The following is a 58,814-nucleotide window of genomic DNA, read 5'->3' on the forward strand; positions in this document are numbered from 1 at the left end:
TTTTTTACATCTCTTAAACTGTCTTGATTCCTCCAAAAATAATTAGAAAAAATATCCAAAATTACCTAACTGGTAGATATTAGTGTTGAGACTCGGTCCAGCACCGAATTTTTTTTTGGTTCGGTCTTAAGTGATTTTTTCTGAACTGTTCTGGACAAATTTTTCGGTACAGAGCCCGGTCTCTGAGCGTAGACCGATTATTTTCGATCTCATACGTTATGATACACTATTTTTTTTTAGATCAACTGTGATTCATTTTTTTTTATTTCAAAAAAATCTCGATAAGTTCTGGAACAAATACTGTATACATACAAAAATTAATTGGAGCTATCTCTGTTTAAACTTCGTATAACGTCATTATACTTGAAAAAACATATGATGTCATGTTATAAGCAATTTATCTGTAAAATCGGTCTAGACCGATTTTTTGCGACCGAACTAAACCTAATTTTTTCTTTGGAGCGATATTGGCCGAACTTTTCCATTGGACCGATCTAGACTGTCTTTTTATATGAGACCGGTACAGAACGAACTTTTTCGCTGGACCAAATTAGTCCAACAAAAAATATAACGGTTTCAGACCGGTCTTGGATTTCCAGACCGAACCCCAACACTAATAGATACCCAATTACTAGCGTCCAACTGTTTCACAATTTGTTAGGATTACCAATAGTCAATTTAATATATGTATATAGGGATTGTTTGATGCCGGTGATGATTTCATGTAAAAACTTGAAAATCTGATATTATTAAAATAGACAAATAAAATATGTAGCAATAAATTCCTCCTACAACTGCAGACATAAAAGCATGCCTTAACAGCTCTCTCAAGGAAAAGTTAGTCACTCATAATATTATTATATATATAGTCCTATGCTACTAATATAAAAATGTACAGTGTATTTGGTTGTCAGCTGTTGCAGGATGAATGTATTGCTAAATATTTGATATCTTCTTTTTTTAATACAACTTGATTTTGAAGCTTATGTATATACAAAGTTCCTACTACAACAGTTTATTTGGAATCACTATAGTCTGTTTTTCGATCGATAAGTGATTTAAACGTTGATTAGTTTGAAATGAAATTATCTTATGTTAAACTATGAACAATTCCCAACACTTATTCCGGAGTTGAGAAGAATATGATAACTACCAACTGATATTGGTTCCTTGATTTGAAAAAAAGGTTACAAGATACAATAAAGTTAGTGACGTAGTAGGGATATTTACAGCTTAACCAAAAATAATTTGAGTTAAAAAAAATAAGAGCGCAAAATACTAATAAGGAGTAGAAAAACGACAGCTAACTCAAAAATACCTGTTCTACTTCTCTCCCCAAGTTAGTTAATGGATATTGAGGAGTAACTATAAAATTATTAATCAATGAAAAAATAGGGTTAAGTATACAAGATTACTTTCTTTATTTTCAAAAGCTACTAAAACGATAGAACCGTGAGTATTCAATTGAATAAAACGTGTTCCTATGCATGGAGTTGTATAAAATATAACTTATTCGTTTGCGAAAAAGTAGGAGACCAAAATATAAGTTGGTAATCAAGAATAGTTCAAGAATAATAATAACAGCCTAGAAAAATAAATAAACATCTCTTCTGTCTTGCTCACGTGTTAGGTCATATATATACCTACATCTCTCAACATAAGCTTAAGCATTTGTTAGTGCGTCAGTTTTTTCCTTGACAACCTCATCCGTTTTTGTATTATATTTTATAAAGCTGTTATCGTTATTTTTTTTATTTTTTTTTCATTCTTGACAGGATAAGCACAAATTATGCAAGCCGGAGTATTTGTGCTTATGAATGACGCAGAGTATCGCTGATAAATTTTTAGTGTGAGTCCCTGTTTGAGGGGTATTCACTCATTAGTATATGATGCATATCTATGCAAATCTACTCTTCTAAAACACATAGGGAATCTCACGTAATCCATTCATCTGCGGCACCTAAGCCCTGAGACAACTAGGGCGTATCCTATGTGTTTGTATTTGAAATTACAACACATTTGCTTATATGTGTTTGTCATTATATCCGTATCACCATTGTGATTTGCCAGTAGGTTTTAGCAATCCCACTCTACCCCGAGCCAATCCGATGACGGAGTGTATTCCACAATATTTTTGAAGTCCCTATGATATTTATTCATCCCTCTCCTTACCAACTCTCTCGATCCATTTCTTAGAATATTTTATTGAATTTAAAAGATTGCAAGGAAATTGTATTACTATAATATTGCTCACACTTGAAGGCATTCCTTTGGAGGATCAAACAAAAGTATTAAGTATAATGTGTTGTTATTCATTAGGATGTTTGAACAAAATACAGGCAATTTTTCTAACTTGCAATGTTCCTCCATGGTAATTTTCCTCAGGACAGTTTTCATAGTACCCTTTTTTTCTTCTTTGTCACCTATTAGTTATTGAAAAGCCATGGAAATGCACATATGCATTGTCTGTTCAGAACGTATCTAAATAAGACATAGATTTTAAGAAAGAGAGAAAAAGAAGTTGTGTTTTGTAGGAACAATTGTAGATGTATCATTTCCTCATAAAGAAGAAGAAGAAAAAAAAAAAGTTATAGCCAAATCCTTTTTCTCTTCTGGCTCTATAAAATGTTCTCCATTAATGTAGGAAGCGACCCATGAACCAAATCATAAAGGAAAACTACATAATTTTCTCTTTATATTTCGTATATATGAACATTTATATACACATAATATGTATATTGGAGTTGAATTAAAAGTTAGTGATGGGACGAGGTAAAAAAAAATATGATTCTTGTAAAAATTCCCAATGGCTATTTCGATTCTTTAATATGTTAAATAATAGTTAAAAAATACAATTACAAATCCCCAACTGTTTACGAAAAATAATTTTTTTTGGAAAAAAGTTTCAAATATTACATTTTTTGGTCGAAATTTCAAAATCCCCAGCTGTTTTCAAAAAAAAAAAAATGGGAAAAAAATTCAAAAAAAGAAAATCACAAATTTAAAGTTTAAAAAAAAAATTCAATATTTAATTTTTTGTAGAAAAATTAAAAAATACTTAGTTATTCACAGAAAATTAAATTTTTTAAAATTTAAAAATTTTTATTAAATTTACAATATTCAATTTTTTGAAAAATAATATTCAAACATTTGATTTTCTTGTAAAAAGCAAAAAGTCCATAATTTTGGAAGGATTTATTATTTTATTACAGCCCAGAAAAGTACTAAATAGTTAAACACCAGTAATGAATAAGAATCGCAATTACAAATTAAACACTATATTGTCTTTCCCGATTCCAGAAAAAACACCCGAATCCAATTAATTCTCCCATCACTATTAAAAATTCATCTATATATACAAATGTATCAACCTATGACATCTACACGGAGGAGTTTCATTCCTTCGTTTCCACATACATTGAATGAACATTAAACTTTGATTATGATATTCAATGATCTTTAAAATTGAAGAAATATATACAGTCATAAAAATGAATCTTATCCATATCTTCTCTCCGTCCTACCCTCTTCTATCAAATCCACCACCATCACTGCTTCCATTCTACCTCCTCCGCCCTCTACCAAAATAAACTCTACTTCTATACAGAAATAACTTTTTAAATCCATAATCCATGGATATCATCTAATATAAGCTCAGTGATTTATAAGTTATTATGATCATTTCTGGCTTATGTATGTACATTGAACATATATGTAGCTAAAAAAAATGGAGGGAAATAATAACATAATTATTATTATAAACATAGGAATCCTTTTCTATATTATTAGACCTTAATCCATCCACCTTGTATCTTATATATATATATGTATGTATAATATAACATCTTAAAGCCTTCAATCTTCATATTATATACTTATATGGAAATTGTAATTATACTCAATAAGTAAAAAAGAAACCGAACATAAAAAGGTAACCATGCCAATTTAATGATTTTTGGAGTTATGATGTTTCATCAATTTGGCTGTAAGCAGCTATAAATTGAAGGGATTAAACACAAAACAAAAGAAACCATAACTTTATTTGGTCAATTTGAGGCATGTTTGGGAGAAGAAGAACTAAGCAGAGGTTGGGGAGAAGGGGTTCAACTTCCATCATCCCCTTTCCCAAGGGGATGATTTTTACCTCATTCGTGAAGTAATGGGTCAAGGTAAATCCTTTCGGAACTGCCTTGACAAGGGCATCGCCGCCAATGGCGGACAAATCAAATAATCCTTTTTTTTATCGATGGACAAACAACTTTTGGTGACAAAAAAATTCTGTAAAATTAAAATTTCATGGGTTATAGCCAAGTAAATAATGTCTCAATTTACCTGCACATTACTACTTTGATTTCTTTTCATACCTATTTGATAAATATCATAGAAATTTGAGGAATGCAGCGGAGCCATAGTTTGAGAGCCATTGGTATAAGGTGATAATATTTTGATTTTTCAAAAAGAAGAAACTTGGCTTAAAGGAAAGGCGTGATCAATTGAAGTATACATACAATATGATTGATTGATTATTTTTTTTCAATAAAGATATTTTGTATTTGTTTTTAAATTAATTTTTTTAGACTTTTGTCTTTCTTGATCTTAAACTTTTTTTTCTGATTTTTAACTTGCGCCATTTGTTATTCATAGAACAAGACATAATATAAACTTAAAAACAAGTAACAAAAATCTCCGGACTGGATGAAAAATACTTTTTCAAAGGCCATACATTATTCTATTGATGATGAATTCATAAAATACCAAATGGTTTCCACAAATGATTAATTCTTATTACAGACGAACTCCAGAACTTAACTGTCCCTATACACAAAGTATTTCCTTCTCTAGGTACGACGGGGGCGTGAACATACTCACCTTGGATTGATTGAACATTTACTGCACAAATTTCATCAATGTTACAGTACGGGCCCCCAGTGTCAGAATGTATTTGCAAGTGAGGGAGGGGTGCAAAATATATAATAATGACGTCATCAGGGGGTATATATATCATTACAAAATTTAAAACAAAAAGTTTTTTAACAAATTTTAAAGTAATTTGAATGAATATTTTTTTTAAAAAGAAGGCAGACTTGGCTCAACCAAATCAATAAAACATAGATTTTAAGAGGATCAGTAACATTTAATCGATTTCGTCTCCATTGGAGACCTCTTCAGAAATAATAACATAAAAATATTCTTAAATTTTCAAACTTTTACACAAAAATAAAAACATTAAAATTTATAACTAGGAATATTTAAAATAATATATATGTGTACATTAACATATTAATAATAAAATATCAAAATATATTTATATTACATGCGGGCAAACAATGATTTGGTGGTTGGATTGGAAGAAGTGGATGATGTGAGGGTTTAATCAAAATTGTTTATGACTACAATGACAGTTTCGCAGCATCAGAGTTTTCGACAATGGATTGGGAATTAAGGGTTTTCTCAACTTTTTTCAAGGTTGGGATCTTCAAAAAGATGCTCAGAGTAGAAGTAAGGAGTTCAAAAACTCTAAAGAAGATGGACTTGACACACACACACAAAAAAAAAATCATAAAAGACAAATAACAATAAAATAACTAAATTTTCGAAAATTATGCAGGCAAGACGGATTTTTTAATAGATATTACTATAAAAAATTACCTTAAGGGGAGAAATAGTCCCTTTGTCCCCCTTGGCGTCACTGGTATGGCACTGTTGGGGTTAAATTTACGGATTTAATAGTTTATTCAACCCTGAGCAATTTTCTCTTACTTTTTTTTTTGCAAATAAAAGGCAACATTAGAGTACAGACTTCATGCTTGAGAATGCTTTTTATATATTTCATTGATTCAGAACTCGACTGCCTTGCTTCTCAATGCTCCCCTTCTAGAAGGAATTAATGCCAAGTTCCAAGATTCTACCAAGTTTTTCTTAAATATAAATCAGAGAATAAATTTAGTTAATTCAAATTCTAGAAAAAGGATTCCCTGTGGAAGGGATTGGGTGGGGATAAAAGAGAAAGATCCTTTCTTTTCAATCCCCCTTTACCCTCATAACGATGCAATTGCTAGTAGAATTGAAAGGTTTCTCTATTATATGTACATATATAAATAAGATGTAGATTGTAGAATAAAGATTTCTCCGTTCCTTTCTTGCTTCGGAAATGAAAATATTAGCCCTTCCTCTTCCATTTCCCCATCTCACCCTCCTTTTTAATATAATATATACATAGTATATGTAAGAAAAGAGTGAATGGTGTACGTATATTATTCAAAATAGAAATAACTACATATAATAATAATATTGTCCAAAACCATTAGAGACGTTGTTTAATTAACTCAACAATCTCCCTTCCCCTTCCTCTGAGGTTTTTTAGAGTAAAAAAACATAATAGTCTATTATCAACCCACGAAGTAGACATAATGAAAAAGAAAATAATAAAATAACTATTTGGTGAGGTCAGTGCTTCTCAACCTTTTTTGAGTTCTCCCCTTACCCGTCCTAAGATAGTATTTAAGCATCTGTGGCACAATCTCCCTTATTCTGACAAATAAATGTTCAATCAACTTAGAATGATTAGGTTTGCGCCCCTGTCGTTCCTAGAGAAAGAATTATACTTCATGAATATGGACTTCAAAGAAGATTCCTAGATCAGATGGAGTATATGTAATACTATAATGTTTACTGATACTTAATCAGTGCAACTCCATCTGACTAATTAAAGGAACACTTTAAAAAAAAGTTCAATCTTGTTTCTAAATGTAACAAATTCATCAGAGTACCATAATAATTATACAATCTTTGTAAATTTTTTGATTTTTAATATCTTATAATTAACTTTTGTTCCTTTATTTATATATTATTTTGTAGTATGTAGAACATGGGGGATGGAGGTGTTTGAACTTTTGTTTGTTCTCGTCAAATAGTTTCTTAACGATAAAAATGAGGCCCAATGAGCAAAGTCTATTTCATCATATACCGTTTCTACATGAAACAGGATGTTGACACCCTGTTTCTTTTGAAATAAATCTCCCTCAATGCCCACCCAAAAAAAAGTTTCTTTACAAAATTTGTTCACTAACCATTGTAGGATTGGACTTACGACGTCAATTGATCAGAATATTTCATTTTGAGTTCCAAAAACCTGAAAACGTATTTTCACATTTTGGCTTTGCACACTGTAGGACTTATGCACATATAATTATAGCCTGTAATAGAGAGAGTGTACTTTAGGCAGAGTTGTATAAAATATGATCTGACTGTATGAAAAAATCCAAAAAAAACTAAAAAACCCACATCGACAATTGGAAGAATTTTCAAAAACAGTAAAGGTGCTCACTTTACTGTCCTGCCACTTTATTTGATTCGCTGCATGTGGTTATGAGGTTAAGGAAACCAACACAAATCTAACGCTAAATCTGGAAAGACCATTGACAGGAATGTCTCAGTATTACTTTCTTGCACGTTGTAAGGTCATATTTTACACAACTCTAACTATTGTCAAATTTGTCACAAATCTTTGGTTTTATGTCCTAAGCATGAATTGCTCTATAGTATAATACGAACTTCTACGAAAATCATTTCATTTCCTTTTAGTTTTTGGAAAGCCTCTCAGAGTTTTCGTAGCCCCTCGAAATCATTTGTTCTATATATGTATCTCTAAACATAATTTGTCAAATTAAAACACTTTAAACTTATTTGAACACACTTTCTCTCCCTTCCCCTTACACACACATGTTTTAATATTATTAGGAATAAATTTATTTTGATGAATCAAAATGAGACTAAAACACGTGTGCTGCACTCATGATATCATCACAATAACAAACACCATTGAGTGAGTTATTGACGAAAAGAACATATGACGCTTTTTAAAAGTAAAATCAGTTTTTATCTTGTGGTGTCGCTTACTTATGGTACTTATTGTAAGAAAACGATGCTGGATGATTAGTCTAAGGTTCAAAAGAAATTGCAACCGCGCCTGTTGGCAAGTCTATACTTGTATTGTACCACTCAGCCTTGTAACCGATAAGGAAGGGCTCAAATTCGGAAAGGAGTTATCCGATATGTTCCAACTATGATATTATTATTGAATATTTCTTCAGAAGTGTTCACAGCTTAACAAGACCTACATTAGGTCAAAAAAGTACCCGGAATTGTGAAATAAAACACAAATTTGACATTTAATGATAAAAATGTATTTTGTTGCCTTCAAAATAATATCCTTTAAATACAACATGTTTTTTTTAAGTTGTCTGAACATTTTTTTATGAATTTTTTGGCATGGCAATTAAGATCCTTCCACAATTTTTTTTTGATGGATTCAATAGACTCAAAACGGTTGCCAGAGAGTGGCAATTTAAGTTTCAGAAACAAAAAAAAAGTCACACGGAGCTAAATCAGGTGAATATGGTGGTTGATTGATAGTATTTATTGCATGTTTGGCTAGAAATTCGATCACAATCTTGGCTCAGTACGATGGCACGTTATCGACGAGTAAAATCCACGAGTTACACGCCTTAGTACGATTTTCAAAATAATTTCCTTCGCTACATGGATGTTCAGTTCGTTGGTAGAGGATGAAGATCGTCCAGAACGCCGCATGTCATCAGCGATCTCACACCCCCTCCTAGAACGATTTGTACCGCTCATATGCACGGATTTTTCATAAACTAATTGACCAACAACATAATCCGACTTTTTCAACCCATCAAAACATAAAATTTCGTTTGCAACACAAAATTTAAGGCAAACTCTTTGTTTAACAATTTCGTTCAGTGTACAAATCTTGGAGCTTTAGTGAGGTAGACTGACTTATCTACTTGTTGCAAGCAAACTGGTCTACAGATCGCACTCAACCTTGGGATCATAATGAATGACAGTACTGCCAACCTAGATTTTTTTTTTAAATCCCTTCAGCGCGGGCAATTTAAATTAATAATCCCACGTACTATTTTGACAGAATGTATTTCTAATTCAACCAATCAATGTGTATTTCCAATTCAACCAATCAATGTTCAGAACACTAATTAGTAGAAAAGACACAGAACATGGACACCCCACAAAAAAAATACACTGTAGATTATTGAGTTAGTGGGATAACACCGTGTAGCTTGAGGAGATACATGATGATTAAGGTACATTTTTCCCATGCAAGATGTCACTTTTTGGGATACTACAGATGACGTCACTTTATCACTATTTTTCATCATTCCTTATGCCCTTCTCATTGCAGAATTTATATCATAGGACCAAATATTATTTGAAGGAATTATTATATTTTTATTAATTAAAATTACTTATCTATTAAGTACTCAAAAGTGATGTTTTGAAGAACTTATAATGTCCCATAAAAAAACTTATTAAAAAAAATTAATAAATACATCCATGGGACATTCAATTCATTATTATCTCATCACAATCAGAGTAAATTCTTCATCTTTTTTTTTTTTTTTTGGTAACTACTTGTACAATTTGTAGAAAATCTTAACTTGTAAAAAGCATATACATACGGATTAAAAATTGTCTTCTAAAAAATCTATTAAATTTATTAGTAAAAAATTAGTAGGGAGGGGAACGGCTCAATGGAAATTATGAAATTGATTAACGGATGTACATATGTTTGAAAACTGCTAGATTCTAGGGTTTTTGCAGGTTTATATTTTGGGGTGGGTTTATTTTTTAGGATTTGTTTAGATAAAAAATCAAAAAAAATGTAATTTCTTGAAAAAAAAAGTTCAAAACCAAAGCTATTCATAAAAAAATATTTTTTAAAAAATATAAGAAATCCACAGCTATTTACAAAAAAAAAAGAAATTTTTAGATAAAAATTTTGAAAATTAATTTTTTTGGAAAAAAAATTTCTACAATTTATTGTTATTCACAAAAAATTAAATTTTTTGTAAAAAATTTAAAAAATTAATTTCAAATATTAAATCTTATGAATTTTTTTTTTCAAATATTATATTTTCTAGTGAAAAGTAAAAAATTTATTCATGCCTCTCCAGACCACCCCTTGGAGACACTCCGAATACTAAAGGAAAGTGTTTTTTTCTGATTTTAAGCTTATTTCATTTAATAAAATGATGGTATTATTGCCCATACTAAGATCAATTATTTGCCATAATGATATTACAAATGGCTTAATATTTTTAGTATATATATACATTTTGCATGTAATATAGTATAAATAAGCTTTAAGGCGGCTTATCACATCTATCATGCGTGCGTGTCTCGATGCAATTTATTTCTAAGAACTGTGCATATTATATTTTTCAAATATCAACAACTTTTCCTGCCAAAATAAAGATGTCCTGTGATTTAAAATATTTATGGTTGGAGGGAGAGAAAATGCCAAGTTAGTAGTTTCTGTGCTTCCAAAATTTAATTTATCATTATAATTTTACACAAAAGAAGCTCTTTTATATAACAGAGAGCTTTGAAGATTTTATTATGAAAAGTTTTTCGAAATAAATTGTCTATACACGTATAACTCCAGACGCGTTATAAATGTGGACACCTACCTTAGTTATATCCTCATCTCTGATCTGAATTATCACCAATTACAATCAATTTTTAAATGTAAATGAATGAAGAAAAAAAATGGCCTAAAATTATACAAAATATTTTTTTAAATTTTCTTTTCGTTATTAAAAATAACTTTTCATACTACCAACAGCTTTGATTTTTTTAACATACGCGCAATAAAAGCGACCTTGAGCAGTAGGTGCTAGTTATCTATGAATTAAGTAATATCAAAATCTTATTTCTTGTACCAGGGGCGCACGCAATTAATTTTATCAACATAGATATGATCTTTTTAGGGTGTCATTAAATATATTACGTAAAATCGGGAGGGGGGTCGGAGGAATCATTTTGGATTTGCAGAAAATCTGGAAGGGGATTTTTCCAGAACCCGCATCCCCTTACAGCGCCTATGAGTTACGCTATTGTTTAACAATAGAACTCAACATATGGAAAAAGTTCAATTATACTTCTATATTTCAAATCTGTTACAAAATCTCATCAGTTTCATAATTTTTGACAAAAAACTCTGTCTCAAATTTATCAAAATTACTAATCAAAAAAGTAGACGACATTCAATCACAGCCATACGGTATATTCTTTTTATATATGTATGACATATTTGTAACATAGGTTGGTAAAAATTTCCTATAGAAAAAGTTCCGATAGGAGAAAGATAAAGGTTGCTTCTTCCTTTTTAAATTATTCCGAAAAAATCTATTATGTCAGACAAGGCTTATCAGTATATGTTAAAAAAACTTTTTATAATTCGAAACATCAGAGGATATTTGACAAAGATGTAATCACTATTTTTTATATTTGAAGAGAGAAAGATAAGAATCCCTACTAACGTGAAAAGACGAAGAGTAACTCTGATAATTTGATGTGGAGTTATATTTGTATTCGGAGTATAATTAAGGATCGATATCGTTTTAATTCCTGCCGACATCATTGCTAGATATGGAGTGGGATTTGGGTATATTTCCTTCTCTTAGAGCGGCTCGCAGCTAATTTAATGAAATGTCATGAGAGCTAAGCTGATCTCTTCACAAACATTCTTCAAATGTCAGGGTGCCTACTATCATTTTTGTTATTTTTTTTTAACATAACAGGAGTTCATATTAAAGTACATATAAGACTATTTAAAATGTAATTTGTCATTTATGTTTTATGGACTAAGGATGCAATATGATTACCAAACCTTTACCCGGATAATTCCTCCTTGATTATAATGTCCGAACCATGCAGTTACTTTTTATTTGTTATATTTATCATGTAATGTATGATATATGTAGGACAAATAAAGAATGTAGATATATAGAAAGTAAAATAATTAAATAAAAATTGACAAGATTTAAATTGTATATTTTCTTCAAAAAAACCTTCCAACTATATTTTGTAAAAAATTATTAATAAAGAGGATATGTATCCTAAAATATATCTATTAATTCTAAAATATTAACCTCTTCAAATCAGCACTGATATCCCTAGTGGTCTATTTTTTTTTTTTTTAGAAATCAAATTATGGTAACTTTAATTTATTTGTATAATATTTTATGAGTTTAGTTCAATAAAAGAAACCACCTTCGTTGATTCTATCAATGTAAGTATAGAATTTAAATTAGTTTGAGATGGAGAGGACAACAAATCAAAATATTTTCTTTAGAAAATAAATCAATGAAGATAGGTATTTATAGTAGAAAATACCAAAAAAACAAAAACTATTCTCTCTGATACCAATCCTGAACGTCCCAGATAGCATCGAAATCACATAGTTACATTCAAACTAAATATACTTTTTAATGATTAATGAGGATGTTTTATCAGGGAATTTAACTTCGTCTCCTATGTTGAATCTACAACAACGAATTAAAGACACTTATAAGTACATAATATAAGCCTAAGATATAAGAGTTAATACGTACGAAGGTAATATCAGTATGTGAGTAAGATTCGTTAGTCCTCACTATTATGGAAGTGTAATAAATTATACAATATACATGTAATATCTTTGAAAAGGGAGTAACAGAGAGTACCAAGATTTTTGATAAGGTAAAGGAGATTGAGGAGTAGGGAATACAGTTTCTGTAGACACTGGTATACAGACCAGGTGCAAGAACGATTTTTTTTTATTTCGTCTAGAATGATTTTTTTACGAAGATTTGTACAAGGGGTCTGCATAAGTGTGGCCAAGAGGTGCTGTAGCCCCCCAAAAAAAAAAAAAAAAAATAACAAAGGACTTTTTTATTTTTATTAAAAAATTTAATATTATTTTTTTTTTTTTCAAAAAATGAATTTTTGGTGAATAACTGAATTTTAGAAATTTCAAAAAAAATTAATAAATGAATTTTTTTTCAAAAAGTTTAATTTTTTGGGAGTAACTGTGCATTTTATAATTTTTTGTTCCCAAAAATTTAATATTTCATTTTTTTTTTCCCAAAAATTTAATATTTCATTTCTTTTTTCACAAAAATTTAATTTTTTGTGAATAACTGTGGATTTAAGAATTTATTTTTTTTGTTTCAAAAAACTCAATATTTGAATTGAATTAATTTTTTGAGATTAGTCATGTATTCAGGATTTTTTTTTTTTGCTAAAAATTTAATTTTTTGTTAATAGTTGTGAATTTTATAATTTTTTGTCAATAACTGTAGATTTTTGATTTTTTTTTTCAACAATTTGACATTTGAAATTTAATTTTGTGTGAGTAACTAGGGATTTTTGAAATGTTTTTTTTAAAAAAATATTTTTTTCTTCTCAAAAAATCCAAAAACCATTCCCCCAAAAAAAAAAAATAATAATAATAATATGATCCTGGGGACACCTCTGGTACTGATACCCAAATTTAAGCCAATGCCGGTTCCGATGCCATCGTTATGGACAATTCCAATACTTATTCCGTTTCATTATTATGAATGAATAATTACATTATTAAATAACAAAATGATTTACTTTTTTTAAAGTTTCACTTTCTTCTGATTAGGGTATAGGCAAGAAAAAATATAGATATATCAATTATAATTATGATTATAATTAATTGTAAAATATTATAAAGTGAAATTTAAAAGGGTTAATTCGTTTCTGTGTTTAGGAGTGAATTTATTTATAGTTGGTAAATAAATATTAACCATCATTACTGAATAGTTTTTCCACTTTTCATGATGCTGAACATGTATAAACAATTTCTTGCACTTTTTCCTATGCCTTTTTTGATATATGTGTATTATAAGTCAAAACTATCAATTCAAGGTCTAATAATGAATACTAGTCTGTATTAATTAACCTAAAATTGACCCAAAATTGAATTTTATGCTACAATTTGTTATTTTAAATATCATTTGCTCATCTAAAAATATTAGAGGATATGGTGTTTATATGTTTGGATTTAAAAGAGCTCCTACCCTGGGGTAATGAACAGCTGGTTCTTACTCATATTACGATGCAGGGGTCTTGAATTTTGAATTCGTGTGAGAATTTGAGGTTTTATGTCAATTTACTATATCATTTTTCCTTTTCCTTGTGACAATCGAGGTTGAGAGTGGATAAAAAAGCTAGTCCTGGGTCTAGCCCGAATTTTATGTGGGACAGATTCGTACAGAACTTTTATCTGAGATATGTTCAGGCTGAACTTATTTAAAGGTCTGTATAAGTTGGGTCCACTAAAAATCATAGTGTCTCAGATCGTTCTATGATTTTCAGACCGAATCCTAACACTAATAAATACATGAGATTGTGGGAGGGAGTCCCTCCTCTACCCATTACTCCGGGGATTTTAAATCAATCAAAGAAATGGATGTTGAATTAGAGTAATGGAACTGTGTGTACATACATGTACTACTTGTATATACACATCAATTTTATGAAATCCGGTTATCTGAATCAGAAAAAAACATCAACATTTGTGCGTGATTGTCTCGCAATGAACGCCCATTTTCATACGCATATATATAATATATAACACATCATTACCATGATTAATTAGAAGAATATCTTAAATTATTTTGGGAAGTGACAAAAATAATTAATACTTTGTGAACATAATATGTACATATAGGATGTGTGTATCACAGGCATGTATGAATATAAAAGGATTGTGTATGAGAGGGAATAGGGGATTTGATAATGGGAGGTAATACTAATAGATCTGATATAGAAATATTACTAATAATAACCAGAGCTCACCCCTTTTATGTTCATATCATTCATATGTATAAATGTATTCACATATAAATCCATTTATATATGAAATATGGACAATTTTATTCAAATCTGATCATTCCCCCTCCTTTTAGTAAATGAAATTAATTAATAGATTATATAATATGTACGAGTACCTACTTAATAACAATTGTACAGCTTAAAGTTAATGATTTATAAATAGACTTTATACTTAAATTTTCATTGAGTCAAGTTCGAGTATGAGCCGTTATTAGGACTTTTCTCTTTGACGGAGAGGGACACAAATAATTAATTGTCAAGCAAAGCATTCAGAGAAGACAAATGTAACAAAATAACCTTTAACATATGACAACATTTTAAATATTCTTATTTTCAAAATTGTGACAAAAAACGCTACTGGTTCGACAAATTTTGGGACATACGGGTGTAGAATACCTCCAAACGTGGTAGTCACGAGTCCTTGAATATTTTTATTAAGTCCAAGTCAAGTCTCGAGTCTTTAATTATAAAATGAAATCAAGTCACAAGTCTTCAAAATATTAACTGAAGTCCGCAATGAACGCAATTCAGAGTCTAAGTCATCACATCAGCTGATGGTATTTATATATATTTTATAAGGTACTGAAAATAATTCTGCATAATGCTCAGAGTCATTAGAATATACATTTTATAGCCAATAAAGGAATTTAATTACATTTGTTGAGATCAATTACCTTTTTTATTACAAAATGTATCACAATCCTTTATTTGCTTCAACTTTTCTCCATATGGCATCTGCAGTCAAAAAGGCTTTAAGAATCTCTACTGTATCAAGATTGGATATTTCCCTCTTAACCGTGGTCGTCAAAGATGGATAATGTGGTTAGTTTGTTCTTTTTCCAAAAATAAAAATTGCCATGCTTTAAATTTGCAAAGTTAGGAGTCCAACACCTCAATCACCGGCCACAAAAAGAGTAAATATTGGCATTAAATCGGATCTTCGATAAAGTAATCAGTCGTCCTGGTTTTCCAGGGACAGTCTTCTTTATGGGTGACATGCTCCTGGTCAAGTGTTTCCGAGAAATACTCTGGATTTGTTCGGTGCAACAATTTACTAATATTTTTTAATAAAAAATCCTGATGTTATCTACCATGGGAAATAATATTTCAGTCAAAGTTTTGACATAAACAACATCACCATTGATAAAGGCAATCAACGCTGACGTAACAAAGAATAAATGAAGCCTACAAATATTACATTGAAAAAATTACTAGTATTGCAAAATAAATTTAAAGTTCCTGGAAACCCCCGTTATGGCTGTTTACTGTGATGGACAGGTAATTCAAGCTCTGAAAAATCCCAATTGTTTGAAGAAAAAAAAGTACCCGTACTTGTTTTGAGAATTGGAAGAGTAAAAGTACTTGTTAATCCTACACTCTAACATAAAATAATTGATCTTCTCAAACTGAGAAATTACTAGTTTTAAACTTATTGAGTTATTGGAAATGTACAGAAAATACTGAAACAAGGGTTTTTGACACACCAGCATCAAACTCTGGGAAACTATCAGGTGCATGCATATCTACTCAACAATTTTTGAAGAGAAAATTATTGTGGCTTGCTTGTATACATTATATTGAAAAAATATTGCTTGGACATTCTTGGGTTGTATTTTAAATTGAAGCATAAATAAAACCTGAAGTCTTGAAATATTAAACCACGAAAAAACGGTTCACAATTCTCTGTAGTTGTTGAAAATGGGTATACTCAGTTAAATTTATAACATTATCAGGTCAAATAAATTCATTTTATCAAAATACAATTGAAAAGTAATAACAATGTGTAATAGTTATATTCCTTGGTGGTTAACTGCTTAATCATCAATTTCAGCTCCTACCAATGATTTATATCAAACTAATAATATAATAATCTAAGAGGAAAAAAATGTACACCCCACAATTTAAGAGCTGATATCAAAGCCATGGGGCTCCATATGTGGTTTTTAACATCAAAAATGGTTCCATTAGTATTGTTCAGTGAGTGAATCGATGAAGTGGCAAAATGAGGCTAAGAAAACCCTTTAAAATTGCATAAATGGACATGGAAAAAAACAAATTTCCACATGTGCCTTAAGAAAATACGACTGTTTAGTGAGGATCCATTAGAATAGATAGTTGGGCGTAATTTTGAATATTAAATATCAGTTATGATTTTTTAAAGAAATAAGTATCTACATAAAAATCTAATTGTACCTATATAAATATAAAATCAATCGTGAAAAACCTATCTGATCTTAATGATGCCAGAGAAAGCGGAATTTTACTTTACTAATTTACTAAAATAATGAAGAAAAAAAAGAGCTAATAATAGAAGGTAAAAAAGGTACAGAGCGATCACCCTAATATATATACTTCTTTGAAAATATCTAAGAGATATTTTTGGGTCGTTACTTAAATCATTAATATTTTGGAAATTATTAAAAAAGTCAAAATGGATGGGTTCGTATCGTTTAACTTTATAGTTTTAAACTTGATCAAGCTGTATCTTTTTTCTATATATATGGAGAGTCCCGTAATTTGAATTCGAAAAAAGTTGAAAATCGATTAGGTCTACCGGGCAATTTTTATGATAGAACCCTTTAATTTTCTCTACCTTGCAGACCCGTGACTACGTGGAGGGGGAAGGGTATCAAAGATGGTACTAGGAAAACTGCCCGTGGAAGATTGCCCTGGAGAAAATTGCCAGTTAGGAAAATTGCCCGTACTTTTTACAATCTTCATGACGAATTATACCACATTATAAATTCGTTTAATATTATTTATGACAAATATCTAAACATATTTGTTTGTTCCATCCCCCAAGGGAGTACCTTCAAGTGTGAATAACATTATTGTAATACAATTTCCTTGCATTTTTTTAAATTCAATCCAATCTTTTAGAAATTGATCGAGAGGATTGGTTAAAGAAGTAGGGAGGAATAAATAGCTTAGGGCCTCTTAAAATGTAGTTAAATACCCTCCGCCCTCGGATTTGCTCGGAGGTAGTGTGTGATTTCTAAAAAAAACGCCAATACGTCCAAGGAACCCCTCTTATACCAAAAATTAGTGCCAAAGCCCTCGTGTTACTCGGTGTACTTGGGAGTACCCCCTGAATCCATAAAAACTACTGCCAATTCTTCCAATACATCCAAACAATCCCTCTAATACCAAAAAATAATTTAAGCCTACGCTTTTCAAATTGAAAACCGTAATTTTTTTTGTAGTTTTACGCCATTTAACTCTTTTTTCTTATGGTTGCTACGTTACATGCAAATAACATTATTTGTATATCAATAATTTTGTTTTCTTTAATTTTGTACTGCGAACACTCCATTTTAAACTACTTATTTGTTCATTAAAGTATCTATAATGACAGATTATAAATTAGCTTTAAGGTGTTATTACTTATCATAAAGTTTGAACAAAATACGGACAATTTTGTCCCGGGCAATCTTCCACGAGCAATTATCTCCAGGACTATTTTAGGTGCGCGATTAAAGATGGATTTGCCAAAAAATGATTGTATGTTGTCAAAATTTGGTCATCAAAATGTGGGTTTAAGAAAATATTCCCTCAAATTGTCAAAGTTTTGTCAAATAGCCCGACAAAAAAAAAAAAAAAAAAATCAAGGCTTAGCACCTCATTTTTGATAGTTAAAATTTTGACCCAAGACTTATGCTATAAGACCCTATTTGTATGTGTAAAATAAGTTTTTGCATATGTAAGAAACTTGAATTAAATAGTTGTATCAAACGGTGTTCCAAAGAGTCATGGCACTTAAGACAGAAAAAAATTAGGCAAGAGGGTCAGTGTAGTGTTATCAAAGATAATAATTAGCTCATTTATCAATCCATTCATATAACATAAATATATAACTATGATCTTAGCTAGTGGTACACATTTTATTATTTTCAATCTAGAATTAAATTGGTGCAAAATCACGGAGCTGTCAACAAGACATCTTATGTCTGGGCAGAGCAAGGTGAGACGCATGGAAAGAGCCAAGAAGATTATAAAATTTTCTCAAGGCCAACATAAATTTTGGCAAAGTTTTGCTCATTTCTGAATTTAAAAAAATTCAGCATTGATGCCACTGTTAATAAGCTGAACAGCTGCTACGTAACAACCAAACATCCAAACAACGTATCAGCTTTAGTAAGACATTGCTTCAGAACAAAAAAGCCAGTACCATGGTTTTGGGCGTTGTGGAGTCTGTCATACCATTTTTGTGGAGAAGAAGGAGCAGTTAAATGCAAATACTTACTTCGAACTTCTGGATAAGAAAGTTCTACTTTGGGCCAGAGAAAAGTTCGGGGACAACTTTGTTTCCACTCTAGAAGGAGCTCCGTGTCATTACAAATCCCGGCCTTCATGAGATACAACTTTCCAGACTTTTAGGACTTCAACATGTGGCTGTCCTACCCAGAGACGCAAAGCCCTAGGACTAATCTAGCCAGGTGCATATAAGGGAGAAGTGCTACTCCACACAGGTGTTTTTTTACGCCCCTCTAGGCTTCCATCAAGAAGGAGTGGACCAAGCTCGAGTTCGAATACATTGTCAAGGTATGAAAGAGATATAAGCCTTGTATTGAGACAATTATTAGAGCTGAGGGCTCACATATTGAAAATAAAAATTGTGCCATCACTATCTTCATATGATTTTGTAAAATAAATCTCCTCACAAAACCTCTTGTTAAAATTTTATTCTTCAAAAAATGAAAAAATATCAACACTGTCTACAATTTTTAAATCTTTACTTTTGAATACGTTGATTTAAAAACAGGGAAATGGAACGCTTTTATTTAGGGATTTGAAATATATTTTTTATTCATTAAATTAGTGAATATGAAGCTTAGAGTTTCACAATCTAAAGGATAATTCAACGCCCGGGCAACATGCCATAGGTAAGACAAATAATTCAAATGTAGTTTTGATGAAGTGCAATAATTAATAGCCATTTATTTATGTTTTCGAAACTAAGGAAAAGTAGGATACACCAGGAGGAGACCTGAGACAGGGTAGGAGGACTCATGGAAAAGGGTAGGATTAGACATGTTACAACAGAAGGAAACATGTAAAAACTACCATTTGTTATATTCAAGCATTTATTCTACTCTTTATTACAGTTTGTCCATCATAAAGTAAATACTTATAATAACATAAAGAAATAAAAGATTTACAGAAATAGAACATAGTTAATAATAAAAATTTAGAAAAAAATATAGTTATTATTTTCTGTGATTGATAATTAAAGTATAAACAGTATATTACACAAAAAACAAAACATAATAAGATAATATATATATATACATATATATTATGAAAATGAGGTGGAACAAGTCTTCTTCATAGTCTTGGATCAGAATAAATGATGTGAACTGAATATTGAAAATAATAATAATTTATTACAAGCATGTCAATTAATTGAACAACATTCTAGACTATGACATTTAATAAATAAAAATTAAAATCTCATGTTATATAATCGGAATATATATCAACAAACACTTAGCTAAAATATTTACTTTTTGTGTCAAAAATTTCAATTTCCAAATTTTCTATAATCGCAAGTATTCGTAATTCCTTTCATACATTCTCATCTTTTAGTTATTGTTATTATTTAATAATTTAATATATGTATAAAGTAGAATCCTCATTATTCTCCGTGTATTGTGTATGTTGTATGAGTAGCAATGATTATGTATTAATAAGAATTAAACGTGTTCCTATTTAACTACATCGATGCCTTATTCCTCCACGTCTCTTCTCTCCTTATTTCTCTTGGTCGTCCTGGATTCCTTTATTTAATAGTTTGTGTCTTTTCAACCTCGTCAAGACTCGACAGTATGCATTAGGTAACCTGGGTTTATGTTGATTTGATAAACAAAGGAAGACATTCAATTATATAAGAATAGGGTGGTTAGATAACTTTATATTTTAAAACAGTTTTTATTGGGAGGGTAACACGTCTCCTCCGTAACAAGTATCCTCACTTTCCCGTCACATTATTTTGCTGTCAACCTTCGACGTTTTTGCTTCTTCTTCCCTAACCAGAGTTCTAAATGTTGTTTAGTCGAATTAGAATGAGCTCTTGTTAAGCTGTGAATAACTCTCAATAACCATTGAGTAATGTAGTAAGGAATAATAGACTCATAATTGGCTAATTACCAACAGATTTTGGGGGGTTTTCTGTTTCTTTTCCTATTAAAGGCTGTGTGATACAATAAAGTTAACAATATGGTTATTAAAATCATTCTAAAGGGCTCAACCCCAATTTCTAGGACTTTTAAGGGATATTTTGATATTTTTTTAGTCAAAATCAGTAAAAAATATTTTAACAAAATAAGTTTAAAAATGCATTTACACAGTGCCATGCAATCAGTAGACTATACTATAGTGTTTGATTTAATTAAGTATAAAGACTGTCTTGTCATTAGAAAAAATTATGAAAATCTACTTTCAATTTATGAACAGTGTGACCAGATCCCAACTTAACGAATGATATAAAGAGGATGGAACACATAGGGACAATCTAGTATAGGTCTTATTTATAATTTTATATTAATATAAAATAAATTTTTGTACTTTTCGATTCAAATGTGTAACATTATAAAAATTTAAGATACGCTTGAACAGTTTTTGGAATCAAAGTTTAGATCAGGATATATTTATTCCACCTTTTTATGGGTGTCCTGAAATATTTAAAGTTGTTCATATTCTAAATTTAAGTATTTCTCTTCTTTTCTACCACAGTTATTATTATTTTTTTCACATGAGCCAATGAAGGTTCGCAGAACCTCAGTTTGGATTTTTTTCTTCAGAACAACAAATTTCTCTATAAGAAATCAAATTTATTAGAGCTTTGAACCTGATGAACAGTCACAAAAATCAGAGCTTAGTGTTGTAGAATCGCGTTTAACTGTCATAAAAGACTTAGTTAGGATTTGTGAGTCCAGGGGCGTCTGTACGATTGTTTTTTTTTTTTTTTGGGGGAGCTTGTTTTTTTCCCACATGGAAAAAATATCTTAATTACATTTTTTTTAGAAAACTAATCTTTAAATTGATTTTTATTCAGAAAATTGCTCATTTTTCCCAGTTTTATGTGAAAACTCCTCCTTTATAAAAACTGGTATGGAATAAATAGGGTAAGTTAGGGATTCTAGTTGGATTACAAAACAGTTTTAAATGATTCTTTGATGATATTTTTACGGGGAAAATCTATTTGCAGAAACCTGCCTTCATTCAGCTCTCTTTCTGAAGGTAAAACTATGTATATGATGCAATCAGGGTTGTGATTATATGATCGGATATAATTCCAACAGCAGCCAATTAGCTAAAGAGAGAATTTGGAAACAAATTAACAGTTGAATAATCACCATTCACAAAAATATTTACAGTGTATGATTCATAAGTTAATAGCATAGATTATTAAGGGGTTTATCATTTGTCAAAATGTTTATTTTTGTGCTAAATAAATCAAAATCAGTCATACGTATATATAGTTCATTGGTTATTTCTCAGCAAATAAGACATATGATTTCATGCTAGAAAATACAATTTAAATTATTAGTAGATTTACCATTCCTACTGATTTTTTTAACATGTTTGATGAGGGAAAGATACAGTTAGAATTCACAAGTATGAAAAGAATATACATCAAAATATTTTACATATTTATTTAATTCAACGAAATATGAATCCTCTATTTTTATCTCATAGTAATATTTACCAAACTAAATATTTTTGACAAGGTATTTTAGGGCTCAGTGAATATATACCGGTCAAGGAGATCGATGGTACATCAATGTCTAGGAAGGGATGAAAAAGATAGAAGAGAATAATGTGTAAAGAGGGACTCAGTTTCAAGTATATTATAAGAACTGCGGTTTATAATTAAATAACTACTATAGATAGATATCCAAATACAGCTTATAAGAGAAATTATTAAAGAACATATATAGTATCCGGACATAATGTAGGGAGCTATTTGCTCAAACAATAAAGTATAATATTGAAGACAAGAAACATAACATATAACGTATACGGTTCATTATTTAATAACTTTTTACGTAAGAAGATTCTTGTAATTTCTATATAAACGGAACAGTGTATATCGTACTTATCGCAAAACCTATCTGATTAACAAGGACTAAATCTGAAATGAATACTAATACAATACATTCAATAAAATATTAAAGACTTATTAAAATAGGGTTAATCTCCATTTCTCTAAAATATTAATTACTAATTACAATTAGTCACACAATTGACTTAATCTATTTGAATTTCGGATTATTTTCGATGCAACCTCACATTGCTGATAGATTGCCATTGAATGGGCTGAAGAGGCTGTAGTCCCCCCAACCCCCCGCAAAAAAAATGAATTTTTGCTTTTTACTAATAAATTTAATATGATTTATTTTTCTTTATTTAATTTAATATTTAATATTTTGTAAACAACTTTCGTTAGATTTTTGAAATTTTCCAAAAAATTTTATTTTTTGCCAATAACTGTGGATTTTGTTTTGAAAATATTTCAAAAAAATTAATATTTGAAATTAAACTTTTGAAGTTTTTTCCCAAAAAATTAAATTTTTGATTATGTTCTTTCGATTATTATATTATAGTCTGAGGATTCTATAAATTTTATGGAAAAAAATTTACTTTGTTGGTGAATAGCTGTATATTTTTTTAATTTTCTCTGAAAAAAATTTAACATTCGAACTTTTTTCCCTGTAAAATTAATTTTTGAAATTTTTTTTCCAAAATATTTAATTACTGGAAATTTAATTCTAAAAGAATTAATATTTTCCTAAAATATTTCAAATTTTTGGAATTTATTTTGCAAAAAAATTCTGAAAACCAAATATATTTTTAAATTGTAGCTATTTTCTAAAAACTTGATTTTTTTTTTACAGCTCCAAAGGTCAAATCTATATATTTTGAGAGTTTTAATGGCCCTTTTGGTGTTCTAGGGTTTAAATAACAATTATAATAAATGTGGTTTTTAGCCAGTGTGCAAAAATGCTGTAATATAGGGGCATTTATTTAATTTTTTTTACTCCCTGAATAGCACTTGGAATTTCTATATTAAACGGAAGCATGTATACTTTAATAATCGCTAAACCTATTTATTTCTTTATATTATCCCAGAAATAGTCTGTTGAGTATTCCCTGCCATTGCATTATTTTACAAAGTAAAGTGAATGTAATTAAATCTTTGGGCAAGGTATGCAATAAATTATACCTATAATATGTAAATATTAGTGTTGGGTTTTGGTCTGGAAATCCTAGACCGGTCTGAGTCCAACAAAAAGGCTCGGTCTGGACCGGTCTCTTATATAAATTCGCTTTAGATCGTTCCAAAAAAAAAAAAAAAATCGCCATAGATCAGTTCAAAGGAAAATTTCGGTCTAATTCAGTCCCCAAAAAATCGGTCTAGATCGATGCTACAGATATATTGTTTATAAGATGATATCATATTTTTTTAAATTACAATGACGTTATACGAAGTTTAAACAAAGATACTTTGTATTAATTTTGATCCGGTCGTCTCCGTTTTTGTATACAGCATTTTTTCTAGAAGTTATCGTGTACTTTTGATTATTTTTTTGGAAAAAAAATGAATGCATGTTGATCTAGAAAAAAAATTGGTCTCTCATAATATATGAGACTGATAAAAAATCGGTTCATAAATTGAGACAAAGAAAAATCATTCTACAATGTGAGACCGAAAAAAATATGTCCACAGTCTAAGACCGTGTTTTGAACCGAAAAATCGAACAAATTTGGTCGAGAAAAACATTACTGAAGACCGAACTGAAAAGAAATCGGTGCTGGTCCGAGTCCGAACACTAGTCATTACCTAGTAATATCAATATTTTAAGCACTCATTATTGTGTTTAAAGAGACAAATTATATCTATAATATGTATACGCGTTGAATAGGAATAATAATTGGCTAAATGAGGAATGGGTTTGTTAATGTAGGAAACATAATACAATGTGTGTGTATTGAGTATTTCATATTTAAAAGCGAATGCTCAATGTACATGGAATGTGAGTTGAGGTGTGTGCATGTAAATATATGCTCAACTAGGTATTTATAAAGCAATGTTAAAATTTGATATATGACTAAGGGGAACATTCATTTTATTTAATATCAGAGTAAATAATAATTCAAAATTAAAACTCTTTGAAAGGAAATATAATATGTTAAACCAATATAAAATAAAATATAACAGTTGACAACTTATATTTATAGATTATTCCAAAGGGCAATTCGTACATCAATTTTGAGGTCAAAAATATCACAGACACAATTCGAACATAATAATGATGTAAGAAATTACTAAGCAAAATATATACATAACACATTCATACAGGATTGAATTTTGTAGATAAAATAAAGTTCAAAATAATCTTTGGAACAACAACAAACAGAAACAAATTTCTTAGGAATACATTTTTTTAACTAAGGCTTCGTACTTTTTCAATATGAGATATCTTTTCATCTTCAAAGTGGGGCCTAACTCACCTGTGGACACGGAAAAATCTTTGGGGATTATTATCCACTTTTGAATTTTTTGTGCATTAGATGTTGCATTTATGTTGTATTTATTAATCCCTTCCTGAATTGCGGCCAGCACTTGTTCTTCTGGATTTTCTAATATTTCCGACACTGTTCTGACGTGGCTTCCTAGTTTATTACACCACTCTTCTGATAATGGCGAAAGTCTGTCTGATGGTTCGTGTGTTTCAGGATCTTCATTCACTTTCAATGTCAAAAAACACGATAAGTACTTCTTGTTATCGCCAATTACCATGGCATTACTTAAAATAGATAATGATGCTTTCAATTTATCTTCTATAAGAACTGGAGGAATATTTTCTCCGCCAGCAGTAATGATCAACTCCTTACGTCTACCCGTAACTCTCAAAAATCCACTAGAGTCTAATTCACCTTTAAAAAAATTGGGACAATTATGTAACTATCAAGTAGTCGTTAGTTTAAAATACATGTCAAATACCTAGATCTCCTGATTTTAAAAATCCATCATCTGTAAAGGCGTCATCTGTTGAGATTGAATCATTTAAATAACCCATAAAAATGTTTCTACCTGGAAAGTTTAAAGGATATATATATATATAGTATAACCTTAAATTTAATTATATCTCGTTTGTGTGCATTTTTCTAATGAATAGAAAATATATAACCTTTCATATGAATCTCTCCATCCTTATCTATTTTTGTAAGAAATCCAGGTAAGTCTCTTCCCACTTTTCCCGGCTTCCATGCTCTCAGTGTATTGGCTGTATGTGGACCACAACATTCACTCATTCCGTACAACTCCATAATTAAAATATCTAGACTCATGAAATACTCTAATGTTTCTATACTTAAAGGTGCTCCAGAAGAGACGAAATGAACACATTTATCAAAGCCAAGGAGAGCTTTAACTTTCTGGAATACAACTTTATTTGCAACTTTGTACTGAATATCCTTGTCTTGATTCGGATGAGTGATTAAGCTCTTATTATATCTGTAACCAGTTTTCTTTGCCCACCTTCCAATGTGTTTCTTCAAACCCTTTGTACTTTTAGATGCTCCCATTATCTTTTCTTGCATCTTTTCGTATACTCTTGGTACTCCAAAAAATAATGTTGGATGACACTCTCTTAGTGTTTCTGTCAATGTCCCCTTTAAAGCATTTTTATCAGCGAAATAAACTGTTACTTTAAATGTAATGGGAATAAAAATATCCACAATCACTGCAGCAATATGGCTTAAGGGTAAATAACTGACGAATCGTTCCTCCTTTTCTTTCAACTTATAGTGTTCTCCAGTATTCTTAGCGGTAAATGTAATATTATCATGAGACAACATAACTCCTTTAGGATTCCCTGTAGTTCCAGATGTGTACACTAAATGACAGCATTTATTGGCTGCAATTTTACTCAAACTAATCTCTAAGAGTTGCTCCAACTCAGGTTCTGTTCCAAGACTTATAAATGCATTCCAAGATAGAACGTCTGGATCTGTTGGCTCTCCGATATATTGAATAATTTTTCTTAAGTGAGGGAGCTGAGTTTTTATTGATTGTATCTTTTGAAGCTGCTCTTGATTTTCAACAAACATAATAGTACAATGACAATGACTCGCGATATATTTACAGGAATCCGGATTGTTTGTGGGATATATACCTGAAGGAATACCTCCAGCATAGATGGCTCCTAAATCAGCGATAAACCATTCAGGACTATTGAATCCTAAGATACAAACTCCATTTCCTTCTTCCAACCCGCACTTCAACATTGCCTTAGCAGCAGTTCGAACATCTTTGAGGTAATCACGAAAAGTCCAAGTAATTAAATCTCCATTTCTTCGAACACGTAATGCTGGAATATATCCTGCTTCAGATGCTGTTTCTTCCAATAGTTGAGGAATTGAAATTGGATCATAGTTTGAAGGAACTTCAGATCCCGTTCGAAGCTTAACGGCATCATCAATGCTTGATACTACGAACCTGTCCGACGGAACAAGGGATATTTTCGGCTTCATGTTAACCTGCCTTTACGGTAGAAAATAAGACAGTTTTTGAAGTGGAAAAAAAAATTCAAAAAATATTAACCTTGGAAATCTGTAGGTACATATATATATACATTGTTGCTCTCTCTTGAAAAGTAATTAAGCCATGTTCGGCATGTTGAAAATAATTGTAGGTAAGCGAGCGTACCTTTTACTTTGAATATAAAAACTATCCTTCAGTGAAAAGGACTGGTAGTCATTTTAAATCTTTTCGTTTTAAGATTTACTTTTAACCTTTGATTACTTTTTTAATACTACCACATAATATATACATACACAAAAAAACAACAACTATGAGTAACTGATACACACCGAATTAAAAATACTTGATAAAGGAACTCTCACCCTCATATCATATTACATCACTTTGATGTTTGATTACTTCAGTGCATCACTATCATGTATTTCCCAGTTCTAGGTATACTGTATACGTAAAATTATTATTATTTTACCTGTAATCCGTAGACATTATGCATTCATTCGTGGTTATAGAGGAAATGAAGTAAAAAAAATTGACGCAATTCTCAACGTGGCAGTCACCGAAAAAGTACTGAGAATTTATTTTCCTTGCAACTTAAGAACATGTTCTTGAGGATCAAAATAAAGTTTTTTTTTCGTTATATAATATCCATAGTATGTCTCATTTAGTCGATGATACATGAAAAACAGGTAGACGTTTTCTCAATGATGTTCGTTCCCTTCAAGCTGGGTTTTAGAGTGTCCATTTCATCCACAAAATATTTTGTACTGAAACCGAAATTTCAGAAAAAAATAATAATAACAATGACGGATTAATAATCATGTTTTAATTATTAAATATACAATTTGTAATAATTCTTTCTACAATTTTTTAAATTACTTTACATATAAAATAGATACGCTCTTGATCTGCTGTAATGAGAGTTTTACCTGACTGTTACTGTATATTTTGTCTGACACAAAAGTGTAAAATAAATCTGAAAAGGCAATAATTTAATTTAGGGAAATTTGACCTGTCAACAAAAATGAAAGATAGAATGAATGGTATTCTTCCAAATTGATTCTGGATTACATTTGTATTCTTCGATGAATTATCGTTCCCTTTTATTAACAAACTATTCTTATTAACACTTGGAGGACCCAGAAATTACACTTGGGTTGCTTAAAATGATCATCACAATAAAATAATGAGAAATTGATTGATTTGATTTGAAAGTTGCCATATTAGGGATAACATGAGTATCTTTTATATCAATACAACATAATATGAAAGATATAATATTATTTCTGTAACATATATATATATATAGATATTTGTCAGAATCAATGTCATATACCAATGTTGTATATCGCACAATGTATGTTCATAGATATTTTCAATAAGGGTGAATATTTTATACGGTATTGTTGTTGAATAAGCGCGTTTCTGTGGATAAGTATCTGGGTACAACACAAGTCCAAACATACAATGCACACAGCAATATAATTATAGCATCTGGAATATGTAGCAATAGTATACTCGTACATCAATGACATTAAACATGTTTATAAATTCCATAATATTATTTAGGGAATGAATTTTGTAGTAATAATCGTGTACACATGTTAATTAAAGTATGAAACCTAACTTGAAAGAAAACTTATGTTTCCAATGTATATGGAAAATTATCGTTTACATTCTATACATACATATATGCTGGAATATTCACTTCCCTTCAACTATTTAAAAGGCATGATTGATGTGTAATAGTTAACCCATGAACGCCGAGGAACATATTTTTTATTCAATTTTTGAATATAACTTTTTAATTTACCTAATATTGATGTAAATAAGGGAAAAAAAGGCCGTGTTCTTAATATAATCACACTATGCAGAAGATACTATCTATTATCTTTAACTTCTTAAAAATAAAATCTTCAACCATTGGAGCATTTAGCATAAATTACCACAATAGAAGAATATTTCAAATCCATTTCAGTTAATTTCGTCAAAATATGTCAATAATTCAGCCTAAAGTATAAAATAAGGGATCTTTAATTTTAGAAAGAGAAAAAAAAAGTTGGGAAAAATCGATAAACGGAAAGGAAAATATCATTAATTAACTTCTAGTACGCTGCATTTCCCGTAGTAATTAGGCGTCGGCCATGGGACAAAATTTGCTGTAATAATAATAATACCTCTTCTAGAAATCCTCCATGTTTTCTTTGTTTTTCATGAGAATACTCACACGTAATTACTTAATACAATAATGAAAAATTAATAATAAGAGTTTGATATTTTTTTATATATGATGGGATAACTAATGAGTACTTAGTTTCTAGAGCGATGACAAACAAAAAAACACACACCAGCGCTCCCCGTATGCTAAATACAAAATTTCTATGCAAGTTAATTTATTTTTACATACCAACGTATATATTTTATTCAAATCTTATTATATACCAAGGTTAATAGCAATATAAAATAAGACACTCATGTAACCGGAGATGCTAGAATTTTCAATTTGATGTATTGTACCGACTGATGGGCAAGACAGACAGATTATGACAAACGCGCAACTAATCATATTATGTGACGTCACTACTGATACAATTTTCCATTTAATGGATGTTACCGGGAAACAAATTTTGACAAAATATACAACCACTTATACACTATGACCTCAATAGTAAAAAGCGTGGTGGAAGTCAAACGTCAGTAGTATACACGTTATGGTATAACCTTGTATTTCTATTAACCTTGATATATACTCGAAAATGCATAATAATTATGAAATGCATACATAAGAGAGCAATAAAAATAACAGTTTACAGATATAGCATCTATACGCCTGCAATATTTCATTAAAATATCCTTTCTTAGATCAAAAATATGCATATTATATACACCTCGGAGCACTATATATAGTGCACAATGTATAAGGTTCGATAGTATATGCACACACCTTCAATATTTCATTAGTACAACTACACTTTCATTCTTTTAAAGTAAAATATGCTTATGATATACATCAGGGAGCATTATATACAGTGCTCCCTGTCCCTGTTTTTCATACACACTTTCCCACATTTATACATTCGGACAGATAAACTTTACTATATTGATATAAATTATAAATCAATGAATATTTAAACTAAAAAGGAGAGAAGTCGTGAGAGAGAAGATACGATATGGGGTATATTATATCCAATTGTTAATCATTGTAGATCGTTTTTTGAATGGACTTTATAACAATAATAATATTGTCCAATAAATAAGACTAGTGAGATTTTTATAAATGCTTAAGAACGTAACCGGGCCAACGTTATTATTCACCCATTTTAAGACACAAAGTGTTCAGTCAACAGAGGCTGCGGAATGCGTCGCGGACACTTTCCTCCTGCGTTTTAGGAGCTATGGACACCGTTGATGGGGACTTGTTCATCTTTCTGGCCCTGTCTGTAATTGAGGAATTGAGCTTGTTCTTGAAAGCTGACTTCAGGCGGTTGACGGATACGGAGGGTGTCCTGTCTGCTCTCAGAGAGTGTTTGAGGTCATTGCCAACCTTCTACCGCCTTGATGCATTGTAAATCGTCCTTCTTGAGACATCATTATGCTCCAAGATGACCTACTAGGAGAATCCCGCGCGAAGGACCCCTGAGATCTCAATCCTCTACTCGTACTGTATGCTAATGGTACCTAATAGGTCAATGTTTTCTTAGCAATCGACAGTTGTGTTCTACAAAATTGTTCTTCGGAACATTGTTGAAAAATGACTCTTAGCCTCTCAAAATCTGCATTATGGAGATGAGTGAATAATAACGGTTGGTCCGGTATCTATATTTCTAATGAAATAAATCATCATTCTAATCCCCACCATTCAATTTTTAAATCCTTTTTTACTCCTCAGTTTTTTTAATTATATATGATATTATTGTGAATATTATCATTTAGACTTTTTGCCGTGCCGTAAAATAGTTTACTGGTAATCAGTGGTATGACCCAAAACAAACGATATTCTTCTTTGGATTTATCGTCAAAAATTTTGAGGAAATATGGTTCCACTGCCATTAGTTTTAAAATATATTTGATGAAAATAATATATTACTTTGGACTCTTAGTTGAATATTTAATTTTCTTGAATATGGTCCTATTGTTTTTAATTTCTGAAAATATTGCATGAGAAAACGCGCATACTAAAAAAATTGAAGCACTATTGTGACTTTTTATAGACTTTAAGGACTACTACGGCATTTTGGAAATAAACTATTATTCACCATATCGATGTATTTGGATACAAGGTACTTATGAGTTATGATTTATTAATAAACCCTAGACCAAAGAGAAAAGGCAGTTGACAATAATCTCATGTTTTACTACTTACGTGGATAGGTATTTAGAAGATTGTAATTGTAAAAAAGTGGTAATTGTAGTAAATTAATCAATTATCCAATATATTATAAGGCTAAACCATAGATTAAAAAATATAAAGAGGCGACATGTTGAGAATAGGCGTGATACAGAAAAGTGGACCACATTATCTAGTTATAGTTTTTACTTTATTTTCTCTAATGACAGAAGAGGCTCACAAGTTATAAGGTAATCGAAAACAAGGCTTGAAGTCCCTAGAATTATGTACATCAATAATTCAGTATTATAAATGGACTCAGCGTCACAGATATTAGTTTTTTTTTTTTTTTTTTTTTCTACCTCGGTACAACTATATTTCCATAAATTATTATATAAAAACATTCCTTTTTTTTATCATATTAAATACAATATTCTTCAATATTATCGTACAATCCTTCGGCAAATGGTGTTCTTGTGCATTTGAATTTAAATAATAGAACTTGTACTTTCGCAGTTATGTAATTTATTTCTACTTGGTATGGGCCGGTATAAAAATTGTGCAAATTCTTTATGCACAAGACTCAACTTAAAATTGAAAAAAAAAACTTCAATCTCTTGGTTCATTATACAAATTATATGAGTACACTTGAATAAAAAGTGATTGCTTATGGGAAAAACATGTTCTCTCTTCCGATGTTCTACCATATATATGTTACTACCGAAGGTTAGTACCAGATATTGAATAGTCTGTCATACTCAGTGCCGTATGTCAGGAAGATTTTTCGGTCCGCTTTACAAGGGTGAACGGTTGATTTTCAGTGGTGAACGTGGGATATTTAAACAGTGCAAATGCTACAGCATAGATTAAATCTTGCAAAAATATCGTTCAATGGACTGTCTGACCATTATTTTCTTGAGGCAAACATTGGGAAAAATAAAATGAAAAGGAAAAACTCTAGACGGAAAGTCAATGCCGACCTATTCATAAAGGAAGGAGTATAATGGAGTATAAAATGCACGGTGCAAGAATGAGAGAAAATTTTTGAACTATACAATTAACAATTTAAACCTCCTTAAATATATTTTAAATAATAACGGATGAAGATAATGAACGAGATTATAATATACCATGAAACGGTTACATTGACAGAAAATAAATTATGTTCACAAGTCTTGATGTTCTTAACTCGCATGTATACGTGGTGATGTGTTTGAAAAAAGTGAAGAAAAAAATGCATGTGTTCTTTATCATGATTAGAAGAAGAAGTATTTCCTTTCTTTCCTTGACGCAAAGGTGTCAATCAAACTGTCCATGTCTTCATGGAGCACCTTGCCCACCATCACCCTGTCCATCTTCAAGAGGGTGAGGGAGGAGAGCCCCTCCTGGTCCATGGTGGTCCTCATGTGGTTCTTGAGCCTTCTGAGACAGGAGAATGACCGCTCCGCCTCACAGCTGCTGATGGGTATTGAGGCCAGGATAATAATCACCTTGTATAGCTCCGGCATCAGGCGGAACACTCCCGAGCTTATTAACTCCGCAGCAATTTGTGACGAAACCATGTCTTCTTTGTCAATATCTGCCTAGAGAAACATAAATTTTAAACATATAATGCAAAATGAAACATTATAATATTAACCTTGAATTGCTGGAAGATTGCATGGTCTGACTGGAGCTGCTCGAGTTCAAGTCTGTAGTGCTTGGCGACACGCTCAATGACACAGGTCTCCACTTCACTGTCATTGACGATTGCAATGAGATCCATTGTGATGTTTGTATCGTCGGTGGCAAATCTGCTCTCAAGCTCTTAATACAATCTTATTGATTGCAACATCGAAATGTGTTTCATGGAAGCAGGATTCAGTTGTTCCTTTCCACTTTATTCTCCTTGGAATCTTCGCCTCCTTGAATTCCAAATCAATTGAGTCCTCCTGGTCAAATACTGATTTCATCTCAGACGACTTCAACTCAGCAAGTTTCTAGATTGATTCAAAGATTTTCTCATTCTTAAGATCTTCAAGAGTCCTAATCAATAGGTTGACGTGTTTCCAGGCCTTTGTTAGGTCAACCTAACTGCCTTGAAGTTCATCTGACAAGCTAGATGTGTGTCTGAGGAGTGTCTTCAACAGTTCAATGCCGAAAACAAATTCGTGACTAAAGATGCTGTTGAGCAGAGAAGTTGCTGTTGAACTCGAAAATGTATCTTTATCTTTTCTCATTATTATGAGGGTCTTAATGATTCTGACCATCCCTAGAGATACAGCGTGTACAGCATCGTAGCAGAGACTCCAGCGGGTAGCAGACTGGTTCTTCAGGGTCATCACCTTGGCATGCTCCTCATCTTTACTTGTTATCTTCACCGACTTGTAGATTGCTGACCTCTTTGGCGACCCTTCAATGAAGTTGTATAAAATTTGTACTGTCCCCATTGTATTTCTCAACAGGTTTATATCTGAGAGAAGATCTTTGACTACAAGATTGAGGACATGAGCGTAGCAGTGGATGTAGACACACAGTGGGGCTGCTTCCTTCCACCTGGCGGCAAGACCCTTCTTGATGCCGGATATGTTGGAGGCACCGTCTGCGGCCAGGGAGACAGTGCGGGCGGGGTTAAGGCCGAGATCCTTGACAGCCTCGTGAAGCTTCTCAAACAAATATTTCCCGTCAGTCTGGGTAACTTTTACAAACTTGAGGAAGCTCTCTTTCTTGATGCCTTCACTCGTCAGATATCCCAGTGACAGACTGAACTGCTCCGTGTTTGACATATCTGATGTCTCATCAACAATCACACAGAACCAGTAGTCATCATCGCCGGCACAAGTCTTGACATCTTCAATTATATTTTCCATCACTTTGGATTCTATAATCTCTATCAGCTCATTTTGGATGTCAGGTGAAGTCCATTTGGCAATACCTGCCCCAGCTGAACCAAATTTTTTGACTTCGGCCTCCAGTTTATCTTTGAGAATATGATTGTCCTGTGAACGCAGGGACAAAAGCTCCAAGAAGTTTCTTCGATTGTTTTCATTTCCGTCAACTTTTCTGTTGTTTCGGAATCGCCCCTAAAAGCCAATCCTTGCTTTGCGAGGAACCCAACAGTTTGGAAAAGATACCTCAAATAAGCTCGCCACTTCACGACTTCCTCAGCATGTTGAGACTGAACATGGCCGAGAACCGAGGTATTCTTTCTCTTTGATGTGAGGAAATTGATCCACTTTTCCATCGCTAGTTTGTGTTTTTTGTTGTTAGAATGAACTTTCAACGAGGAACTGTTTCTCTATGTTTTGAACTCAAATTTCCCAAGGTTGGAAATGGAAAATTTGGAACAGGCGAAACACTTGGCTGACTTTTCAACCTTGTCATATTCTAGCCATGGGAACTTACGGAACCAATCATATTGAAAGTCTCTGGAGTATTTGTCATCTATCTGAAGACTGTATGTTTGTAACTTGGGCTGTAGAGGATGATCTCTATCTACTTTAGGCACAGTTTCCCGCTCAGTCTCCACTCTGGTTCTGGTCTGGATGTCCTTCCGCTTTGGCTCCCGCCCGGTAAGTATCGGGTCACCCAGCTGGCTCGTGGAGACGACAGGGTACTCTGGGCCTCCGTCCACAAACTCCATCTCCTCAGTCTTGCTCATCTCACCTCCCTGGACATTGTCGCTAGTCTCAGAGTCCTCTGTAGAGGGAATATTGTTGTTGTTGACTACAGAGAGCTGCTCGGGAGAGAAGATTGGTCCGATATCGAGATTAGGAAGTCTTATTCCATGAGAAATCCGTCCGCTGGGGTAATTTGATGAGTCACCATTATTTTCTGTGTCTGCAGTAACTTTCTCTTCAGCAGAAACGGACTTTTCAGATCTTGGTTCAGGTAGTAAGGCCTCAACTGGAGCAGGGTCATTGGGACAGGAGGAGGCAGTGACTGAGGATGACGATGTAGCAGAGGAAGTTTTCTTAACAGCAAAGTTCAATGTTTTCTGCTTCTTATGATCAATTTTCACTTGATACTTGCAGATGGGGTCATTCTTATGGAGTTTAACTTTGTGATCATTAAAGTTGTCCTTCTGTATTTCCTTCTGACAGATAGAGCAAATCACCAACTCACTGTTAAAATGCGTTTTCCGCTTCCCGTGATACATTTCTGATAATTAAAAATTACTGCAACAATCCACTCTAAAAAGTACATAACTATTATTTATGTCCCTTTTAAGCAGTAATAATTTAAGTTATCTTGTATTCAATTAAACAAATTCTCACGCTCTTAAATATTTCAAGAGTACTCCATACGAAAAATGTTGTGTGCGTCTTTCTTTTTTTTTTTTTTTTGGCTGTAAAGTACTTCACATTTGCAACCAGTAACGTTAAACGTAATATCTAATTCAAATATCCACTCAATGTGAAGTACTTTAAATCCATACAAAAAATGTTGTGTGCGTCTTTGTTTTTTATTTTTGGCTTAAAGTACTCTTGAAATAATTGCAGTAATTTATTAATTATCAGAAATGTATCACGGGAAGTGGAAAACGCGTTTTATATTCAAAGGTTCAATCATTTATATTTATAAAATGACAGGCAATATTTGAAAGAGATATTACGGTAAATTACAGGATTTGAATTCAAATTTCTGCGATGAATTGAGATACCCGAGAGTGTTAACTATAGTTTAAAACCTCCGTTTTATCTATCTGACTTAACTTGGCCCCAATATTGTCTTAGAGATATAATTTATTAATTTTATAAATGTGCCGGTGAGTTTTGGCTACTTTAAGTACAATTTGTGGTGCCTCCAAAGGATTAATCAGAATCATTTTTTCATTTAAATGAACTATAATTTGTTGGAAAATGTATTCCATGTTCAATTTTGAGAAAAATTATCTAGCTTCCTTTTGGGTGGACGTGCTACAAATATGTAATTTTATTATAATGACTCAGTACTATTATGAGTTGGTCATAAGTTACATATATATAATAGATTTTAATAATTAATTATGACTTAATTCATCTATATTTACATAACTATATGATTGGTGGACGGTTGAGTATGGTTTTTTTTTTGGTCCGCTGAAGCGGACAAAGCGCAATACTGACGTACGGCCCTGTCTACTGAGAGTGCCACTAACGTGAATATTACTTCCCAGAGTGCACAGATGAAACCTAAGTCGTTGAAATGCAAGGAATACAGCTTTGTGCTTTTGGATGGTGCCTAATCTGTCTTCTTCAGATCTGATTCTCTTGGAATGGCTCTCAGCCAGACAGTATCAAGTCTGGGGGGTTGTCTCTTTGTTTTGCCACATATGGATCATAACACCAGACTGGTGTGGCTTGTTGCCATAGCCCATTCTACACCCTGGAGCACACACTTAGTGGGCATGATTGGAATTACAATCACAATAAAGATGGCGTACACAAAGCAACTAATAGTTATTACTTATTATCTTACCAAACACGTTGCATTGTTGTTGTTTTTTTCTATAGACCCATGTTGCACGCATATTGGAATTTATGTTTGCTCATGCCTGGTCCTGCTTATAGGAGTCCATGTCTGGGAGTACTTCGGAGATAAATATCAACTGATTTTCGGCATTTTATAAGTTTCTTTGTCTAAATGAAAGGTTGTGTGATACAATATACGTCACGTTGTGTTAAGAGCATAGATATATAAAGTATAGAGTGCTTACTCATTAGAATGATGAGGACAATTTATTGTTTAAATCATTCAGTTATTATGTCAACATTAGCCTTTTAGTTACAAACAATATTTCTTAATAAATTAATAATTAGTGATAAAATAACCTTTGTCGTGGATATCATTGGAACTTGATGCATTCTTATTTTTTTTATTCGGATTTCTTAGAGTTTAGAGTTAGCCTGTTTGCATTGCATTCAATTTATTTCAAGAACACCGGTTTTTCTAGATCCCCAAAGCACGATCTTGCTAGTAAATTGTGGAAGAAATGTGGACTTAACCACAATTATGTGAAAATAAGCTTTTTTGCATAAATATTTTCATAACTTTATAAAACAATCATATGTTTTGGCATCCTTGTTAGTTGTTACATAATCAAATATTCCATATATATTGTAACCATCTATTTTCAGATGTCCTAAAAATCCAGCGCTTTTAAAGCCGTTGCCAAGATTAGAAACAAACTAAATGGTAAAGGATATGTTTTAAGCACTTCAAAGGCTCTGACATCATTAAGTATAAAGTTAAGTGCACTTTTGCTAGTTGTTGATGGAGCAGTGCCCCCCATTTTTGACTTTTTAATTCACTTAAAAAAAGTGGAGTCCCTTCGACGAATCTTAATGCGAAGAATTTTTGAAGAAGACGGTACTAAAAAAGGAATTCTGATGACATGATTGAAAAAAATAAATATAGTCATTACTCTTACATATGCCCTATCTCGTACTAGGGAATCCTAGGGGCTGGTGAAAAAATAGAGCAAAAAGAGAATCCTGAAATTAAGATAGCAGTTATATTTGATAGTTGTCATATCTTATCCAGTTTAAGAATCAATAATTTGAAAAATAGTAATAATAAGTTGAAAGACTTAATTTAATTAGTATTTAATATTTTGTAGAATAAATGATACTTCAATTATTACATTTTATTTGTCTTAGATATTCTAAAACATTTTTTATTAAAATAAGTATTTACGAGAACAACCGCGAATATTAGGAATTTATAAGAAAAAATCAATTATGAAAATGTTCTTCATAATGTTCTTATAGGCTTCATGCGATTCAAGGGTAATCTAAACACCAATCGTGGAGATTCCTTTAAGAGATCATACTCCTTCCAAAGAGTTAAAATTGAGATTGATGAATTATTATAACAATAACAATGAACTATTTCGCATTTTCCAGATTTCCTATTTATACTTGCGATTTTGATAAGAGAAAAGAGGAAATTTTGAACTAAGTTGAGTACCCTCATTATCAATTAGGCTCCTAAAATCGAATTATTCAGTAAGATGCAACGGGTATTTACTAAATAATATTTGAATATTTTGATCCTTTAGTTGTTTGTATTCATCAGTTGTCTTTCCCTTCAATTTTTTCCTCAAGTAAGCACTCTATTTATGGATAAAAGGTTTCATGGAGCTTCTTATTCTCTCTTGCTTAAATATTATTGTATAAACAGTTAAAATTACTAGTATTCAGATACTCTTTGAAGAGTATGAAATATAATAGAGCTTCATATTTTTTACATAAAGTGGCTTACTTTCATTTGGCTTTCATCTTGTTAAGCGTCTAGAGAATTGTATCTTGATATAATCAGGACAGGCATTGAATTATTCCTTCATTTTCCTTGGGTTTATTGATACTGAAGTCTGAAGAGTAAATAACACCTACGACATAAGTGTTCTGCAATGTTACTATGTACCATTACAAATCAAAAAGTAGGATATATTTTACATTTATTTTATTTTTAAAATTCAGTATTGATAACTAACTTATTTAAATGGACATATAAATCCTTCAAGACAATTTTTAAATAAGTATTTGTTAAAAATATAAAATGTGAATATAATATTGAATCTTTCAAATACTTAAAAAGTTATCTCCAAATAAAAAAGTCGGAAAATTTATTCAAATAAAAATAACTCAACCTTTCTTTTGAAGAAAATTAATTTTTCTAAAAAAATTATATTAATAGGTTTATCGAATATTCTTACAGGATCTACATAGTTTTATTTATAATCTATGATTCAATGAGCTAGAATATATCAAATTGAACTAAATAATCAATTTGAATCAAAGAAAAAATTCTATTATCAAATAAATAGATAATATATTTAGCTATTACGAATTAAATGTTTAATTAACTTTATAATATTTGTTAAAAGTAAAACTATACAATATTAAAGTAAATCTTATCTTTCATATACATATTTCCATAAAATAATATGGAATTTCTCTCTTACAGGGATAAAATACATAAATTGCGTTTACTGAGCAAAATCAAACTTAAAATTTTTAATGCTGAAAGTTAGTTGACCAAAACAATATAAATTATAACTATTTATTAATTAATCACTCCAAATCTTGTAAGGAATCATTTTATACTTCTATAAAATCGGAAGAATTCCATAACGAAAAATATATTTAAATGAAAATATATTGAGAATCGGACATAAAAATATTTAAAGCGTCCCCTATATTGTAAAAATACCCATACTGGGATCCCAGGAGCATACAACTTCTTTATTATTCGCAAAACCTTTCGATGCGTGTAGGTATCACATTGAATTCCAATACTTAGCAGACGGACGGAGAGAAGTGAGAGAAAAGTTGGAACTGTGTGGAACGAAATTTAATTCCTGGTCATTTGGATGGAATTTCCGACGGAGTAATCGGATATATGGATCCACATCCATACATCTTCCCCGTTCGTAAGAATTCTTATTTTTCCACTTGTATATCCAATCTACACGCCTTCTGATACTATCTTCAAAGTAATGTTCTGTTCAAGGGATCTCACTTCTTTGTGATTCACTCGGTGGATATCATCTCCTTTAATGTAGGGATCGTTCATTATGCAGGTGACCCTTCAAAACAAAGTCTGTGATAATGACTCTGATTTGTGAATCATTGTTCCTATACATAAATTTCTCAAGATTTTCTACGGAATCTTCGTATACTTCTGAATATAAGAATTAAGGAGTTCCATTAAACAACAGAATAATTGTCTGATAGACCCAGTGAGGCACAAAGAGAGTTCTTATCATCCATCCCACGCTGTTTCAATGAAATTCTTGAAAGTCAACTATACTTCGTCTCCTACTCTAAGAAAACTATTTCATTAATAAGTATCCTTCATAGGTCTTTGATGTATATACCTAACCCAGAAACCACTGATCTCAATCACATTTATACAAATTCCGCTTATAAGTTGGACTTTGTGATATAGATTTTTTAAAGATAATTATTTAACCTGGTCACTTCAAGCTCACACTTGATTTCTTTATTAATTTTGAGTCTCGTTTGTCATTGGAAAACAAGTAGAAGATAATATGCTTTACTTTTTTCGATATTTTTGTCTACAAGGCATATACTATTCCGCTATTAAATATATATACTTATTTGGAGCTGTTAAGTGATTATGTGTATTTAAAAAGTATAAGAGACTTCTTAACTTCTGTAGAATTCTATTGAAATTTTCGGAATATCCTTGCAATTCCCAAAGTATTGAGTCGGGAATCCTCTTCTAAACAACTAAATATGTCGTCATATAGGAATATTATTCTATCAAAGAACTAGGATCTTGTATAGTCTTGTATTATTTAATACTAACTAACTTTATTCTATAATTTACACGTGTACTATAAGATTTTAGGAAAAAATGGCAGGGAAAAAAATGGCAAGATAAAAAAAAGAAAAGTGTCCAAATGGAAAAAATGGCAAGATTCTTTTAAACTGATATAATAACTATCACCAATATACTATATATTACGAGAAAAGAAAAATAAACAAACACGACAGTGGTTCCAGTGGAAGAAGTGCTAATCACATAATTCCCATTATCAATTATAATATCATCAGACATATATTCATTCATTTCAATTTAGAATGAGAATCCAGCTCAAACTTCATTAACTTGTAAGACAAATAAATATTGATGTAAATTCCTTTACCAATGTTGCTTCCATCAATTAATTTATTGATTGAATAAATGTAAATACATATCTTATGAGGATGAAAAGGCTCTAAAAAAATTTATTCGATACTCATGTAATTATCTGATTTGGTTAATTTAGCTACGTAAAGTAAGAACCAACTCTATGGGAAGGTTTCAAGCCCTCAAAGGTTTCAGGTGCCTTATATTTCTCTTAACTACATATATTGTATTTTGAAAGTTTGGCATTTGTGAAACTGTTGTATCTATTTAACGATGGTTTACCTTTCAATTAAGAAATACAATCTTTTTTGTTTCTTTTGATCATGGTGGGTATTAGTTCACTTCTGGTGATCATAAATACACTTATATTTCTTCAAATGCCCTTAAAAAGTTCGTTATATGAATAAAATATATATCATCAAATTAGACATTTCAATGGTTATTTTCGGCTTATGGATGTTTAAAAAATGCGTAACTTTCAAGTAATTTATATCTTATTCCATGGGGAAAAATCTATAAAAAATCATAAAAGTTACATTTATCAATTCTTGATCAAATGAATCTTATCAATCCATATATAATCGGGAATCTTCTTCTAAACAACTAAATTGCTTGTGACTATATTGGAATATTACTCTTGTGAAGATCAAGAATCTCCTCATAAATAAATACATTATTAAATGTTTTCCAAACTAGCTCAGTCTAAGTTTTTTTTTCTGAAAACAATAGTGAAAATGTAATAAATTAAATAATGCCATTGTTTAAGTATTCATTGGAGAAATAATAAAACATTAATGATATTCTTCAAAATTTGAATTATTTATTTATGAGCTCTGCGTTATTTGATTTTTTTATCTTATTGAATAATTCGGGGTTTTTTTTTTTTTTTTTGGACATGCTAATGATATTTCTTTATGATAGTTTTTGGTCGAGTAGAATGTCAAAATCATTCCTATTATTAGTTGAAGAACTATTATTGGTATGTATTACAAACAATTCCAAGCAATATGTAAGTGGGGATGCTTCAGAAAATAATTTGATTTCCCGAGTATTATTAAAATATGTACTAAAATATATATATGTATCTCTGGAGAGATTATTTCATTTTAAGTGTCAAAAGAGGTTTATTCAAGGTATCATCATTGGTTATTTCAGAAAGATAATTTCATTGAACTCTATATTTATTTTATTGAATATATTTTTTCTTCATACCTACTAGGGTATAGTTTGAGAATAAGATGTAATTTATGTAGTCTTAGGATTATTCACAGTTAATTACTATTACAATTTGAATGTTTTGGTCAACTTCTTTTACATTTCATCAATTTATATTGTTTATCTATATCAATAAGTTTTCATACTATCTGGAAGAATACAAGCTCAAATCACGCAACCTGTTGCAGAGAAAAACATCATTTTAGATGATAAACTCCACTTGGCAAAACTAATAAATTTTGTACTATTGTAAAACTATAGTATTTTTCGTAGTTGTATTCCAACGTCACCAGGTATTTTGAGCAACTCAAAATCAAAGTATATATATATATAATAAAGGTTTTTCTATTGTAAAGTTTAAAAAAACTATTAAAAGAATCATTTAAACGGATGAATTTGCCCTTCAAATATAAAATGTCGAATTCAGATTGTGTTTGTAAAAAAATATGTAATAATTGATCTTTAAATAATAACAATGGCGTCCGCGGGATTATATTTATATATTTTTTTTTCTTTGGTTTTTGGAAATTTTTCAAAAAAAATTTAAAAATTTATCGCTATTCTAAAAAAATTCCAAAATTATATTTTTAGAAAAGAACATTAAAAACTTAAATTTCAAATATTATTATTATTATTTTTTTTTTTATCAAAAATTAAATTAATTACATTATTAATGTAACATTAATGAGGGAATATTTTATATTATTTGAATAAAACTTATTCCAATTCCAAAACCATTCAACTCCGTGCATAAATACATAGATAAATTAAATGTAATTACTTAAAATTAGATTATATTTGATTCTTCTAAATTCATGGATTGGTGAAATGAACAATCAATACAGACTGTATGAAGTTTTTTATTTTTTCTGTTCGGCAACTGACATATAAATACAGAATCATTGTTATAAATTAATTACATTATTCAGGGACGTCCGCAGGGGATGACCCAAAGGGGATGTTGCCCCCTCAAATTTTGGATCAACATAAAAAAAATATATATTTATAATTTTTATCTATGATTTAGAGTCGTAAATTTTAAAATAGCTGCAGATTCGTATTCAGGATCTCTAAATATTATCAATCCGATCTCAAAAAACTATTTGAATCATACTTTAGAAATTAAATTTAAATTCTCAGTCCCTAAAATAATAAATCAACATAAAAAAACTACACAAATCAATGATTCAATTATTCATAGTATATAGTTTGGAATAATATTTTGGGATTTAGGCTCTGAGTCCACCCATTTAAATTATGTAACGCCAAATCCATTTAACTCATTTTGCATATAGATTCGACTCTACCGACTTTATGAAATAATCACATTAGTATAGAAAGATCAATAATATTTCATATTAATTAATTATTTGATTGAAACTTACTACATAATAATCTTGTACATACACGAACTGAAGTTTTTACCTTATTTTTGAAGGGCAAATTTATCTGTTTAAATAATTAATTTCATAATTTTTTAAACATTTACGTTAGAAACCCCTTTTTATTTAAGTTTCCTTTGATTTTGAATGATATACATTCTGTAAAGCTTTCATTTTTTTTTTTTTTTTTTTTTTTTTTTTGGGATTTGAAATGGCACCCCAAAATAAAAGAGTTGCTTAAAATACTCTGGGATGTTGCGATAAAATTACAACTAGCCTTATAATTGTTCAAATTTATATGAGTTCAACAAGTGGAATTTATCATCAAAATGATGTTTAACACAAATCAAGTTGTGTGACCTGAGTTTCTGCTCTTTCAGATAGAACTAGTGACGGGACAATTTTACAAAAAATCCCAATGCGAATTTAGTAAAAATTGGAGATCCCAATTTCAAATTCTTTCAATATGTTATATGATTATTAAAAATACCATTTTGCTATCAGGGACGTACACATAAATTTAACTTAGGGGGGAATCTAAAAATGAAAATGTTTTTGAAAAAAAATTCAAATATACAAATTGACTTTTAAAATATTTCATAAATCCAAAATTATTCAAAAAAAAAAATCAAAAATCTAGAATTGTTCACAAAAAAAAAATATATAGCTTGCAAAAAATTTCATAAATCTAGAATTGCTCAAAAAAAAAATATATAGCTTATGGAAAAAAATTTCAAATGCTAAATTTTTTAGAAAAAAAATTCAAAAAATAAATTTTATGGAAAAAAATTTCAAATGCTAAATTTTTTAGAAAAAATAAATTTGTTAAATAAAATTTTTTGCAAAAAAAAAAATAGTCAACTAGTAAATTTTTTGGAGAATAAATTCAAAACAACATAGTTATTCAACGAAAATTAAATTTTTTGGAAAAAAATTTGAAAAAATAAATTAATTTTCAACTATTAAGGTTTCATGTATAGAGGATTTTTTTCCATAACTTGTAAAAATAATGAATATTTAAAATACAGTATTAAATAAGAATCGGAATAGCAAATTATGCATTATTTTCCCAATGTTGATCTTGATTCCGATTCCAGAAAAAAACACCGTATTCTCCGATTCCGATTAATCGTCCCATCACTAATTATAACTCATTGTCTATATGTTCTCTCTATATTTTAAAAAATCAGATTTTTTCCATATGAAAATAAGGCAGTCCTTTTTAGAAGTAGTTACAGAAATAAATAAAAATAATTATGTGTTATTTTCACTGCCTATCCGTAATTTGTTTTCTAATTTATGACTTAATGAGCTAAAGTATACATAGTCCATTAAATAATCAATTTACATTGCAGAAGGAAATGCTATTATGAAATAAATAGATCATTTATTTAGGTATGATTAATTTAATGAATAATTAACAAAAAGACAATAATTTATTTAGTTGTCATATAGATAAGTGTAACAGAAAAAGCAATTTTGACGGAATAACCGTCTAATATATACTGGCACATTTTCGATACAATCATGTTATTAATGTTTATTGTCATGTAATATATCGTCAGGAGGGCACAAAATAGGTCAATAAGGATATATTATGTATGTACCCAATTCAGTATACAAAAGAGAAAACTAGGAATATTAATAATAACAATTAATCAATGAATAAAACATGTCAGACTCATGTGTAGGTTGGCCAATATTTTTTTTAATAACCGAAAGTATATTTTACATAACTTTGGATACAGCATTCAAGTTTCACTTTTGATAAGGTATGTGTAAGGCTTGCTTTATTTCTCCCAAAAATATTCATGCAGACTCACATGAAGTCACGGGAAAAAACCAGAACAGAACAGTGGTTCTTAACCTATGCGGAATTCCCCACAGGTAACGAATGACGCAGTTGTCAAATGGGGAATGACCTGTTGGACAGAAGAACCACTGCTTCATTTCAACTTCAACCAAATTTCAAATCACAACCATTTACCTACTGTTTTTATAACAAAAGATAACCAATATATGAGATACGTAAGTCATTCTTGGGTACAAGTCCCAACACTTTTGGATTAGAAATATCAACAGCGACTCCTTGCAAACTCACTTCTGTCCTGCTTCTTCCTGGTGTAACCAGTGGGTGACAGGGCTCCCATTATTAAGTGATTACATGACCATGCACTTTAAATAACTTGATATGACAAACGCTACAAATGTTTCTCAATAAGCACACATAATATATGTATTGATATCTGTATGTTTATTGCACCAAGAGACAACTATTTTCTGCATATAAATGCATTTTTAAATGTCCTTAATAGGAAACCTAGACAAAACATTTGCTTCAAAAAAGTGCAAAAACGAATGTTTTTTTTAACAAAATTACTTTGTGCAAATAGCTCACATTCAATAATGGCAACATTAATTAAACCTAATGAGAGATCTGTGGTCTGGCCTGCTGCTTCAAAATGGATTGTATGTTAATGTCAATTTTTGTGGTCCCAATGAGTATCATGTACGACCCGCACTGAGTAAGGTCGAGGGCCGTTTGCGGCTCTGGACCTGCCATTTACCAATCTCCGATGTATATATGTTTATTTTATTTAGTGTGTGTGTGGTGTAATGGTATTATACAGTGGCGAGAAAAAGTTTGGAAAAAAATGGAATTTCACTTACTTTTCTGACTACCTACGACTTATTCATCAGGTAACACAGTAATTAGGCTATTAATATGAAGAACAATTAATGTTCAATATGAGTATAACCATTTATTTGTAAGAAATCAAAGCATTTTTGTTTAAATTTTGGCTTCATCAAAAAAATCCTCCTTTTACCGCTATAACTGTTTTACAGACTTTTGGCATTCCTGCTGTTAGTTTTTCATGATAGTCAGGTGTGATATCATTCCAAGGATTCTTCAAAATGTTTCACAACTTGTTTTTCAACAAAACATCGACCCAAAATATATATCTAAGCTATGAAAAAACTTCTTGAAAAAGAAAGAAACATCTCACATCTTATTTATTATGCATATCCTAGTTCAATCTCTTGATTTGGACCCAATATAGCTAATGTGGGAACACCTAGACATAAAAGCTTGGGAAAAGTGCCCAAAAAATAAGAATGAGTGGTGAAACATTTTGAAGAATGCTTGAAATGATATCAACCCTGCGTATCTTGAAATAATGGATCAAAATTGAATATGTAAAAGACCAATGCTGTGGCGGGAAACGGAGAGTTGGAAAACTAAAAACTGAGGATTGGTCAATAAAAGTTTAAGAACCCCTTCTCTATAAAAAAGTTTCTTCAACTTTATTCAACACAAGACCTTTCTTAGCACGTCAGATCTTTAAGAATTTTATACGTTAATAAAATCAATATCACTCTGACAACTGTTTTTGTGGAATCATCCTCGATAACAACGGCTCTCTAAACAAAGTAATATCTATTTGCATACGTAGTATTTTTATAGTTTTATGATACAGGAACGTGCAACACAAGCCCCCCTCTTGTGGCACATGACGAACGTCATAAATATGTTAAGTATTTACTAATGTATATTGAGTTTGTTATTACTGGTGGATCTTGAAGATTTTTATATCTTCTCTGGTGGTACATAATATGAAAACCTTAAGAATCATTGCTCCAATGTAATGGTTCTTAATATTTTTAATTGATAGCTCAAATTTAATTAAATATAAAGTGGTACATACTAAGAAAACCTTAAGAATCATTGCTCCAATATAATAGTTCTTAATATTTTTAACTGATAGCTCAAATTTAATTCAATATAAATTACTTTTCTGATCTAAAAATCTGGATCAACATAATAGTTTTATAATAAAAATGAACTTTTAAATATAAAATAAATCCAAGGGTACAGGTTTGGGTTCAATAAGCTTTTAAAAGTGAAAATAAGTTTGCGCAAGTTTTACACTAAACATAATTCGAATTTGCTTCAATAAGTAATTATGAAATTCTGATTAATGGATTAAGTGTTTTTTTTTTTTACTATTGAGACACCGTTATAGCATTGAAAGAACTTAAGATCGATTTTCATCAATTATTAATACTATTTTTAGACAAGGGGGGGGGGGCTATATATCTTAAATTTAACTCAGTGCAGTACATATATATAATAAATTAGAAAGTTTTCAAATACATATATATTAATGATATTTAGAATTGTTCAGTCAAAGAATACAATAAAACATTTTGGAAGGGTAGGGATATTCTTTTACACGCTATAGTCTTACATTCATGTGCCCATGATATTGATATTGTCGGAAGTATGAATGTTAAAATATGGAGAGAAGAAATTTATCCATATTAAAACAGATATTTTCCTAACATCGATACTTCAGACAAAATAAACATTTCAAAATCATTTAATGTGAAATTATAGGGAAAAGAAAACAGTTTTACATTTTATTAAATAAACTAAATTTCTAAAATATATTGAAACTAACTTATATCTAATGTATTATGCTTACTACTTGAAAAGCTAGAGAGCTAAAATTAGCGTGATATGAAAGATTGCAAGAAATTACAAAAGGTGTAACAATAAAAAATCTATTATTTTTAATGGATTCTTTTTAGAATATATTTTTTTAAAATAATGTTCATCTCTGGTAATCAACAGAGTGCTTACATGACGTTCATACTCGACCATTTCCATTATTTCATCAATAAGTTCGACCATTGGCCTTCCAGAGTGTGGTGCATCTTCGGGGGTGTCCGCAGGGAGTGGGTTGGAGAGGCTTTACCCCCTTCCCCCCAAATTAAAGAATTTTTTATTTTTAATTGATAATATTTATAATATTAGATTTATTTTTTTTTCAAAAAAAATCATATTAATAATTTAATTTAAAAAAAAAAACTCCTAAGAAATAATTTTTCTATAAATAGCTATAAATTTTTCAAATTTTTCCCCTAATTTTTGTATCAATTCAACAGCTGTGGATTTTTAAAATTAAAAAAAGAATAATTTTTGAATTCTAATACTTAACATTTTTTTTTGAAAACCTATAGGTTTTTGAAATTTTGTTTCAAAAATTAGTATAGGAAATTAAATTATTATTTTTCCCAAAAAACTTATTTTTCTAATTTTTTCCAAATTTTTATTTTATTTTTGGATTGATTAAAAAAAGAAATAACAAAACCTAGCTCACCAAAAAGATAATCCTGCGGACGCCCCTGATCTTTGACATCAAACTTATTGGAACGTGATTGACGAAACCAAATTTGCACATAATTGGATGTTATAGTGTCAGGAATATAAAAAATATTCATTTGTTTCACCCGACTACATTATATTTTATTTTCACCTTTATCAAAGAAAACCCGTCAAATATTATGCATTTTCTTTTTGGTGCTGTACATCTTTGATATGCGCCTCGTTCAAACACAATACTATTTTAACAACATCAAAACAATATTGATTTTATTATTTTTCGTTGTGGTATACTGACTAAAGGAAACATAGATTGTAATATAGATTAGATAAAATAATACAAACTTATTGCAAGCCACGTTTCGAAGAAATACTTCATGAATCTTTTTATATTCAAACATGGAAAAAATAGATATTGAGAAACGGATGCTTTACAATTGATTGCACCAATATATATAAATATAAATTGGAGTTGTATTTTTATAGGTTAGTCCTTACATCGCTGCCCTAGTCATGCATAATCGCTAAAGCAATCACTATTTTATATGTTTGCAAGCAAATCCTTGAATTTGGTCGATTTTACTCCACGTTCACACCCTGGTCTTAAATAAAATCCAGATTTTTAAATGATTATTTATCAGGGGAATTAAATGCATTTCAGGTAAGATATCATATCAATTTAAACTTTCAAGTCTAAATTTATGATGACGAGGGGTTTACTAGGTTTTGTTTCATATTTTTTTATGAAATAATTATGTGAAGGTTTAGATTACGGAAAAATTTAATAGTTTATTTTTATATTGACAAGCTCCGAATTTACTGGATTTGTTGCTGTGTAGTCGTGGGGACATTCATTTTTACTGTTCCTGCAAACAGTTCTTCTTTAGAAAATGAATAAATTTTCAAACGAACGGGCTGTAAAAAAGAGAATGGAACAAAGCCTGGTAAAGTCATAAAGTTGTACACTGTATTGGTTACTCATCGACTGAGTTGAAGTATTTGTAGTTAAGAAAAAAAGAGCGCGAGGAGAAGGTGAGAGCGAGACATATGGCACACTTGAATTAAAGTCCTTGTTATTATCAGCTGTCTGTTATATGATTTGGGGAGAAAATGAATTAATACTATAAAGAGGAGGGCCTTCAGCGTTTAAAATAGAAATAATACAGGGGAAAATATTACAACTCTATTCAAATTTATATATATATTATACATTTTTAAAACAATTTACACCAAAAACAGGCGAGAATGAAAAAGGGAGGGTGTGTAAAGAAAAAAAAACTAAGTATATCAACTAGAAAAGAAACAAAAATCATTTTTCCTTTTTTGTTAATTATTTAATAAGGGGGTTATGTGTTAACCTCTCCCTCTAAAGAATAACTCTCGTCTAACTTTGGTGTAAATTGATTTAAAATACATTTCAATCAAACTATATGAATTTAAATATAATTATAATATTTTCCGGCACTAATGCCATTTTAAATGTGAAAGATTATCCTCTTTATAAGTGTATTTTTTTTCCCTGTTCAAAATGATAAAAAGGCAGCTGATATTAATAAGGGTCTTAATTCAGTAATACCATATGCCTTACTCCCGCCTTACTCCTTACACAAAACCAATTTCTACTGATAATGCATACTTCAGAGCAAGGGACTATATATTCCATTCCATATCAAGTGTATACACCCTTCTGCCATCACCAATTTTGATAAATTTGGGTCAGGATGTCTATCGTCCAAATTTTGGCCTCCTTCGAAAGTCCTTTGTTCCTGAGTATGCCGTAACTCCATTTTAAATATGCTGATTTCATTTTTTTTTCAATTCAAGTACTTTTAAGAGTACGAACTTCAATTCATATATTATTATAAAAAATAGCATATGTACAAAAAATGTAATGAAAACATTTATACAAAATATAAGAAATGGCGCCCTAAACATGCTTCCAAATTTATTTTACAAAATTTTTGCTAAGAAGTGTAACCTACTCATATTCTATATAATTACACAAAATTAGAGTGTGATATCAAAGGAATCATCTTTACTCAGGGCTATAACTTGCAAGGTCATAATCGCCATTACAGCAAATTCTGTTTTATTTACAAAAAAAAAGAGAAGATCTAAATATTGATTTTTACAAGTTTTTTAATACATATAAGTCTACTGCACTTTTCCAACTTTTATTATTGTTACAAATACACGTATTTGAGTGGGGTTTTTCCTTGTTTTATCATGTTTGACCATGATCCAGTTGGATGCATAACGTAAATTTAATAATTTATTGGAACACATGGGTTGAAAATAATAGAGCACTTGAATTTTCTTATTGATATTTTGTTGATAAAGATTGATATAAAGTGAATAGTTTGTTAAAATATAATCGTATCAAATAGCTTATTTGCATAATTGGTTACTATGGTTTTGGGAAAAAGCTTCAAAAAAAAGATACTGCAGAAATTGTTGAGATCCTACAAACATTCACATGAAAAGATATTACGGAAAACATCTTCGAAAAACCTCAGTGAGTGAAACTTCTTCTACCGACGAAAAAAGTGTCTGAGAAGAGCACTAAAATTAGAACTTTAAACTGTTCATTGTCTGTACTTGGAGAAAGTCCAATAGATCTACGAAAAGCTGCCAGATCTTAAAATTATTCAAACTCAAAATGGAACATCCTCAAGGCAACAAGGATATTCTATGGTAGTACGGTTGGCGTAAGCTGACTCAACTGACGCCACTGTTGTGGTAGTTCAAATAATTTCATTCATGTGAAGTACACTAATTTGGATTTGTTTAGCAAAAATGGCATAATCTCGAGGGTCAAAGTGTGTTTGTGCCATGGATTGCTGTCCTTATCCAGGGAATGCCCAGTATTTTGCATTTCCTCAAAAAATTGATGCTCCAGCGTCTTTGGATCTCAGTCTGTAGGAGAAAAGACTATATTAATATTAAGAATCCCAAGGTTTGTGATATAGATTTTGCATCCAACGATTTTGAGCAGAATTTACAGGCTGAGTTCTTGACTTAAAGACCAGGGGGTAATTAAAAAGTTGTGCATTCCCCTCACTCTATATTCCCTTTGCTTCTCCCAGATCAAATGAACCCAAATCCTCCAGAGATATTCGTAAAAAAAGTAACTACACCAGATACAGAAGAATCATCTCAAGTTTCCAATGATTGTTCAGATCAGGGTCTGACTTATATTGCAGGGTTTTTGGCAAAAAAGTTTATAGACTTTTATTCAAATTTAGGGGAAAAAACTTGTGACTTCCGATTTTATGAAGAAACGTCTAGCCCTTGGATGGAATTGGTCTCTAAAGGAGGCTTTACGATCCCCTCGTATGAGTATTTGAAATTTTGTCATTGTCTGGAAAAAGATTTCAATGTTTTTCATTCTAACCATGAAGCTGCAATTGACAAAAAGCCAAACGTATTTGAAAGGCTGCATAATCATCTAATAAAATTATATCCTAACTGGCCTAAAGAGTCATCATATCCTTTTTGAAAACAAGAATGAGAGTAAATAACCTTAATAAAAAGCTCCAACTGAAGAACGTAAGTACTAATCTGAGAAAAGTTAGACAGATTGGTCAATTTACAAATAATTATTAATTATTCATGTATGTATGTAAAAAAATATGTATCCTTTAATTTTTACCTATTGCTGTTCTTTTATTCAACACTCTTATATTATGTATGAAAATGGCAATTTAGATAATATACATTAAGTATATTAATATAAACTTACATACAGATAGTTCATTATTATGAATATGCAAATTAATGTTAGTCTTAGTAATAATTAGTTCTGAAATGGATTTTTTTATTCTATAGGGTATCAAGCAAGGATATCGTCAAGGTTCCTAACAATCGAAATAAGTATTAGAAAGGATTTACTTTAATAGATAGGATTATCAAAATATGTTAAATATTTTTGTTTTTTATACTTTTTTGCATGGTCCAAAGTGTAGCATTGTGCACTATAAACAAAATTTAATTATATTTATTTAATTTATTCACTTAATTTGTACTGCCAAACAATGAATTAAGTCATTGATTTTATAATTATTATTTTGGAATGATAAAGGGCAGAGTGCTATGTGCCTCAACAGTGACGTCATTAAATTTTCCTTCTTCTCTTGATAATGAAAAAACACAAACGTAGAATTTCCTTCCTGCCTCACTTATATTTATAGTCACTTTACATCAGAGTTTAACACCACGACGACCGATAAATAATGAGCAAAAAAGAAAAAAGATCACACGCAACAACCTTTTTTCCTTTTGTAATTTTTAAGAGGAAGTTTTTTTCTTTGAAAACTACTCAATTCTACAAATTGATTACATATTTAAGAAATTTATTTGATTGCTTTGAGGTGTTCTTCTATATCTATACAAATTTGTAGCTTCAGCGAACATTAGTAAATCAGTATTAACTAAAGGACTCTAGGAAAAGAGTGGACACTCAAGGCAGGGACGGTAGGGTTTAGTAGTTCTCAATTCTGATTGGCTTAAAATTACAAGCTGCTAAATGTTCCTCCAGGCACGCAACCAGTAGGGGGGGGGAGTCAAGGAGTTTAAACAGGCCGTCTCCCTCTAGTGAAAAGGGATGGTCGAGTGTTAGGAACATAGTTTTCCTTGTTTTTTGATTAAATTATTTATTTTCCGCTTAACCGCTATTTCCCGAGAGTCCTTTAATATTAACCACAATTTGTAATGTATATATTTTCAAACGAGAAGCATTGCCTTAACTACTCAAAATAGTAAAATAAAATTGGGAGACCTGTCCACAAACAATCCGAATGTCCAGTTCTGTCCTCATGATCTTAATTTCCCCAAAAATCCAGCCATTAAGAATGATGAAGCGCGTCCAAACTTTTATAGTCACTCAGGTTTTACTTTAAGCATTTCCTTAGTTTCGAAATCAAGTACATCTAGGAACTCAATTGTTAATATCCAGGTATGCTGGTCCTTTTCTAAACTGTAATAGTATATATCGAGCCTAATTGCCTATGATTTGTGTTGGTAGTCTAATCTTTCCATAATTATAGAAGTTAATTTTCCGGATGATTTGTTACTAAGTGCTAAAGAATAGTGACGTTTTCTACAAGAAAGAGTGACCTCAATGCATACCCTCTACAGACAGGTTTAAACAGAACAATGCAAGTTTAGTTTTTGAATACATCGAGCTAACGTTGTTACCCACCAATCAAATTCACCCGATTTTCCCATATTTTCCCTCCTGAAACAGCATGACCACGTTAAACTTGAATATCTGTACATATTATGTGATATGTTCTAAAAGTCCATACAATATATTTTATCAAAAAATTAGAAAATATCCATCGTCTTGATTGAGTTTTTCGCGTTGTAACTAAGTTTTACATACAACTCATATCCAATATTTAATGCTTGAGTACATATCAATATATTTAATTTATTCACAAGACTTACTCACTGAAGTATAGAAGTAACTAAATACAATGGGATCCATGGCAACAACCACAAACAAGCAATGAATTAAAACATGATTATCGTTTTTTTAGATCTATTTATTCTATTAAAATTAATAACATCAGGAAACTAAGAAATCAATTAATCTTTCCACCTTTCAATAGAAGATAGACCAACGTCATAAATTGCATCATTTTGTGGGCTCAAATTTGATATTTTTATCAAATAAAGCGGAAAAATTGCTAATAAACCTCGATGAAACTCTATGAAATGGTTTTATAAATTATAAAAAACTTAAAATTTCTATCATGCCAAAGGAAAAAACTTTTTTTCGCCAATATTTTTGTGAGAAGCACTCGTTATACCCTTAAATAAGAAAATATTATGGTGATTATTAATATCAAAGACTAAGAAAAGGCTTTTTATTGTGCAAGTCAAAGCTATACAAGAAAGTGGTGAAACGTGCCTATAAGCATGAGTAGATTCTTCACTTTATCAACATTTTTTTCCAGCGCAAGTTGTCACTTTTTATGTTACGACAGATGACATCAATTTGTAGTTTTTGCTCATGATGTATTCAGTATTCAGGGGCGTCCACACGATAAAATTAAAAGTTCATCGAAAAAAATTGAAAAATAAAATAATTTGGAAAAAAAAAAAAGAAAAGTCAAATAATAAATTTCAAATATTAAATTAGATAAAAAAAAATTTAATTACAAATATTAAGTTTTTTGGAAATTTTTTTCATAAAACCACAGTTATTCACAAAAAATTTATTAAAAAATCCAAAACTATTGACAAAAAATAACTTTTATTTTGAAAAAAAAATTCAAATACCCACAAATGATAAAAGATTAGCTTTTTTTGAAAAAATTTCAAAAAACCGGAAGTGTTCACAAAAAATTTCAAAAATTAAACTTTAAATATAAAATTTTTTGGAGAAAAATTTCAATTATTAAATTTTTTTGGTGAAAAATTTCAAAAATTCATAGCCATTCACTGAAAGTTAAATTTTATGAAACAAAAAATGAAAAAAAGAAAAATCTCTTTAGATTAACATATGTGTGTAAATTTTGATCATGTGGTTCTCGTTTTGACAATTGGTTTACACGTTTGTTTTGAGTATTTTGCCCGTGGCAATGAACGTAATAAGAATAAATAAAATTATTTTTACTACAAGTTAAAAATTTGTTTATTAGATTGTTATTTTTGATATGACCGTCAGCATTTCGATATCAAATTTTTCACAGAACAAATATAAGAGTTAAATCAATATAATGCCGGTAGTTGCATAAATACGCGGACTATTTGTGGCAAATTAGTTACATATGTAATAAAATTCGTATGACGTATTTTTTTTGAGAATTATATAATAAAGAATTTATTCTGGTATAAAATTCAATATAATTACTGAATATAACCACCGTCAGCTGCTTTGACACCCTCCAAGCGCCCGCAGAAGGCCTTGCGCACATGGATGACGTAATGGTCTTCCATGGCTGCCCATTGCTCATTGACGCTAGCCTTCAATGAGTCCAAATTCGGTTGGCGGATAGCACAGGCCTTCTTTTCAATTTGCCACCACACACTGTAGTCAAAGGGATTCAAATGAGGGATTGAGGTGGCCAAATGTTTTTGTGAAGGCCTCCTTCATCTCATCCACATTGATTTTCCGTGGTCTCCGGTCCGAACACCCTCCTTCAGATCGTTTCCCTCCTTGACAAGCTTCTGGACATTGAACACAGTAGTCCTGGATAGTCCAGTGTCCTTGATTATCTCCTTGAAATACCTACCGGCGCGGAGGAGAGTGGCAACCATATGACCTTTGGCCTCGTCATTCATCGTAAACGAGTTCGATGCGAGTAAGAAAAACAAAGCCAAAGGATTTACTAAGTTACTTGGGGCAGAATTTTTTATTTCCAGTCACGGAACCTCGAGATATTTATGCTACTAGCGGTATAGGTTTCGTTACTCTTCATTAGAGAAAATTTAAAAAAAAAAACATAAATAGTTACTTGATTTTTAGACATTAGTTAATACGACGGTATGCTGTTGCCCCCCCCCAACCCCACAATTAAATAATTTTTGCTTTTTACCGGAAAAATTCTTTATGATTAGCTGTGGACTTTTAAAATTTTGTTCAGATAAAAGGAGATGTGGATAGAGGATAATAACTTTCTTCCCTCCTTATTGGGCCTTTGATCCGATTATCATGTCACTTTATGAAAGTATGGTATGATTACATAGAAAATATGGTGTAATGGATGTATTCTTGAGCATAAAGGGTAAGAAATCACCATGAGATATCTTGATGATAAGGTACATCTGCATAATGAACAATTATTACATTTAAGGAGATCCGTTGACTGAGTTACACCTGAAGTTGAATTGAAGATCTCTGAGATGAGAATGTTCCACCTGGCACAGATATCCCAAAGGGGAAATAACAATTTCTAGTAAGACGAAGGATGAGTGGATGCAAATCCATAAAATGTCAAAATCCTCCCATTGAAAGATCCATGCTAATCCTCATTAAGTAATTTTTGAATTTTTTTTTTAATATTTAATTTTCTTGTGAATAGTTATGGATTTGTAAAATGTTTTTCCGGAAAATTTTATATCTTAAATTTAATTTTCAAAATTTTATTCAAAAAAATTAATTTCTCAAATTTTTTGTGAATAACTACGGATTTTTGAAACTTTTTTTTTTTTGTACAGCCAGGTCGATAGGGATGTTTTTTATCTGCATTAGTTATCCTGTTATATGGGTAGATTGCAGTCAACACATCAGTCATCTTATAATGAAATAAGAACCACATGCTTATAGGAATATCGTGTTTTCTTATAATCTACGTCAGCTTAAAAGAATTATACCATTTTTTCTACTTTGTCACTTCTCCTCTATTTTTCCCTATCAGTTATTCCGGACACCATTTATAATGTTAATGTATTTGTACTAACAAATCCTTCTTATTACACTGATTTATTTGATAAATTTTATACCATGAAAATGCAGTGGCCTCGATTCTTGTGGTTTTTTGTAATGATGTAACATATTCACTATTCAGGGATTGTATATGAATATTTATTACTTATAACCTCATTATAGACATCATCTCATAAAGCAGAGCTTATCAATTAAGCGATGAAGCACGGAAAAACTTCCATTGACATAAATTACTATTAATATTAATTTGTAAAAAAAAATAAACCTTCAATTTCTTCATTTATGTTCAATGTTAATTTTGATAGATTTTTTGAATAATTATTTTTTATTATTACTCAATAATAAATGCATAAGACATAGATTTTGTCAAAAAAGTACCAGGAGTTGTTAAATAAAACACAAATTTCACATTTAAAGATTAAAATTTATTTTTTTGTGTTCAAAGAATTTCTATTTGATGCAACACACATAAGCCAACGTTTTTTACAGTCCTCAAAACATTTTTTATGTGTCATATTTGGCATGACCTTTAGTTGCCTCCACCAATTTTGTTTGTTTAAGGGATTCAATAGACTCAAAAAAAAATTCCACGGAGTGGCAATTTAAGTTCAGGTAACAAAAAAAGGTAACACGGAGCTAAATCAGGTGAATATGGTGGTTGATCGATCGTATTTATTCTGTATTTGGCTTTGAATTCTCCAACAATCGTGGCTATATGGGTTGGCATGTTATCGTCGTGTAAAATCCACGAGTTATTCTTCCATAATTCGGGCCGTTTTGACGGATTTTTAAAACAGAACACCTTAGTACGCCAATATAGTAGTCCTTATTGACCGTTTGTCCCTTTGGAACGAATTCATGATGCACCAGATCGCAGATATTAAAGAAAAATATGAGCATCACATTGACTTTTGAGTAACGATGTCACGGCCCTTCACTTGTACGTTATGTACCGCTCATATGCACGGGTTTTTGGTAAAACGGTTTCACCAAAAGATTTTTCTCACATTTTCAGCAAGATAGATCATGAAATTTCGTTCACAACACAAAATTTAGGACAAACTCTTTGCTCTATAATTTCTTTCATTGTAAAAATTGGGGGTACTAGTGAGGTAGACGTACTTATCCAGCTGTTGCAAGTAAAATGGTTTACAGATCAAACTCATACTTTTTGGACAGAATGTACTTTTATTAATTCTTCAATTAGGCTTAAAAAACTGAATTTGACCTATTAGTAATATAATATTGAACAATAAAAGAAAATTTACTTGAGTTATCTTATAGATTTGTTGTCCTCAATTGTAATTTCTATAAATTTATTTAGAAAAAAATATTAGCACTCCCTTGCAAAGTCGGTCTAAATGCCAATTTTGTGGTCCTAGAACATAAATGCACGAAACTTTTTCATCTCAAAAACATTTTTATAATTC

The 58,814-nt window shown here is 30.6% G+C and overlaps 2 protein-coding genes and 1 long non-coding RNA gene across 5 annotated transcripts; all 3 read right to left on the reverse strand.

The window, feature by feature from the left end:
• Positions 1–24,843: 24,843 nt before the first annotated feature.
• On the reverse strand, positions 24,844–28,548 carry LOC121121431 (long-chain-fatty-acid--CoA ligase ACSBG2). Of its 3 annotated transcripts, XM_040716359.2 has the most exons (5): positions 28,207–28,548; positions 27,750–28,044; positions 25,926–27,280; positions 25,739–25,828; positions 24,844–25,671 (listed from the first exon to the last, which is right to left on the reverse strand). In XM_040716359.2, the coding sequence occupies exons 2-5, from the start codon at positions 27,764–27,766 to the stop codon at positions 25,163–25,165; spliced, it is 1,971 nt and encodes a 656-aa protein (XP_040572293.1). In that variant the 5' UTR covers positions 27,767–28,044; positions 28,207–28,548; the 3' UTR covers positions 24,844–25,162. The 3 variants fall into 3 exon arrangements, with proteins under 3 accessions (XP_040572293.1, XP_040572292.1, XP_040572294.1); XM_040716358.2 differs by having other exon boundaries at positions 27,750–28,548; XM_040716360.2 differs by having other exon boundaries at positions 27,341–28,548.
• A 4,362-nt stretch (positions 28,549–32,910) lies between these two features.
• LOC139906072 (uncharacterized) lies at positions 32,911–35,869 on the reverse strand. Its single transcript, XM_071890199.1, has 2 exons — positions 33,244–35,869; positions 32,911–33,187 (listed from the first exon to the last, which is right to left on the reverse strand). Exon 1 carries the CDS (start codon positions 35,740–35,742, stop codon positions 34,882–34,884), a length of 861 nt encoding a protein of 286 aa, XP_071746300.1. The 5' UTR covers positions 35,743–35,869; the 3' UTR covers positions 32,911–33,187; positions 33,244–34,881.
• A 1,606-nt stretch (positions 35,870–37,475) lies between these two features.
• On the reverse strand, positions 37,476–38,646 carry LOC139906075 (uncharacterized). The gene is made up of 3 exons (XR_011781303.1): positions 38,262–38,646; positions 37,996–38,059; positions 37,476–37,937 (listed from the first exon to the last, which is right to left on the reverse strand). It is a non-coding gene; the product is annotated as an uncharacterized lncRNA (long non-coding RNA).
• Between the last annotated feature and the right edge of the window lie 20,168 nt (positions 38,647–58,814).

The sequence above is a fragment of the Lepeophtheirus salmonis genome, chromosome 7 (assembly GCF_016086655.4).
Source record: "Lepeophtheirus salmonis chromosome 7, UVic_Lsal_1.4, whole genome shotgun sequence".
Classification (NCBI taxonomy): Eukaryota; Metazoa; Arthropoda; class Copepoda; order Siphonostomatoida; family Caligidae; genus Lepeophtheirus; species Lepeophtheirus salmonis.

Coding starts and splice junctions, on each gene's coding strand:
- LOC139906072 (XM_071890199.1), bottom strand. CDS start 35,742: ATGTATCACGGGAAGCGGAAAACGCATTTTAACAGTGAGTTGGTGATT.
- LOC121121431 (XM_040716359.2), bottom strand. Junction 25,829..25,925: donor TGGAGAGATTCATATGAAAG/GTTATATATTTT, acceptor TAAACTTTCCAG/GTAGAAACATTTTTATGGGT. Junction 25,672..25,738: donor TTTAAAATCAGGAGATCTAG/GTATTTGACATG, acceptor ATTTTTTTAAAG/GTGAATTAGACTCTAGTGGA.